The 72,089-nt window shown below is 33.3% G+C and overlaps 2 protein-coding genes and 1 long non-coding RNA gene across 4 annotated transcripts in view; 2 read left to right on the forward strand and 1 right to left on the reverse strand.

The window, feature by feature from the left end:
* Positions 1 to 19,225: 19,225 nt before the first annotated feature.
* Positions 19,226 to 26,938, reverse strand: LOC118198810 (uncharacterized). Its single transcript, XR_015041491.1, has 3 exons — positions 26,750 to 26,938; positions 21,538 to 21,605; positions 19,226 to 19,795 (listed from the first exon to the last, which is right to left on the reverse strand). It is a non-coding gene; the product is annotated as an uncharacterized LOC118198810 (long non-coding RNA).
* On the forward strand, positions 21,254 to 46,408 carry LOC118198809 (cathepsin L-like peptidase). Of its 2 annotated transcripts, XM_085817918.1 has the most exons (9): positions 21,254 to 21,384; positions 22,703 to 22,813; positions 24,131 to 24,280; positions 26,828 to 26,977; positions 27,096 to 27,219; positions 30,770 to 30,870; positions 34,279 to 34,439; positions 44,467 to 44,577; positions 46,129 to 46,408. In XM_085817918.1, exons 2-9 carry the CDS (start codon positions 22,703 to 22,705, stop codon positions 46,226 to 46,228), a joined length of 1,008 nt encoding a protein of 335 aa, XP_085674044.1. In that variant the 5' UTR covers positions 21,254 to 21,384; the 3' UTR covers positions 46,229 to 46,408. The 2 variants fall into 2 exon arrangements, with proteins under 2 accessions (XP_085674044.1, XP_085674045.1); XM_085817919.1 differs by lacking the exon at positions 30,770 to 30,870 and having other exon boundaries at positions 34,349 to 34,439.
* Positions 46,409 to 71,086: 24,678 nt separating this feature from the next.
* The window catches only part of LOC118198811 (cathepsin L-like peptidase), a 13,595-nt gene continuing 12,592 nt past the window's right edge, over positions 71,087 to 72,089 (forward strand). The window contains exon 1 of the mRNA XM_035370584.2: positions 71,087 to 71,236. Coding sequence (XP_035226475.1) covers positions 71,231 to 71,236 — 6 coding nt within the window. The 5' untranslated portion in view covers positions 71,087 to 71,230. The remainder of the gene's footprint in view (positions 71,237 to 72,089) is intronic.

A 72,089-nucleotide genomic window follows, 5' to 3' on the forward strand; every position in this document is an offset into this window, starting at 1 on the left:
GAATTCAAAAGTTTAACTTGTCTACATAGATTTCTCCAATTTCGATCAATCTCTTCTGTTACAGGATCATCCCATGATAACTGTAATTTCCACAATTGCTGAAGGATCATTTTAGCGAGAATTACAAACGGAGCTATCCACCCCAATGGATCGAATAGTTTTGCTACGAATGACAAAATAATTCTTTTAGTCGAAACACTTTGATACTCTATTACACAGACATTACATTTGAATTCATCATTGTCCGGATGCCATTCCAATCCCAGAACTTTCAATGTTTTGTCTTCTATTACACGATGAATATTGTCACTATCTGTGTTTGTTAAGCCAGAGGTTTTTAACAACGACGGTTCACTTGTCGACCATTTGTGAAGCTCAAAGCCACCACTTTTTAGCAGATGTTGCAATTCGTCTATCAATGCAATACCTTCCGAACTATCTTTTACACCAGTTAACATATCATCAGCATAAAAATCTCTTAAAACTATATTCTTTGCCTTTGGAAAGTTCAATCCTTCATCAATCGCTAACTGACTCAAAACTTTGGTTGCAAGATATGGAGCAGCTGCAGTTCCATATGTAACTGTTTTCAAACGACAAACTTGTATTTGTTTATACGGGCTATCTCTCCATAATATTCTCTGAAAATCTCTATCTTTTTCATGAACCTTTATCTGTCTGTACATCATTTTAATACCAGCGGTTATTGCAATGTTATGAAGTCTAAATCTTAGTAAAATACAAATTAAGTCATCTTGTATTTTTGGGCCTATCATTAGCGTATCATTTAAAGAAACACCTGTGGTTGTTTTAGCGCTCGCATCGAAAACAACTCTCAATTTTGTTGTTAAGCTAGAGTCCTTCAACACGAAGTGATATGGGATATAATAGTGTTTATTCTCTAATTCATAATCTGTGTCTGGCACTAATTCTACGTGTTCTAGTGAAAAGTACTCTTTCATAAACTGAATATACTGGTTGTAAATTTCTTTCATAGATAACAGCCTCTTCTCCAAGTATTGAAATCTTCTGTACGCCATTTCACGGGAGTCACCTAGAATATCTCTATTATGTTTGAATGGTAATGGAACTGAATAACGACCTGATGTGTCTCTAAAATGCAAGTTTTTAAAATGTTCTTCACAAAGTTTTTCTTCATTTGTTAAAGGTTGTACATTTGGAAACTTTTCTAACTCCCAGAAAGAATTTACTAACTCATCTGTGTTTGTATTCAAATGATTTACATATACTGGCTCAAAATTTGTAGATTCAAAATTTGTAGTGCCCGAAATTATCCATTCCAACCTCGAATTTAGAGTAAATGGTAGATCAGGACCACGTTTGACAATTTCTCCCGTCATTAAATGCAGAAATACATTTACTCCAAATAAAATGTCAACTGGTTGTGACTTGTAAAATAATGGATCAGTTAATTGTAAATCACTGAAGTTATCGAAGATGATTGATGGCAAAGATACATAGGGAATGTTATCTGTCACCTTGTCCAGTACAAACGCTGATGTTGATACACGAATATCACTTTTAAAATGAGAAGTGAATACTAAATCCACTTCCCCATTGTTGTGTAATTTGAAGAAAAAGGCTAGAGGGCGCTGTTGCTCGCTTAGTTGTAAGAGAATAAAGTTTGTTCATGTTGAAGGCGGCGGCCTAAGAATACGCTTTGTATATAGTAATTAAAATATTGTTTAAAATGTAAAAGTGTTAAAATTAGTGAACTCACTGAACCACCATCATCTGATTTGGAGATGCACAAAATTATTAGATAGTGCTTCGGCGTAAGGAATTAAGGCTTTGTGAAGATTTTAGGTGTTCGATCCAAGTGTTTCGATTTCAATGGATATTTCATACTCGAGGGACAATGGAATTCCAAATAAAGGTAGGGAAATCTTAAATTAATTATTTAGTGATTATTTGTAGTACATTAGTAAGTATTTATTATTGCTGTCGTGGGTGTATTTAAATTAAATAAAATGGAAGAGAAGTTAGATAGATTGAAACGTAAACGTTCCACATTGAGATCGTCTGTTACTAGGTTAATTAAAGTGATTGAAGATAAATTAAAAATTGAAGGAGAGGAAAATTCGATTAAAGAATTACGAGAATTCTTTGAATTATTAACCGAAAAGAAAAATAATTTGAGAACGCTTGATGATGAAATACTAGAGTTAATTGATGTTAACTTAATTGAAGAAGATTGTAGTATAAGCGAAGAATACAATGACAAATGTATAATTGCTTGTAGTCAAATTAAGCAGTTTCTAGGTGCGATTACCGCAGTACCGCCAGCGAGGAATCCCCAAAGTTCTGATTTAAACCAGTCTAGTGGTAATGGAATTTTGCATGTAAGTTCCAGTTCTAGTGGGAGTAGTACGCTGAAATTACCAAAATTAATGATTGATAAATTTTTGGGAGACCCCAAACAATGGAATGAATTTTGAAATAGTTTCGAAAATTCGATACATAAAAACGAAACGCTTTCAAAAATACAAAAATTTGTATACTTAAAAACATTCTTAACGGGACAAGCTTCGAATGTTGTGTCAGGCTTTGAGTTAACAGAAAGTAATTATGATAGATGTGTAGCATTACTAAAGGACAGATATGGTCGAAAAGACCTGATCATTAATTCATTCATGAATAAAATTCCCAATTTAGAAGCCGTTAAAAATTCTGCTAACGTAAAGGCTTTACGTAAATTATATGACGAATTAGAAGTTTCGATTCGTAATTTGGAAACTTTAGAAGTAACTTCTGGCTCATATGGACATTTATTAATTTCAATATTATTAAAATTAATTCCGGACGATTTAGTTTTGGAATTTAATCGGCAAAGAGGATCTAAAGATAAAGTTGAAGTTTCGGAATTAACACAATTTATTAAAACGGAAATAGAATGCAGGGAAATTTCAAATCTAGTATTAAGCGAAAGGAAAAATCCTGTGCCTCCGCGAGTCGATCAATCAAAATATGAAACTAGAAAATATGTAAAAAATACACCCACGGCTGCATTTCATACTGCAGTTAACCGAAAATGCATCTTTTGTGATAATTTGCACGAGTCATTTAAATGCGAAGTGAATGTTTCTGATAAATTAAAGAAACTAAGATCCGAAAACCGCTGCTTTTCTTGTTTTAAAAAATTCCATACATCAGAAAGGTGCAGAACTAAAACTAAATGTAATAAATGTGGCGGTATGTATCACAATGAATCGATTTGTACTAATAAATCCCTTGTAAACAAAAAGTTGGAACAAGGTTATTCCAAAAATGAAACTGAATCTCTGACTTTGAATTCTGAGGAAAGAAATAAAGTTCAAAACTTAAAATTGATTGCTTTTGTTCCTCAAGGTGATAATAATAATGACTGTAATGCCAGGGAAATATTATTACAAACGTGTACAGTTTATGCTTGTTCTAAATATAAATCAAAATTAACTAGATTAATTCTTGATCAAGGCAATCACAGATCCTTTATAACGAAAAAATTGGCCGACCATTTAAAACTTACTCCAATCCGTTATGAAAGACTTTCTGTTTATTCATTTGGTGCAACGAAGGCAATGAATCATTCCTATCCGGTCGTTGAAATCGAAATTCAGAATTGGAAACAAAATAATAAAATAAAAATTGAATGTTTGATCTCGGATGTTATTTCCTCCGCGTCCATCAGTGTGCCTAGTAAACAAATTGCAGACTTCATGGAGCATATGGGGTTGCAGATCGCCGATTGCGCAAGAAAAAATAACATAGATGTTGAGATATTAATTGGAGGGGATGAATTCTGGAATGTAGTTTATTCTGAAAGAATTAAAATATCTGAAGGGTTGTACGCAGTCAGTTCTGTGTTTGGTTGGGTTGCCGCAGGAATCGAGAAAAATAAAACAAACAAAAATTGTTCTGAAAATTTAGCGGTAATGACAAACACTGTTGTGTTGAAAGATTTAAAAGGTTTTGGGGAATTAGAACATATGGGAATTAATGATTCTGATGATTATTCCGATATTGACTTCGAAATAGTAGACCAGTTTGAAAGAAATTTGCAGTTTAAAAACGGAAGATATGAGGCAAATTTAATCTGGAAATACAGTCCGAATAATTTAGGAAATAATTTTGAGGTAGCTAAGAAACGATTCGCAAACCTTCACAATAAACTAAGTAAAACTCCGGAGATTTTTCGGGAATATAAAAATATAATTGAGAACCAGATATTAGAAGGAATTGTGGAGGAATGTCCAAATAATGATACAAATTTGGGATATTTTATGCCGCACCGAGCAGTGATACGACCTAGTGAAACTACTAAGGTAAGAATTGTGTACGATGCTAGCTCAAGGACAGAGGACACGAATTCGTTAAATGACTGCCTTGAATCGGGACCTAATCTAAATCCAAATATACTAGACATTATGTTAAATTTTCGTAAGTTAAAGATAGCGTTTTGTGGAGACGTTGAAAAAGCCTTTTTGATGATAGGAATTGCTGAAGGTGATAGAAAATTTCTAAAATTTCTTTGGTTTAATGAAAATAATGACTCCTTTAAGATTATGCAAATGTGTCGCGTAGCTTTCGGTTTGACTATATCTCCTTTCATTTTGGCCGCCACTATAAAATATCACATTCGAAAATATAAAGATAAAATGCCGGACAGTTTCCAAATGTTAAATTCTTCTGTCTATGTCGATGACCTATATTTTGGAGCAGGAACGGTTGAAGATGCATATCGGTTATCTGTAGATGCGGTTAATATATTTAAGGATGCTGGGATGAATTTCAGAAAATTAAGAACTAATTCTAAAGCATGAAACGATTTATGGGTCTCAGATGGGATTAAGGAATCAGACAACAAATTAACTAGTGAATCGAATTTCTTAGGCATGATTTGGAATTCCATTGAAGACGATATAAAGTTAAATTTAAAAAATTTAATTGACTTTTCTACTGGAAACGATTTTGCTACAAAAAGGAAACTTTTGCAAAGCATCGCCCAAATATACGATCCATTTGGATTTATTGCACCCTTTGTTATTCGGGCAAAAATTATTATGCAAGAAATCTGGTGTTCCGGTTCTGACTAGGATGAGGTCCTTCCTGCAGAGATTAAGGACAAATTCAACATTTGGCGGGAGGAACTTAATGATTTAACTGAAATATCGATACAGAGAAATTTCTTTGATGACGATCCAATGAATATAAGCCTTCACCTATTTTCGGACGCTAGTCCTAAAGCATATGGGGCCATCTCATATTTCAGATATTGTACGAGTGATTCTAAAATTAAAACTTCCTTTATCATGTCGAAATGCAGAGTTGCACCTTTAAGAGCAATCACGCTTCCTCGTTTAGAGTTAATGGGAGCACTCATGGCTGCTCGAATGTATAAATATTTGAAAAAATTGTTTGGTGATTTAATTGAGGATGTTTATTTTTGGAGTGATTCCGAAATCGCCATTACTTGGATTAAAGGTTCGCCAAATAATTGGAAACCATTTATCGCCAATCGTGTTACAGAAATACAGAGTATATGCAACAAAAAATTGTGGAACCATTGCGAAGGGAAACAAAATCCTTCCGATTTACTAACTCGAGGAATTAGTGTTTAGTCACTAATTAAGAATGATTTGTGGTGGCATGGGCCACACTGGTTACGTTTTCCTATTGAAAACTTTCCAAAACAAAAGAAATTAAAACCAAATTCAGAATCGTTTGAGTTAAGGAAAAGTATTATTCTGACTGTACCTGTGATTAACAATGAATCCCCAATTTTGCAAATAGAAAAATTCAGTTCTTTAGGAAAATTATTTCGAATTACTGCCTATGTATTTAGATTTATTGGGAGGCTTCGGAAAAGGTCTACAGGGAATGGACCTTTAAGTGCTTTTGAGATTAACGCAGCTGAACATTACTGGGTAAAAATTACGCAACGAGAATCGTATCAAACGGAAATAATTAAGTTATCAAAAAAAAATCAATTCTCGATTCTTCCATCTACTCCCTTAATCCAAGGCTTGATGAGGAGGGAATTCTTCGGTTGAAAGGTCGCATTCAATTTGCAGACTGTCACGAGAATTTAAAACATCCTATTCTATTGCCCTCAAAATGCAAGTTTACCGAGTTGATCATCATGGACTCGCATGAAAGGGTATTCCATGCTGGAGTTAATTCGACACTAACTCAGATCAGAGACAAATATTGGATCATTAAGGGAAGACAGCGTGTTAAGACTATCATCAGAAAATGTGTGATATGCAAACGATATAGTGCACGTCCTGGGGTACAGGATATCGCTCCACTTCCTCCAGACAGAATCCAAGAGTCGCCTCCATTTGCTGTGACCGGGTTGGACTTCGCCGGTCCATTTTTTACGAAAGACAGGCAAGGTAAAGTTTACATGCTGTTGTTAACGTGTGCGGTCACTCGTGCCTTACATATAGAGATAGTAACTGATCTCAGCACTGAAAGTTTTTTGCTAGCTTTCCGAAGATTTTTAGCTCGCCGAGGACTGTGTACCACCGTGTACTCCGATAATGCCAAGACTTTTAAAAGAGCTAATAAAGAACTAAAATATATTTTTAAAACTTTGAGTGACTCATCTGTGAAAGAATTATTTTCTGCTAGAGGCATAAATTGGAAATTTATTATTGAGAGGGGTCCATGGTGGGGAGGGTTTTGGGAGCGTATGGTACGAACCATAAAATCCAGCTTGCGAAAAATTATTGGTCGATCATCCTTTACTGTGAAAGAGCTTGAAACAGTGCTCATTGAAATCGAGGCAATGGTTAATTGTAGACCAATTACCTACGTGTTTACCGATCCCAATGAACCTTCTCCACTAACACCCTCTCATTTTCTGGTTGGTAGACGATTGCTATCTCTGCCTGCTAATAAAATAACATCAAATAATTTGACTGGGTCAAGAAATTCAATTATTAAACGATATAAATACCATCAAGATATTTTAAATCATTTTTGGAAGCGTTGGAGATCAGAGTATCTTTTTAATCTGAGATCTGCCAATATTTGTCCTCCACACTCTAACGCATCTCAGTTTAAAATCAACGATATTGTCTTGATTCATGACGACAAACATCCCAGAAATCTTTGGACAATAGGTAAAATTTTGGAATTAATGCCAGGCAGAGATGGTAAAATAAGATCTTGCATAATTAAAACACCTACTGGTACCTTAAAAAGGCCTATACAATTGTTATATAATATGGAACTTAACTAATGTTTGTAATTTGTATTTTTAGGTTTGATTCTCCTGACCTTGCTGATAGGTATCATTTAATGTTTTGTAAAATTTTTGTGCTTATAATTATGTATGCATGTGTGTTATATTTAACCATTTCTCCAGGATTTATTGTCGAAATATTAATTGAATATTCTAGAATATATTATTGAAAGATGAACTCTCCACCGAGTTCAGGTGGGGAGTGTTGTGTAATTTGAAGAAAAAGGCTAGAGGGCGCTGTTGCTCGCTTAGTTGTAAGAGAATAAAGTTTGTTCATGTTGAAGGCGGCGGCCTAAGAATACGCTCTGTATATAGTAATTAAAATATTGTTTAAAATGTAAAAGTGTTAAAATTAGTGAACTCACTGAACCACCATCATCTGATTTGGAGATGCACAAAATTATTAGACCCATTACTTATAGTAGTATTAAATTCTCCTAGACATGATACAGAAATGGAATTATCTTTCACTCGTAATCCTAATTTCTTCACACAATCCCTTGAAATAAATGATCTCTGAGATCCAGTGTCACATAAACATCTACACTTCACAAATTGTTGCTCAGAATTTTGAACTTTTATTAAAGCAGTACACAATAAAATGTGACTGGTTTGATTACCTTTTGCATTCGAATCATAATGAGAGGCACAAACTGTGGCTGAAACGTCCTTAGGACTCGTTAATTCATCTCTTTTAATGATAGATTGCGTAGGCGGAGATATACTGTTTAACTGAGTTTTATTCTTTGAATTATTTACAATGTGCAAAATACTGTGATGCTTCTTAAAGCAATGTTGACATGTATTTAAACACTTGCATTTTTTGAGCAAGTGCATATTAGATAAACAATTTAAACAGTAACGATTAGATTTTGCAAATTCTATCCTTTGCTGAACCGATAAATTTAGAAATTTAGAACATTTGGCTAAACTATGATCTTCTTTACAATAACCACAACCCAAAGTAGCAACCAGAACATTATTCTTATTTTGAAACACAGATTTAGGTACCTTATTACTTGTTGATTTGCTATTTTGAAGTGTTCTTGCATAGTTTTTTAGGAATTCAATTAAAGTCGTAAGTTTTGGAATCTCATTAGATTTTAACTAACGTTCCCACCATAATTTTGTAGAAAGGTCTAATTTTTGCAAAACTAAATAAGTCATTAAAGTGTCACCAAAATTATCAATGGTTTGATTCAATACTTCTAAAGAACGAATTACTTCATTAATATTGTCAACTAAATTTAAAATAGCAAATGCTGATTCATTTTGAATAGTTGGTAAACTTAAAAAACGTTTAATATATGCAAAAATTTGTTCTCTCTTATTTGAATATCTTTGTCTAACAGATTCCATGCTATTTCAAAATTACAATCCGAAATTTGAATGGTTTGAATAATGCGATATGCTTCACCTTTCAACGAAGCCTTCAAATACTGCAATTTTTGAGCATTAGATAAATTTGTATTATTTCTTACACAAGCACTGAAAAGATCTTTAAAAGCTATCCATTCTGTAATATTACCACCAAAAGTCGGTAATGTTAACTTGGGTAATTTAATATTGTCAAGAACCTGTTCTGAAATTACACTATTAGAATTATTTTTATTATTTTGATTTTTTAATATTTTTTCACCTTTAAATTTCCACAAATAAATTTTATCTGTGTACTCCTGAACATTATCTATTTCGTTTTCTAATTCTTTAGTATCTGTAATTAAACTTTCGATTTCACAATCAAGCTTCCTTAACTCAGTTTCTTTTTGTGTCAATAATTCAACACATTCCTCTAGTTCTATTAAATTAATTTCATCTGCAGTTAAAATAGTTTCAATTTTCTTTACATAATTAGTAACACTCCTGCGTAAGACCGCTCTTTTTGTTTTAAAAGTTATAAGTTCACTCATAATTGATCAATTCAAAAACAGAAATTGTTCTTAAATCACTTAACACTATTATTAAAATGAAATCGAATTCTATGTTGTATTACAACATTGTTCTTAAAATTTAACAACAAATTAAACGAATTTTTGTTCAAAATCCACTTACTTCACAAAGTGGAGGAATATTTTCACCAACCATATGCATATTTGCGTTGTTAGAATACGCTTAAAACAGTCACTATCTTCACTAGCTCTCCGGCTAGACTTTTGACCAACAATTTATGTTCTTAAACTTAATATGTTTCACAAACAATAATCAATCAACAAATGGACTGTATTCCTACACTTTTATTAAATTACACTTGTCAGCGATGCGAAATAATTGATACAAAATAAGCGAGCCATTCTACATGGCTGTCACAAACACAATTCTATCAATCAATTATCTTGTTGCCACACATAAAGTTCAAAACTAAAAGAAGAAAAACAAAAGGAATTTACGCTGTTTGCAACAATGAAATGAAGCAAACGATACTCACATAAACAGTTGGCATTAAGAGAATTATTAAAACCCGCCGAGGCGGTTTAGAGGTGGTGTGTAACTCTAATGATGATGCCAATGTCCTTGAAAAAGAAATCCCAAACCAGGACATCCCAGCGGAGATTAGCCGTTCCCGCCGGCGCAGACCTCGATGCGCAGTTCATGACCTGCCCGAATCCATCAAGCCAGAGGATGTCGCTGCCGAAATCAGTGGTGCCACTGGCATGCCCAGTAACATCTTCAAGCCTCTCCATCGACTCAGAGAGCGCCGTAAAGGGCACGTTAAGTGGATCTTCGAGTGCGAGCCACGAGGCTTCTGTGCACTTATGCAACAACAGAAGATCTTCCTCGGCTGGCAGGCACATAGAGTCTCGGAACACATTGGAATTAGCAGATGCTTCCGATGCCAGCAGTTCGGTCATCTACAAGCCAACTGCAAGAGTCGAAAACAATTTTGTTCCTACTGTGCTGAGGAGGACGGCATCCGGGACTCTACAGCCCAAAATCCACTGTGTATCAACTGCAGTGATGCCAGGGCTCGATTCGGAACTGGTTTCGACTACGACCATCCTGCCTACGACTCAGCCTGTATCCAGTACCAACGTCGTGTGCAATTCATCCGAGATAAGACAAACTATGAGTACTAATAATCAGTCTTGCCTTCTATTGGAAATGCATCGGCTGATACTATAAACATGGATTTTATCCGAAGTGGACTTTCAATTAAATGTATACATATCAGTCTTCAACACGCTAAGGCTGCTGTTGGTCAACTTACGCATTACGCAGTAGAACGTGAGGCTGATCTCATCTTTGTTCAGGAGCCTTATATTAAGGACGGACTTGTGTCAGTGGTCTATCTTTCAAACAGGCGATTTGGAGAAACCACCCAGGGCCATCATTATCAATTGCAACAAGGATTGGAAACCGACTGTCGTCGCAGCTAATAGGGACAATGTAGCCATTCTTCTTGATGTACAGGAAACCTCCATGCTTCTTATTTCACAATATTCATCTAGATCCGAGTCCATTCTTCTTTCATTGACTTTTCTATCAACTACTCTACAGCGCATTAAAATCCCTCTTCAGTTTATTTTGGGTGATTATAATGTCCATAATACAACTTGGAGTTATGCTTCAACGGATGAAAAAGTTCATTCTTTGGAGGATTTTCTATCAGCACATCATTTAATTCTGCATAACTCAATTGATGCCTCTCCAACCTTCGACAGAATTCATTCACGTTGATGGCCGGATCTGACTATTAGTTCCACTTCTGAGGCTTCTCTTCTCCAGAACTGGACAGTTGAAGATGAAATTAGTCTTAGCGACCATCGCTATATTACATTTACAATAGCTCAGCTTACAACCATTCAAATTATTCGACGCTACAATCTGCCAGGCAAACGGATATGTGCCTTTACTGATCGTGTGAAAGCATTAGTAAATGATCTCGATGGTCAACTTTCTTCAACCAATACTCGGGCTGATTTGGAGAATTTCACGGTTGTTTTACAAAAGGCTCTTCAACAAATTTGTAATGATCTTTTACCACAACGCCATGCCAAAAAGCTAAATAATATACAATGGTGGAACAGTGAACTTCGTTCCCAGTAGAAGAAATGCCGCGCTTTACGACGGCGAATCAAATATTAGCGACGAATGCATCTACCACCAACTTCGCTACCTCTATATCAACAGGAGAGAGCAAAATATAAACGTTCAATTTTACAAGCTAAATTGAATTCCTGGCATGCCTTCTGTACCGAATCGCATAATACATATGGGATTCATCATAAGACAATGACAGGCAAATTATTCAAACCTGCTCAATTATTTCTTCCTCTTGGCTCAACAGCCTCACAAGATTTTACCAAAGATACTCTGACTCATATCTTAGATACTGTTTTTGGACAATCTGATCTCTATGAGGGTACTTCCCATCACTCATCGATATATGAAGAAGAGCTCTCATTCACTGCGTCTCCGGACAAAGAAATTACTCGTACTTTAAAAGGAATTAAAATTCATTGTTGCCCATTTGCCGAAACGGAAAGCTCCAGGCCCGGATGGCATTGACTATACCATTGTCAAAACTGCCATCTTGGCCTCACCAGTATTTTTTCTTATATTTTTCATTAAGTTATTGGCAACTGGTACTTTTCCTACGTCTTTTAAAATAGATCAGGTTGTCCTGTTTTTAAAGGATAGAAACCCGACTGAGGCTGCTTCATTTCGACCCATTTGCCTACTTCCGGCGCCTGGGAAAATTTTTGAGAAGATACTGATGATTCGTCTGCGTTTTCATCTACATCAGCACCAAATTATTAGTTCTCGACAATACGCCTTTCGGCCCGGCTCATCTACATTACATGCACAGCATGATATCACACAAGACATCCTGAATAATATATTCTCTGGCTACCACACCGCATTAGTCAGCTTAGATCTTAAAAGGGCATTTGATAGTTTGTGGTGGGTAGTTATTAAGCAAGCTTTGGTAAACTCCAATTGTCCGAGTAATATTTATAAAGTTTTAGAACACTATTTGCAAGACAGACGTCTTATTGCAGTACATCCAGAGGGAATTATCGAAAAAGTACAGACAAGAGGATGCCCGCAAGGTTCTTGCGCGGGTCCTCAACTCTGGAACCTCACTTTTAATAAGATCCTTCAAGCTCCCTGGCCTGATCATACGCATATATATGCATATGCCGATGATGTGGCTCTTGTTATCCAGGGACATTCTCGCGAAGTTTTACAGCAAAATTGCAATGAGTCTCTTCAACTCTTTCAACAGCATTGTGATAATCTGAAATTGATTATTCCTGAAAACAAATCCAAGGTACTTCTTGTACCTAAGAAAGGAGGTTCCTTGGACAGGCGACCAAGAATGGTCCTCAATGGCCACATGTTGCAAATCCTCAGAGAAATCAAATATTTGGGAGTTATCATTGATGGTAAGTTAACCTGGATCCCACATATTCTGTCCATTACAAAACGAACGCAGATGATTGGCAAACAGCTTCGTTATCTTCAGGGATATCGGTCGGGATTAAACCACCATATCCAAAAAATTATCCGTCACGGAAAAGATTTTCACTTACGCCGCTGCTGTTTGGGCACTTTCCATGCAGGGGAGAAAAGTAAAACATCTTTCAACCATCCAACGCCCTTTTGCCCTGAGTATAACTTGGGCATATATTACAACTTCTTCGGACTCACTAAATGCTCTAGCCGGTCTACTCCTTCTTCATATTAGAACTGAGGAAGAGGCTGTTCGTCAATTACTTGTGCAACTACGCAGGCCTATCACATTTGGTGGAGAACATTATTTGCCTGATGACTATGAAGCAAAATTAACACCTTTTAGTATTCATCCACCAGACTATGGGGTTGGAGTTAGGCTCCATATTCCATCATCAGTGTTTCGTAATTCTTAAAGCCACGTGATATATACTGATGGCTCAAAGATAGATGATAACATAGGAAGCGCTTTTGCTGCTTTTCATGATAATCTTCCTCTAGCCCACTGGAAGGGACATTTATCTATGCAGAATAGTGTTTTTCAAGGGAAAGCAGTGGCGCTAGCACGCGCTATCCGCTACTTGCTGACTCAGAATATAACACATGCGACAATCAATTCTGATAGCCTTTCTGTCATCCACGCCATTGGCAATCCTGAGCATTCCTCTCCAATTATACGAGACATTCAACAGGACTTACGTGCTTCTCCGTCTTTCACTATTCATATTGCTTGAGTTAAAGCGCATGTGGGAGAATATGGTAACGAACTTTCAGATGCCTATGCCAAGGAAGCGGCTTCTGGTGATGCTGATGAGAATATATCCATTCCTTGGCCACATTCTTTTCTCAAGCGAACTTTACGTCTTCGAGCAATTAGTAAGTGGCAAGAGGAATGAGACAATAGCTTCACCGGTCGACGTACTTTCTACCATCTTTCATATGTGTCGACAGATCGCTGCTGTGGCAATGCCCATCTTTCCCGTTACATTTCGGGGCATGGACCTTTTCCTGAATTCTTCGCACGCTTTGGCATTAGTGACACCAATGTCTGCAGTTGTGGTGAACTCGGTTCTCCGGAGCACTATTTAACCAATTGTCCCCTGAAATAAGGCCTACACATACGATTTCCTACGCAAAATCGTCAGGCATTTTGCAAACTCTTAGTTAAGCAAAGACACCTGATCCTCAAACTAAATTGGGTAATGGAGAAAGTCTCCAGCATTGGGCTTGACCTATGTCAATTTTAATCTACACTATATGTCTTATTAGCAGTAGGTGGCATATGGACACTCTCTACAGAGTGCTCTTCTTCTTATTATACCATTCTAGTTGCGGATAGTGTAAGGACACTCTTTATAGGGTGTTCTTTTGCTTATATACAAATTTTACACAGCCTTATTCTAGACTGACGTTGTATTTGTACTTAAAGCTATATTTCTATAGACAATAATAATCTTCAGGAAATACATTAACCATGTACTATCTGCTTTTTGTAGCTAGACTGTTAATAACAAATGAAATGTAAGTTTGACTGCATCACGTTAGTTTGAGTGTATCGAACTCCATCTATCCCCTCTTTAGGTTTGTTAGAAATTTTTATATATATATATATATATTTAATTCGTAATAGATTTTGTATTATTATTATTATTATTATTATTATTATTATTTTTAAAGCCATGCCTTTACATAGTTCTCATACTGGTTTGACTGTACTGTACTCTTCTATCCGATAGTATGCTTTTCTTATTAAGTTCATTGTCTATAAGACAATCATTATCATAATCATTGTATCATGCTTACAAGTATCTTCATTCAGTATAGTATTATCAGTAAATTATGTTGGTATGTTCTATTGTAATCTATAGTGAGCCTTTGTACTATAACAGAAATTGTAAATGTTTATTTGATGGCATCATGTTAATCTAATTACATTGAAATCTGTCTCATGTTGTAAGAATCTGTCTACTTTTTATTTAGTACACAATTTCAATATCATTGTTTTTTGTCTCATGTTAGCTAGTTTCATTCTTAAATCAGCAAGTATAGCATTATCAGTAAATAATTCTAGTCAGTCTGCAAATATCGCATTCAGTCAATAATATAGTTCTATCGGTACTATAGCTATTGTTGAGAATATGGATAGTTTTAGTCAGCAAGTATAGCTTTTTCTGCAAATTCTTCTTTGTTTGTAAGCAACTGTCTGCTTTTGTATATGTTTTTGTTTAACTATTGCATATTTGAGCTTAGTATTTTTACAGATAACTTGTTTGTTTGTTCTGTACTCTCCTACTATTCACATGCATTATTCATTTAGTTACTTGTTTTTTTTCCTTAATTTTATAATAGCAAACATTATCATTCAGTCAGCAAGTATAGCATTATCCGTATACTATGTTACTAAGTTCTATTGTACTATATGTTAGGTCAGCTCTTTAACATACCAGAAATTGTAAATGTTAGTTTGGCATCATGTTAGTTAATTGCATTGTACTATCTATTGCTGTATGAATCTGTCAACTTTTTAATTAAAAAGTAAATATTAGATATATTATATAGCATATAGCATTTGTATATGTTCTTGTTTACCTATCGAATTTTGAGCCAAGCATTTATACAGATTTCATATTGGTTTGTTTGTACTGTACTGTATTTTCTACTGTTCTTACGCATTTTTCATTTATCTACTTGTTTATAAGAAAATAATTGTTGTATGCTTTTCTTTTTATATTATATTAGCATGCATTATCATCCAGTCAACAAATCTAGCATTATCAGTACACTATGTTACTATGTTCTATTGTACTATATGTTCAACTGTATTATTTCTGTCAGGTCTTTACCATACTAGAAATTGTAAATGTTAGTTTGATGGCATCACGTTAGTTATTTATTTTGAACTTATCTAATTTAGTAAGAATTTGTCACGTTAGCCTGCATCGGGCTCCCAACTATTTAGCCAGTTTGTATTGTACAATTTTTTATTGAATGTGAGAACCTTATCCTACTGAGCCGACTACATCCTACTGACTTGCAAAATCTGCAAATTTGAGCTATATACATGAATTGCATAAACAAAATATTTAACTTGCAGACTTTGATCTATAGATTTTGTATTATATCTATAGAATATGGACTATAGACTTTGAACTGTGAATTTTGAATATAGACTTTGAACTATAGACTTTTGTTGGAACTACAAACTACTCTTCATCACTACTATTTCTTTTCGTCGCATATTATGTTCAAAATTCCGCACATATTTTAAAGAGTTATGTCATATATTATGTTTAAAATTTTTGTATTACATTCAAAATTCTGTACGTTTATAATTATGCTATTTTATACATTATGCTTCAAATTCCCCCCCCCAAACTATGTATCATTCCAAATTATGTATTCATTTCAAATTATGTATTCATTTCAATTATGTATCATTCTAAATTTTGTATTCATTTCAAATTATGTATTTGTTTGCTAATATCAATAAACGGCTGGGATCACGTAGTGGGGAGACGGCGCTAAACCAATTAACCAAATGGTAAAGGTGTGGTACCCGTCTTCCCCGTTCCTAAATCCTAAATCCTATGAAGAAACGGACAGTTACAACCATGCCTTCTCCGGGATTTGAACTCGAGTGCTTTGGTATCGTGTCCAGACGGTATAGTGCTGCAAAGACGGTATAGGGGTATCGTAGTCGGTTCCTCTAATCACTATACCATTTGGGTGGAGCTTAAAGTATAAATTTAAATAAGGGAATCCCTTCCAAAACGTTAAAAGGAAATCTTTCTAAAGTTCTAATGATTTTGCTCTTCTTCAAGATTCCCTTAAAGGAAATGATTGATTTTGATGTTCAGTACTGATATTTACTAACATACTCAGATGAAATACTGGTCATTATTAGCGAGAACTGCCTATAGGAGATGTTCGGTATGAAAAGTTCCATTGTATTTTGACGTAAAGAGCTGATTTTACTCAATTTAAATTTGATTAGAGGAGGTTAGTACGAAAATACTTTGTTGATTAAATTTTTAATATTTTGGTGAATACAGATATTATATTTTACGAATTCTTCCGTTATATCTTTTTGCTTGGCTTTTGTTTTTTAAGGTTTAGCGTTTCGTAAACGTTTTATGCTTTAATCACTTACTATTTGTTATATTTAATTATCCAGTATTGAAAATATTAATTGAATGAATTAAAAAAAACCATTTTTTATAATAGTAAAAATCGCGATAAAAATTTCACCCGACTTCGTATTATATATATTTCTGCAATCATTAATACTATTTTATAGAATAACAAGTCTACGTTATTTGCTTTAAAATCATTTTGTCGCAAATAACAACCGTAAGAACAGCAATGTTTTATTTTGAATATAACTTATTATTATAATAACAAATATTCAAAAATTTTAGATCATCTGTAGTCGTAATGAAATAACATTAAACTAAACGTTTATTCATAGTTAATAAAAAATCTGTTGAATTCATTTTTATTTGATTTATTCAGGCTTATATTATCACACGATGACTGAATTTCGCATAAGAAAACATTTGGCAGATAAAATGTTCTGCTGACTGCATTATTGTCTTTATCTGCATTTAGCCTGTGATGTTTGATCTCTCAATGACGAATAATGCCCAAATTGCATGCTAATTCACTTTCTCCATTCTGAATTGTCTTTAGTGAGATTAAAAATAAACAACTGCTTGACATCATTAGTGCATATTTTTATCTCAGGTTTGCGTTTCATGACCAGCATAATCATCGAAGACTGAACTTCAGTAATCATTCTTTTAATGATTGGATTTTGTTGCATTCAAAGAGATAATCTTTGTAAATTTACACTTTTTGCATATTTTTATTTTCGAAAGTGAAAGTTATAAATTTTAAAAACAGATTAATTTTTAAGCATATTTTTAGTGTCATTTTAGTGTTCGTTATATTTTTATTGCCTTTACTTATTTCAATTCAGTATATATATATTGTATCAATGTATTCAGTATATATATCGTAACAAGTAAAATTTTATATTTCATGACATAGAGATACCATCCTGAATACTGAAATAGTAGAGGTTATGATCATTGATAGGTTCGTCAGGTGTACTTATTACCTACGTTGACAAAAAGAACTGTGTCCCATTTTCCTTTGAGAATACCCCAGGGAATGTATTCCAAGATTCTTATACCTCGCATATTAAATCAAGAGCTACTTAAGAGAAATTTTAGTTTGCTTTGATTTATATGATTTCGGAAAAGCCTCGAGGGCTATCTGCTTAAGGAGAGGGATGCCTTCGTAGAGGACTTTCTAATGGAAAGAGGCTTGTATACACGTTACACATGGAGACAACCTTGAAAACGACCGTGCAGCTAGCCAGTTTGCGGCATTCGAACCCAAGACCGAGCTACCAGTGTTCAGCGACTTTATCGCTGTGCCGCTGGTAGGCCTAAGAGGATTTTCAAATTGACAGCTTTATTCCGCTCTTAGTTAAAGACTTTGCTTGGCTTATCAATGATTTATAAACTATGAATACTTTTTCATTCAAATGTGCTTAAAATATTTCAAGATGCAAGTTTCAAACTCAGTATTAGATCGGATATTCCGCTCAGCCATTTTAAGAAAATACTTTAACCTCTGCACCCTCCGGTATTCCTAAAAAAAGGATTTAAGTAGAAACTATCTTGCACCAGTTCTTGAATTACCTTCGAATAATTAATTTACTTTTCTAAGAGATTAAATACAATTCAAAGTAAACGTTTCTGAGATAGTTGAATCTTGTTTAAAAGCGTTTTATTACTATAATTGGATTTTATTTCAATTAACTTACATTGAGTTCTTTAATGTTTAAAAAAACGGAAACACATTTAATCAAATACAGTGTAATCTGGTGATTTATAAAGCATTTTTTCCTTTTAATTGATACTTAGATATGTTTTAATTTTTAAGAAAGATGACTATTTCAACTTATAAAGTTATAATATCTAAAGACATTTCGAGTTGTTCTTGACTTGAACTGCACATTCCATCAGAAAATGTAATAACTATTTTCAAAAATTGCTCATCGAAAAGCATATATAAATTCTGGCATTCGTTGTAATTTATACACACAAGAAGAGACTAATGTGCACAATACTTAATGACGGGAAAGCTTTTGTTATCTTGTCTTTCTTTCTCAGTTGTTCTAGAGAAACTCTCGATCTACAGAAATTTGATACTTCCGAATTGTACAATGGAAACTTTAAAATTGTTGCGTCATGTTGTTTTACTGCCTGCTACTCGCGGAGTTTTGTTTGTACTGATAAGTGGTCCTTATGTGTTTCAATTCAAGTTTAATAAAAATACTTATTTAAAACCTTCGAAGGAATTTGTCGTATTTCAAGAAACGAACCGATGACTCGCTTGTCAGCCTATAGGATCTGAAGAGTATTTTCATTAACATTACAGAGTTATTACCCTATATGAGCAGTTCTGAATTTTGATTTAGAAGTTTTTTAGAAATGTCTAATTAAACCAGATAGCCATTGAAAATGAAAAATACAGTTTTTGGCTAATTTATACGTAGGTCATAGCATACCTAATCAAAGATTAACAGGCGGAAGAAACCGAAGGGTAGCAGATCTAAGGATAAAAAGAGAAGCGTATAAGTTTATTCGTATGTTAAACGTTTTGGAGGCAAAATGTTAAGTTTTAGAGTCTAGTCTTAGTTTACAATGCTGCAAACGTATAGTTAATGCAAATTTGGGTTAATATTAAACTATTACGTATTTCGGATTTTACTCTCTTATATTTCTCATTTCAGGTAACTGTAGCTTTATTACTGTTGTTAATAATTTAATTTTTATTCATTAATATTGTTACTGAAAGAGTACGGATAGGTTAGGTAAGGTGTTTCGAGTTTGGCAAAGCACATAAACGCTCTCTATGAGAGCACGGATGCCTTCACGGGGGAATTTAATGGAAACTAGCTCATATTCATATTACAGGTGAGGAAAACCACAAAAATCGACCATGCAACAGCCCATTCGTTTAGGATTGAACTCCCAGTATTCAGCGGTTCTAACCACTCGGCCACAGTGAGACCCCCTGAAAAAGTACAAAGTATATTAATTCTTAATCTCTTAACTTAAATCCTAAGCTTTCCATAAATTCAATTCAAATTACGTTAATTGTTAATAAAATTTCAATAACAAACAACTTTCATTCATATTAATGTGAAGAATTAGAACAGTATTTCTATTTGCAAATGTGAATTGCTATTGCTGAAACACGCAGCAAAGTAACATTTACAGATTATGCAAACACTTCAATAAATTGAAAAATTACTAGATTTAAAATGTGATTTAAAAGCACTAACAATTTTCATTTCAAATGAACGCAAGAGTAGGATTAATTCTTTTTACAGTTTTAAAGTTCAATTAAGTTGGATTTCCGCTCTCATCTATTATATATATATATTTAAATGTTTTTAACAGAACACCTAACAACATATCTTTAAATAAACAAAAAAGATAAAAGGAAAAGTTGTTTCAAACCAAATTAACATAAATAAACAGTTCGTTGCATGCAGACGTGATTACATCTCTTTCTCCTGATATTCAAGAATATGCACTAAGTTTATCTTTGGTAAAACAATAATCAACTTCAACAACGATTAACGTTTATATTCTTCTAATAAGATTAGAATGCTACAGTATTTTTCTCAATAGTGTCTTCAGAACATGTCTTATGCAACTATATGCAGTATTACAGGCATTATGTTAATATAAAATATAAAAAATATAAATATTTCCACAATCAGCCCTACCAATCGCTTCAGGTTGTAATATATTATTCTGAGCTTCTATTAAATGATGGTAATTATTCTGCCTCTTATGCAGTTATGGTAGGGACAAAGAGCACGTAATATATGCAAGAGCTATTTAAGCTTCAAGTCTTTCATGTTTGTAATTTAAATTTAGGATATAAAGTGCTTTTAATAATTTTTTTTGATACATGAACTACCATTTTGCAAGAGGTATTTTTAAAACACAAAAAGAATCTATTTTAAATCCTTTACAGAATTTAGTACATTTTCTATCCTGGCAACTTCAAAGGTTGACTCTCAATACATGATGAAGAATATAAATTTCGAAAATGTTTTCCGAGTTCAAAAAATAAATCAAAAGAATTTTATAATGAAACGTTTTAAAGAATAGATACACTTTATAACTTTTATGCATATACTCGTAGATTAATTCCTTTGAAACATGCGTGTGATTATTGTAAAAATCAATAATTAGCTTTTTCTAGCAGAACAATATAATTTCAAGTAGTTTACGAAAACTATCGTTTATGAGACTCAAAGAAGTTGATAAATTTCAGACAGGTATACTGAAGTATGAGAAAATTCACGTGCTTCACGAATTATGTCACAAATAATGATGAGATCTAAAGCCAGATAAGAAATTTACAGTATCATAAGCTAGATAATAATCAATGATAACACGTTTTTTCGAGATTTTTGTTTTGTAACACCTTGATACTAACATACGCATGACAATACTTCTATCTTCTATAAGCGATTTTAGATCTTATATATACTGCTAAATTCGTCAGATTTCATCCTTATCCTTTCGTCGTAAGTTAATCAACGCCTAGTCAAATGTTTTTAGGTGTTATTGAATCATCTCAAAGTAAGTAAAAAAATCCTGTTTGAATCATTTACCACTTCAACTGATATTTTTTGTAGTACTTCGTTTTGATCCTTCTTTTTTTTTTTTTTTTTTTTTTTTTTTTTTATCGTAAATGCATTTTAAAAGTGAAAGTTTACCGCTATCTAATTTTACCTCTAATTAGACGCAATATTCTTTTTTCTCGTTCTCTGATGTGGAGGTCCATTGTCCTCCATTCTGATCTAAAATGTAAAAGGCATGCGTTATTCTGGAAATCTTAATAAAAGAAACGCTGCTGATTTCACTGAATTCAAAATAATGAATATCTATTACTCCAAAGTTAAGAGAATCATGTCTTCAAATTCGAATTTAACCTAGTTAACAAATAGAACTCAATTTTAAATTATCTGAATAATCACGTCTTAATCAAGTGATTAAAAAGATAAATAACATTAATTAAATTTAAACAGTGTTAAAAGATATAAAAAAACTATCAAGCAATCTAATCCATCTTGAATTGAAATTATACTTATTTCTTGTTTAACAAACTAATTGACTTAAGCATGATTAGACAAAAAAGAAAACTTTCATAACATATAATTTTATCACATTATTTCATAACATATAATTTTATCACAGTAATGCAAATCTTCATTAGAAAGAATCCCTACAACCCTGCAATGCTCACTCAAATATACTCATATATAAAATTAAGCTTTAAAGTTTTATTGAAATTTATCTTTAGAATTCAGAGTTAGTTAAGGTACAGTATGCTTCATGTGTATTTTTCATGCATTTTGCATAATAACATTGTAAAGCATAGTGAAGCATAATAGCTAACAGTAATAGATATTTTTTTTCGATGGAAAAGTGCAAATTATTGTTGAAAAATAGTTGAATTTTAGAGGAAAAGAGCTACTGAGCCATTTCAGTGTCAAGTTATTATTTCTGAAATTCAAAATAATAATAAAAATACCTAATTCTTTTAATACTTTTCAATGGCTTTATGTCTTTTTCTGTTTAAACTAATTGTCTCAAAGATTAAAATTTACAATCATGTTCCGCGCTTATTTCCAAATTATATTTTATGTTATTCTGCAATATGACTAATAAATTATTTTCATAGAATCATTGCTAAAATCTGCTGCTTGTAGAATCAAAGCTATAAATCTGCATTCGATAATGACTGAGGTATCTATGAAAGAAAATTATCATTACCGTAATTTTCATCCAGTATCAAGTGAAAGAAATATATTCCTTGACATGCCACATATAATGTTTACACAATTTTAGAAATTTTACTTAATTTACAAGTTTTACAACACTTTAACATTTTCAGATGACAGTGCCAGTTTCTTACTTTGCTGTTCTTGCCATCGTTGTTCTTCACTCTGGGAATGCAGCTACAATATTTGACCCAGATCTGGATGTTCACTGGGAAAACTTTAAGGTAAATAGCGTTTATATATGAAGTTTGGATAGGATATTTACTGAAATGCTTTGATTTCAAAAAAACTTAAAAAAAAAAAAATAAATAAATAAATAAATAAAAACTACGAGTGACCTCCGAACTAAAAATTGGTGGACGATAATTCGTCACCATCAGGATTTGGCGATTGCATCCCCTAATCCCCAGTCGCCCTTTAAGATTAGGTGTGTATAAGGTATTTTCTCCCTTCTTTCCTCATGCCTTCGTGGTGTAATTGGAAGCGTACTCGACGCGTATTCGAGAGGTCAAGATTCGGACTCTACAACTTAATTTTCAGAATTATCACTAATTTTATCGCGTGTTTCTTTATCTAATTCGTATTATTAAATATTAAATGATTCTTAAAATACTCTGCACACAGTTATATAAATAATCCGCACAGAAGCTTTATAATAATAAATAAGAATAAAGCATTTCCTTTACCAGAAGAAAAGGCTCTGTGGAAGATCAACGATTATAAATAATAAGGTATTCGTTAAATCCTACTTAAAAAGTAGGGAAAATTAAAATCTTCGTTATTAAAAATATTATTTTAATTAGCATGGATGATGAGTTTTAATACAAGGATTTTCAACCGTTGCGGCGGCTGACGAGCGGTAAAGTCGCTGAACACTGGTAGTTTCGACTTGGGTTTGAATCCAGGCGAACGGGCCGGCTGCATGGCCATTTTCGTGGTTATCCCCCCCATGGTCAACGTGTATGCGAGACGTTTTCTTTTGGAACGTCCTCCACGAAGTCATCCTTTTTCTTAGGCAAATAGCACTAATGTGCTTTGCCGAAATAAACTTAAGCAAACCAAATCAGACAACCGGTGCAAATTTCCCTTTAAAGAAGAACTTCATTTCTCATGGAAAAGATTTTCCCATGTCTGACTGGTAATCTCGAATTGTAGAAAATGCTTTCGATAAAGAGCATCTAAGGCGAGAGTGTTATGGTCACGTGACCTAAACGGATTGAAAACATTAAATATATGTATTACATAAGAGCAGCAAAATCAGTAGATATGTTTCTTTATTTACATTTATTATATGCAATAATAAGTTATATATAAATAACAATAATATTTATTAAATATAATAAACCGTAATTTTATATATATTTTTATCAGGCACTAAAAGCCAAAATTTAATTTAAAGTTGTATGCATTAGTTCGCATATGTTACTGAAAGTATAGTAAGACATTGAAGTATATTATCTTCCCTGACATGTGACATGTGAGAAAGGAGGATGTAATAAAAGATGAGAACCACTGTTTTAATATAAAATTAATTTTTTTAGAGAACATTTCAAAAGCAATACAGTGGATTCGAGGAAGGAGCAAGACGACTCATCTTTGAAGGTCATGTCAATGACATCGTGAAACACAATCTGGAATTCGATCTTGGAATTCACAAATACAGAAAAGGACTCAATGAATTTTCTGATTTGGTAAGTACGACTGCGAATATTATAAAACTTTCACTCATAGAATGAGAGTAGACAATGAAAAGTGAATCAATAAAGTGAGCAGCCAAGATAATATTTCTGCAAATGTCTTAGTTGTCTTTTTTGAGAATTTTAGTTTTTTTGTTTTTTTTTTGTTTTTTTTTTTTTTTTTTTTTTTTGCCAAACGCAATTGGCGTTTTTTTATTACACAAGATTTAAAACTTTAAAACTGTCAGGATATCAAAACTTGAATAATAAGGAATATTTTCAGGAAGAAATGCAATTTATGGAATTTTACTATGTTTTCATTTGAAAATTTCTTTTCCATAGATGTTTATATTAATGATATTTCTGCAATACATTGTTTACAGTTAAGGCATGAGAACAAAGGAGAGCTGTTTAGATTATCTTTATTTATTTCCCGACGATAATAAGCAGTTTAAATGGAACTTCATGAATTAATAGTATGAGAAAAATGCATTAAATATTTAAACATAAATAATAAATATTCATTTATGTAAAGGAGAAAATATGGCTCACATATTCGAGAAAATATGTCTCAGATGAATGCAGGTACAAGTTATTAAGAAAACAAGCAAACATATTTATAACGAGAAAAATTTCTGAGATATTAGTAGGAGTTACAGAAAAAATAATAGAATCTTCAGACAGCTTATAAATCTTAATATCAAAGTTAAAATGTCTGTTGATGAGTTAATTATTGGAGATAATTGCCGAATACCATCTTTCTGAAGAAGAAAATTAGTCGATTATAAACAAATTACATATATGCTAATTCCATATAATTTTATTAGCCAACTTAAAATTTGCTGGATGCGTGAAAGAATATGCCTGGAATGCTAGATACAAAGACACCCATAACCTCCCTAAAAAGCAGGTATTAAACCCAATTCCGAAGTTGTAAGCAATGTCCAAAGCATATGTAAAAATTGAAACAGTCAAAAAATAAGAAGAAATGAAAATCTGATACTCAGGTCAGAAGAACTTATGAATTAATTAATTATAATAACGGAATAAAATGTTTCATTAACCTAAGTTTAAATCAACTGGTACATGGACAAGACGCCTTCACCACCTACTGTTCCTATGAAGGTAAAGACAACTATGTTTGGGGTGAAAGGAGAAGAAGCGTTTGCGCGGAACAGCAACACCTCTTTTCATGTTCATTACTACAAGCACATCACAACATTAGACCAACTACGAAGGAACTCGAATGTCCAACATATTTTATAAATGCTATGCGCTCCATTATATTATTATTAGTATTGAAGTACAAGTCTTGGCCTTGTTCTGAAGTGCCTTTCAGAACAAGATCAAGACATATGGGGGCAATAACTATTGCGGAACTAATTTTTATCTTACTATGTGTACCCTTCAAAATGATTACTATATGAAAATATTTTAGAAGGATAGTAGGAAGCCGCTTTTGGATGTTTCATGGAATCAATAGCATCACGTGACCAGTACCTCTATCAACATATGGTAACGTCCTGGTGTGCCATTTGCTTATCCCTGTTCTAGCTTGTTAATAGAAATTAAGAATAATTGTCATTAGATAATGTTTCATATTTATACTTTTTTCAATTACGTGAGCAATAGCATGACTTATATTTAAATTTTGGTTTATGCGTACACAGCCGAGAAGTATTTTACATGAAACCAAAATAAAGATAATTCATTAGCAGAAAGGGGTGTTAGCACAGAAGGGCTATTAGTCTCGAAACAAGATTTTGCTGTATCACTTTTAAAAGGCTGTATCACTTTTTAAATTGTTGCCACACAATATTATCACCCTGTATTATATTTAAAGAAATGAAATAATGCAGAATCTGCATGAATGTGTGTATCTCTCTTTGTGACGGTATCCAGAGCCATCAAATTTTGAATAACGTAGTCCGAATATGAGCCTCTGGAAACCCTAACTGGCATTTCAAAATTTGTTTTATTGTCTATTTCATATATTGTTAAACTTTAACGAATTTCCGATTAACAAATTCCATAATTCAAAGCGAGCAGTAGCAACACTGTACCAAAAAAAAAAAAAAAAAAAAAAAAAAAAAAAAAATTTAGCTCCAGCGTGCGAGATTGTCTATCCAAAATTGTAAAGCTATGCTGTTTTTAAATCATTTTAGCCCAAAGAGACATTCGCCCAGATGCTCTCGAAACGTATATGTGTGTGTAAATATAAAATCTGAAAGATTTCAGATATTCTCCCTCAAATTTTTAAAACTTTTTTTAGTTTTTTTACAACCATGTACGAAGAACACTACCTTCTAAATTAGCATTCTATTCTTATAGAAATTTTTAATCCTGTATTTAAAGTAAGTTGTATTATTTTGAGTTTTTAGAATAAATTATATATTCGTTCCCTGGGAACTATATTATAAAATGTTATGAAATATAACTTGATTTAAAATTGTCCCATTTAATAAAAGAGAAAGAGTGACATACCTTCAATCCACAAATAGTTTCTTTATTTGAAATGTAGTTTGCCAATAAAAATTCCAAATTTCATTTTACTCTCTATAGAGCCATGAAGAATTTGTTGAAACCCTGAATGGATTCAAAGGAGCAGAACTGAACAAATCAGTTAGCACATTTATTCCCCCTTCTAACATTGATTTACCAGACACAGTAGACTGGAGGCAACACGGCCTTGTTACTGGAGTTAAAAATCAGGTTTGTTTTAATATATTAAATAGATGATGTCATATATCGTGAGTTAAAAGAACATTTCCACTATGATATCAAAATAAAAGTATTACGCTGGAAAGAATTTAAAATTATTTAAATGTAGGGACATTGTAGATCTTGCTGGGCTTTCTCTACGACTGGATCATTAGAAGGACAACATAAAAAGAAAACCGGAAAACTTGTTTCCTTGAGTGAGCAGAACCTTGTGGATTGCTCTACACCTGAAGGTATGAAATTCAATGAACTTTTAAGGAATCATCCATCAAATGTTTTGCTAGATGTCAAAATAACATGTATGTTGTTGAAACTAAAGTAAATTTTGTATAATTCCCAAAGATAAAAACTATTAGAGTAAAATGCAGATATTAATCTCAAGGAATTAATCTTAAAATGCATAATTTTTAATACGTTTCTGAATATGCGTGTTCGAGTAAGCATACAGAGATGCTCACAATTAGAATCTTTAACATACATATATTTTTAATATCCTGCGAAAGATTTTAAACTATATATGTTGATTTGTGTAGGAAAATAAATGATATTTTTTAATTTCAGTTACTATAACGAAACATTTTTTTTTGCCTTCATTGTTGCAGTTTAAAGAGCTGCTGCAATTTTTCATAAACTGAATTGAAATGAGGAACACGGAATCATACATAATTTTGCAAAATATATAAAAAAATTGATAACAATGCAGACGATGCTAAATTTTACAATACTGAACTACAGACAAATTCACCAAACGTTATTACATATCAGCATATGCTCAGTGTGTCGAAGCTCATATGGTGTACATTCATGCGATATTGTACGCGCTTATATTTATTATATATGCATGCGTGCCAATATTTCGGCATCGAGTAGAGCCATTTAATCACTGATACGCTTACGAAACTTCTGAAGACGAAGAAGAGGCACGAAGATAAAACTCAAAGAAGAACAAAGCTGATATTTTCCTCCTGTTTATCCGTTCTTGCAAATGCTGGAAAAACTTGCAAATTTTTTAAATGCTTTGCAAATTGTGTTTGAGATACTCATCCAAATGGTCTTTTCTTTTCCATCCCGACTAGACTGCCATGCCAGTTCACTTGAGAATGATCATTGTGGTGGTGGATTGGACAGGTGTCTAAATGAAAGAGAAAATCATCAAGCATTGATTTCATTCAGTTATAGCATCAACCAGACATTCAGTGTTTCGAAATAAGTTCTACTACGAAGGACAAATATATATCTGCTATACCGGAAACGATGAAGATACCGAGCATTTGTGAAATATGGAAAAAGCTTAAGAGTTCACTTCTTTTTCTTTATAATAAAACTAGCAGCTACGCTGCCAGCCTTCGTCTGGCTTTTAAATGTACCGGAAAAATGACTGAAGGGAACATCAAACGTTAAATTTAAAAACTACGCAGAATTTTACTCTGCAGAACAAATTCATCAAAAAAAAAAAAAAAAAACAAAAAAAAAAATCAATAAAATTTCATTACAGATAAAAAAAATTGCAATAAAATAAGCAATAGCCTTTCATACAAATATTAATTATCCTAATAAAAAAATTAACCAACTTTCCGTTGAAGAAAAAAAAATCATGCCAAGCTTTTCAATATCTTACAAGCAGTGAAATAAGCAAAAAATAACATGAAAGAAACTCAAAAAACAAAAAAATCCTCTCAGTATTTTACTCTGCCGAACAACTTTATCGAAAAATAAAAAAAAACAATAAAAATGTATTATATATGTATATAAAAAATGACAATGAAATATGCTAATCTTTTATATGTATATACAAGCGGTTTAAGTGTTTGTCGCCGATAGTTTATTGTTACCACTCTGAAAAATGAGCGCGGAAATTCACTTTTCCGCAGTTTTTAATTAATATCTCGGCCGATTAAAGTCGTACGAAGATGAGAATGGTATCGATGGATTCGGAGAATTTTTTGGACTCCGATGAAACGTGCCTCGAATTTCAACTCGGCGCCGTTCCATAGATATTGGAGAAATATAATTTGGGACGTAGCCAAATCTCTCTAATAGGAAAAAACCTAAGAAAGAAAGTGGGAAATTTAGGGAAAACGTAGAGTAAAATTATTTTTTAATTAATATCTCGGCTAACTAAAGTCCCATGAAGACGCGAATGGTCAAACTGGCATGCCACGGACCTGCGGAATCCAACGGTGTGCTTCGCTAAGCCCGGGAGCCAGCCGCTTCTTAGGATATGATGTTACTTCACCCCATATATATATATGTGTGGGGGGGGGTTAAGTATCTGTTTGTCACCAATAGATTTTGGTTGCTTGCGTAACTGTACTAGCCAATGGGGTGAAGGTGGAAAGGCACAGGGTTGCCGTTTCAATTGAGACGTAGACAATTTCCTGTAAAACTTGCCTTTGCTATGACCATCAATAAGTCTCAGGGCCAAACACTTAAGCGTGTTGGCATTTTTTTTACCTGAGCCTGCATTTGGACACGGTCAACTTTATGTTGCCTGTTCAAGAGTTAGTGAAAGAACGGACATTAAGTTAAAAACAATTGATGGTCCTCTACAAGGCTAGCTTAAAAATGATGGAAAGATTTACACAAGAAATGTTGTGCACAAAGAGATCTTTGACATGTGAATTAACATTTTATTATTTAAATCACCTTTATTTATTGAACTAGCGGTGGCTCTTAAGGTGGCTGTACCGCCAGTGGCCAGTTCCTTTATTGCACTCCACTTTAAACAATTAAGCAAGTAGAAGGGGGAAATCCCGCGGTTCAGTAAACAAAGGGATGCCCTCGCCGCCTGCCCTGGGTAATTCAGTTTGAATTAGCAGACACCTTTGCACAAATCATTTTAATTACAATTTATAATATCTAGAGCATTGGTAATTTCGTAGGTTCGCAGGGCTTTTTAGTCTCTTATAAACAGTGACATAAGAAATACCATGAAAAAGTGTTTCCAAACCCACATTTCTAAAAGAATGAAACTATTCAAAATGATGCGATTTCATCAAAAATCTATCAACAACAATAAGAATGGAAAATTGTTGCCCAAATCACATTTTTAAAGATGCGAGATGTGAGAAGTGTACTCGGAAGCTTCAGTTAATTTTTTTTTTTTTTTTTAATACAAAGTGTTATCAATTTTCCAAAATTCTTTTTGTAAAAGCAGTCGCAAGGATAAACGTTTAACGTGTGCAAAAATCAAAGAAAAATGAACTGTACATTTTTAAAAATAAACTTTTTAGAAAAAATCCCGCTGAAAAGGTGTTAAGCTCACTTTGTTAAATAAATTCGTATTTAATCAATTTATTGAAACACGAAATTTGTTTTAAGTTCGTAAAATAGCTAAGTGCTTACGTTTCATGATGATGTGAAAATGGAGTGTGTAGAGTGAAATCACGCTTTGCTATAGTCCATTATGTCTCAAAATGACGCGATTTCGTCACAAAACATGAAATAAAAAAAAAATTCGAATTCGAATTTGGAAAAAATCGCTTCGAGGTGCACTGGCTGTTGTCTAGATGCACCTATGTACCAAATTTCGTAGCCGTGAGTCTATTAGCTTAAGCGCAGCGCGAACGAAAGACACACACACATACACACACAGGCAAACTCTTTCTTTTATTATATGTAGAGAAGAGAAGTTTTGATACTTCAGCATAGCTTATCTGTTACGAATTTTTAAAATCTTTCACACACTTGTGAATAATCCTCTACTTTCTTTTCGCAAATAAAACACCAATATTTTATATTTAAATACAATTCATGTGTTTTGAAATAAAATTAATGTTGCAGGTAACTTGGGTTGTAAAGGAGGCTTAATGGATAAAGGATTTGAATGCATTAAGGAAAATGGCGGTATTGATACAGAAGAGTCTTACCCATACACTGCTAGGGTGAGAAGTGATTAGTAAAGACTAATTCAGAAGTCAAACAACAAAAATCAGCGTTATATTCACAAAATTTTCACAGGACTAGTTTCGATGGTTTTACCGAACCATCATCTTCAGCTGCAAAACCGCAAATGAACAAGATAGGAAATAATGATTAGATAAGATAAGAGAGCCTGGACAAGAATAAGCAAGTGGCGCCATCTGTTGGCGAAACCAGAACTAAAACATAATTTCTCTAAAAGCCGAAGGCAAATTTGGATTGGAATTAGGATCGTTAACTAGAACAGAAAGATTTTTATGAATGTGAAATGCCTCTAGAAAATCCAGTTCTCCAATGGAAGATGTTTTTTGAATAATTTTGGCAGCAGAAAAATTGAAAGTGTGATTTTCGGACCAACAATGTTGAGCAACAGAAGACTTCTGTGTTTCCTTTTTTCTAACATATGCCTCATGTTCTTTGACGCGAAATTTTAAGGCTCTCTTAGTTTGACCAATGTAAATTAAACCACACTGGCAAGGAATCCTATAAATACCCCAGGAATTCATATCCGGAATGGGGTCCTTGAGTATAGAAGTTGGAATTTTATTGATGGGAGAATAAACAACCCGAAAGTTAAATTTCTGCAAAATATGTGCAACTTTATAGCTAATTGATGGAAAGAAGGGAATGACAACAGAATTTTTATAATCTCCTAAAATAAGAGTGTGGCTTTTAGTGTGTTGAGATGACAATTTTTTAACTGCTTGATTAATAATGTTGGGTGAAAAGCCCCTGTCAATAGCTATTGCTTTTAAATAATTTAGTTCTTCATCAAGGGCTAGTTTGGAGGAGCAAACTTGAAGAGCACGGAAAACATAGGAATAAAATGAAGCTAACTTTTGTTTAGTCGGATGACATGATTTAAAGTGTGGTGGAAGGCAAACCGATGAAGGTTTACGGTAAACTGTAGTACTGAAGTTGGATGTGTTACGTGTGACCAGAATATCGAGAAACGGAAGAGAATTGCAAGTCTCAAGTTCAAAAGTGAACTGAATAGCAGGATCAATAGAATTCATTGTTGAAAGAACTTTATTTAAATCATCTTTATTACCTTCAAACAGGGTAAAAGTATCGTCTACGTAGCGGAACCATGCCGGGAAGTTTAAAGTTTCAAACAATTTTGATTCATAATAATGCATGTAGATATCAGCCAGGATGGGACTGAGGGGGCTTCCCATGGCTAATCCCTCAGTTTGCTTGTAATATTTATTTTGGAAAACAAAATGTGTTTCAAAATAAAATTCCAAAATAAATATTACAAGCAAACTGAGGGATTAGCCATGGGAAGCCCCCTCAGTCCCATCCTGGCTGATATCTACATGCATTATTATGAATCAAAATTGTTTGAAACTTTAAACTTCCCGGCATGGTTCCGCTACGTAGACGATACTTTTACCCTGTTTGAAGGTAATAAAGATGATTTAAATAAAGTTCTTTCAACAATGAATTCTATTGATCCTGCTATTCAGTTCACTTTTGAACTTGAGACTTGCAATTCTCTTCCGTTTCTCGATATTCTGGTCACACGTAACACATCCAACTTCAGTACTACAGTTTACCGTAAACCTTCATCGGTTTGCCTTCCACCACACTTTAAATCATGTCATCCGACTAAACAAAAGTTAGCTTCATTTTATTCCTATGTTTTCCGTGCTCTTCAAGTTTGCTCCTCCAAACTAGCCCTTGATGAAGAACTAAATTATTTAAAAGCAATAGCTATTGACAGGGGCTTTTCACCCAACATTATTAATCAAGCAGTTAAAAAATTGTCATCTCAACACACTAAAAGCCACACTCTTATTTTAGGAGATTATAAAAATTCTGTTGTCATTCCCTTCTTTCCATCAATTAGCTATAAAGTTGCACATATTTTGCAGAAATTTAACTTTCGGGTTGTTTATTCTCCCATCAATAAAATTCCAACTTCTATACTCAAGGACCCCATTCCGGATATGAATTCCTGGGGTATTTATAGGATTCCTTGCCAGTGTGGTTTAATTTACATTGGTCAAACTAAGAGAGCCTTAAAATTTCGCGTCAAAGAACATGAGGCATATGTTAGAAAAAAGGAAACACAGAAGTCTTCTGTTGCTCAACATTGTTGGTCCGAAAATCACACTTTCAATTTTTCTGCTGCCAAAATTATTCAAAAAACATCTTCCATTGGAGAACTGGATTTTCTAGAGGCATTTCACATTCATAAAAATCTTTCTGTTCTAGTTAACGATCCTAATTCCAATCCAAATTTGCCTTCGGCTTTTAGAGAAATTATGTTTTAGTTCTGGTTTCGCCAACAGATGGCGCCACTTGCTTATTCTTGTCCAGGCTCTCTTATCTTATCTAATCATTATTTCCTATCTTGTTCATTTGCGGTTTTGCAGCTGAAGATGATGGTTCGGTAAAACCATCGAAACTAGTCCTGTGAAAATTTTGTGAATATAACGCTGATTTTTGTTGTTTGACTTCTGAATTAGTATTTATTCGGCGTGTTATTGTGTCTTAATGATTAGTAAAGAATTGCATATAAAAATATTTTCATGTTATTTGAGAGGAAAACAAGTAAATTAATTTTAATAATCATCAAAATTCGTTCCTTCCATCGAGTATTTTCTTCAGTATTATTTATAGTTTATAGATATTTATACAGAAAGTTCCATATAAATTAAATTAATGTAAAAATGTTTCTGGAATTGCTTTTAGTTTTAAGAAAATGAATTGAAGTACTTCTTTCAAACAACTACGATACGTTAGCTAGCTTAATTATTTTTGAAACATAGAAATATATGTATATATTAACTAAATTAAAAACCAAATAGTGGAACGACTTTGAATAAAGAATTCAGTGCTATTGCGACTAAGATTATACAGATATTTTTAATTTAATTACTAGCTTCTAGGAACGCTATTTCAATGCATTGTAACTTAAATAAAGTCATTTGAATTAATATGCAACTAAACGCATTACGAATTCCGAAAAAAAAAACCCCATTAAACTGGGCTGATGAATAGTAACCATTAAAAATGTTATTAATGTTTACCTGAGCATTCAAATTTTGATCCATACTGTTGACAGTTAGATAATGCATTTTATAGACTCAGTAACATTTCAACGCTATGTTGCGAGTGTAAAAGCAATATTTGCATGTTTATGCTGGCGGTAAATTTAAATTAGAAATTTTTTTTATCTTAGTTTTTGACCCTGTTAAAAGCGAATTCTCTTTAATTGGGCCATTGTAAGTAGATGACTACTTGCACACTTTTAATTTTTCCCTTTCAATTAATTATTATTTTTTGCTTATTTCACATGAATCATTCTTAAGAAATATTTTTCAGCTATCACATTAAGTTAAAATGTTTCTTTAATTTTGAAGGATGGAACTTGCCATTTTAAAAAAAGTAGCGTAGGAGCAACCTGTACTGGATATGTTGATATTCCAACAGGTGATGAAAAGGCCTTGCAGAAAGCTCTTGCAACTGTTGGACCAATTTCCGTCGCTATTGATGCTAGTCTGTATAGTTTCCAACAGTATAGGTAAGCTACTCCATTTCTTATTCAAACATTTAGTTTTTTATTTGTTACGGACTAGTAAGTGCCGCCCTAATGGGTGCTGGGGTTAGTGACGTTGAATGTGGTTTGTGGTTAGTGGCTGAATGCTGTGCCTGTGGGCCTAGTCTCGAATCACGAAGAAGGCACTGACGCTTGTTAGTGTACATTGTCTGTGTAGCATCAAGAAACTCAAAATACTGACGAGCCGAAAATTCCTTTCGAGTGGTTTGGTGATAGGAAGAGAGAGACTGGAGACACTGGGAAACTGTCTCAGAGATGCTTTCGATCACAGTTGGGGCGAATCTGCAGTTAGTAAACTGAGACAATACCTGCACAGCCAATGATGAAATTCTTTTGTTCCGCCCAGTTGTAACATCACCTGTTACGAACTACCATGGAGGTAGAAAGTAAGATGGAGTAGCCCTAAACAGGTTTCTCCCGTACCCTGTCCTGAAGCACTGGCGATCCCTACGTGGTGACCAAACATTGGGCCATTTACCATTAAGTTCAACGGGTTTTGACGCGATCGGACGTAAATATTTCGTAATTTCGTCGTAAATATACATATAAATGTATATATTTTCATTTTTTACAACATTTTAGAGTCCTAAGTATATGAAAACAACATATTTTTAAACAGCATTTCATTCTGAACGGAATTAAATGCCATACTTTTCACAGAACAGTTTTCTCAGAATAGTCTAATTTGAATGAAATGTTTTCGCAAGTTTTCGTTAATTACATTAGAAAAAAAATTTAAGGTAATTCGATTTGATTCGGTTAAGGTACAAAAATTAAGATCAAAGTTTATTGTATTACTTAATATTAAAATTATGCATTATTTCTTTTCTATTTATAGAGCTTCTTCCTAAAATACTTTCTTACATATGACATGATTTTTGGGCTTCTGAGGCATCTTTTAAATCGAAAAATGTACGTCAATTTATAATTAATGCTCTATTCGGTTCATTTTAAATTAGAGAATTATTAGAAATTAGCGAAATACTTTAAATAGTACTTAACTTTCTCTGAACATTTCTGAAAGGGAGTAAAATAAGGATTTTATTTTTAATTAACCCAAATAAGTAAAACGTGTAAGCCCAAAGTGATTATTTTTCAGATATATAAAATTAAAACGATGAGTTTAAAATGAGCAACAGTAAAGCCTCTCCTCTAAAAAATTTTTAAAGGTACATGTTACAATAATATATGATTGTGAAAAAATTTTATTTTATTTAAAACATTTCGGCGTTTGAAACATAAAATAAAAGTACCGAATACTCTATCAAGGGTATCGAAAGACGTATACAATCTTAAAGGTACCGTAAAATATTTTTCATTCTTTAAGCATAATATTTTTGTTAAAATCTATATTTTTGTAGTTCAACAGCTTAGAATTTTATAAAACAAATTCATAATCAAAATCGCTGTTAGTTATCGAAAAATAACCAAAATGTGATTTTTGCGTAAATGTCACTAAACTATACAAATTGCTATTATCCATCACACTATGAATGTTTCTTTCATGCGAAAGTGTCTCTTTTAGATTTGTATGGAACTGTCGTGTGTCGAAATACTATCAGAACACTGTCAAGCGAGCTTCTGAATTTTAATCGTGTACATCCCAAAACGGCAGCCTACGAGAGAGGCGATTTTATTATTTTCATCGGGGAGTAGGGAAGGTCTTGCGCATGCACTCTTCCTTGTGCAGAAAGTAAATACGGGATATTTTCGTTGTTACTTTACTGTAAAAAATATCTTCTGTACTAATTATAATAAATAATGACATAATTCATGAATCAATTGTTAATTATATGATAACTATGCATTCATAAAAAGTTTTTAATAACGAACTATAAATAATATTTTTAATTATCGATGTATTGTTTTTTAAAAGATTTACAAGTTTTAAGATTGCGATCTGTAGTGTTAAATATATTCACTTCATCTTAAATCTTCGGAAGTTTAAATAGATCCGCGTAAAGGTAAATTGTCTATTTGCCCTCTATCAGCAAACCGAAAAAACTGCCGAATATTTTCCTGTAAGTAACCGTAGAAACTAAGGTAATGCACCTTTGCAATTTTCTGAACTTCCAAATGTAAACAAACATCGTCCACTGCCGTTGCGTTTCTCAGAAAACCACTCTATCTTCCCTACTCCCCGATGGAAATAATAGAATCGCCTCTCTCATAGGCTGCCGTTTTGGAATGTAGACGCTAGTGCTTCTGAATGTGAACAAAGAACACCTCATCTGGTGACCGAAGCTTCGAAGCAGGGCTTCACTTCTAGTGCCGGTTGGACACTCCTTCATTTCTTACCCCCATGCGGACTACGTATGGGCTGCCATCTACTGACAAAGAGACTCCTCCCTTCCCTGCAAAGCCTATACAATCACTGTGCTACTATTTCTTTTTTCATTTTCCCCCTAACCAATAACATTCTGCTAAGCCGGCGCTAGCAACCAAACTTTGTGCTCTTTGGCTCAGGCAAACTCGATAAGTTGATCGCAAAAGGGTTCCCGCGTTACGACGTTATCCCGGCATAGGAAATTTACGATTTTCGAATCTTTGAAAGTCGAATAATTGGAGAAAAAATTCGAATGCACATAGAGTTCATAACATAAAGAACCGATGATTGAGTCCTGAAGAAACAACTCCAGCGGCTGTTGGCCTTTGGCGGAGATAAGTGTGCATGGCAATGGCATAGGTGAAAAAGAAATTGCCTAATTCTACGCTGAATCGGAGTCCATATGACCACTCAACATATATACATTACATGGTTAAATAACATTCACATAAATAAATATTAAAACATTAAAAGAAAATACATAAATGCAAAAGGAGAGATATATACACTATATACAATAATTGCATCAGGCGATGACCCAAATCAAAACAAAGAGAAAGGGAGAGTGCTTAATTAATAATAATTTATAAATTGCATTACACAAGGTACCTTAAAACCGCAAGCGGCCGTTTACTATTTACATCATTTGTGAAGTCATATTGTGGCACAGGTATAGAGCTGTTATTTACGTTTGGAATATTGTGAAAGAATTTTTCAGCAAGAAGTGCAAAATAATTTAAAATAGTTGGTATTTCAAACTCTTCGTGGATAGCCGTATTTCTAATAAACCAACGGCTGCTGGTAATTTGTCTGAGTGTTACATTCTGCAAAACTTGAAGTTTGTTTACATTTGTGGGGCTGGTATATCCCCAAACAGGCAAATATTCTTTTGGCCGTTTAAGGGCGGAATATTGGTGTGGCATCTCTTAAGCTTAGCAGTCGCCTTCCAGACAGAGCTTTGATCTGCTGAAAGGGAAGTGAGATAGTTGGCCCAGTCGCGTTGTGTGTGTTGGTGAGTGCGAGCCCTTACCTGATGGTTGAGTCGGTTGAGTACAGTTTTGTCCGCAGGAAACCTGTACCTTTGCCATTCCTTGCGGGCAGCATTTCTCTCCTGGATGAGTTTCTTTAGTTCAGGATCAGTGGCCTTTTGCCTGTGAGAGACAGGGGTGCTGTTGGCATCCAGAGCAGTTGTTAAGTCCATGGTGAAATCTTGGACCAATGCATCTAACTCCTCACCCGTGCTGGCTGTTGGAATGTGTAGTGCGGTGTTGTTTAAGGCTTTGGCATATCCTGCCCAGTTAGTAATGAAGGCCTTTTTGTGTGGTGTGCTACAGACAGAGGTCCCCACCTGTATCATGACCGGATTATGGTCAGAGGATAACTCGGTGAGGATTTGGATGGATCTGTGGCGGCAGCCTTTTAGGAGGAAAAAATCCAGTACGTTGGCTGATCTGCCGTTGTAGCGTGTTGGGGTATCTGGAGGTGCAATGGTAATACCTGCCTCAGTGGCAAAACGGTGAATTACAGTGCCTAGGTAGTTTGAGCGATTGCAGTGGTGTGCATTGAAGTGCATTGAAGGTGGTGTGCATTGAAGTCTCCGCCTATTATTGTTTTTCTGTTAAGTTGGAATAGCGGATCAAAATCCTGCGCAATATTCACTTGGGATCTTTTGTTGCTTGGTATATAGGCGGAGATAACAGTGAGTGGGTGTGAAGTGAGTGTGGTGACTGTAATAGCTATGGCCTCGAGGCCTAAAAGCTGTGGCAGTGTTGTGTGGTGATGGGTGATGGAGCACTTGACGAGGATAATAAGTCCTCCTCCTGGATGTCTGTTTGCCCTCTCACGGTCGAGTCGGTAAATACAGTAATTGCCAATCTGGACAGTAGTGTGTGGACTAAGCTTGTGTTTCTGTAGGAGTAAGATGTCAGGACAATGCTCATTTACAAAAATGCGTAGTTCATCAAGTTTGTGAAATAATCCATTTGCGTTCCATGTTACAATTACAAGTTCATTAACCATAATTTTCATTATTTACTAGCCCGTGAATTACTTCTAGTATTAGGTGAAACACCTGAATCTTATCCAGAATGTTATCACACTTTTTGAGTTCGGGCATTTTACTTTTATAAACATTGATAATTTTGCTAATATTACATCCAAAAATAGTTTCAATTTCTTTCATTATATTCATTAATTCAAAAATATCATTGGTACCATTACTATTTTTTTTAACATGGTTGGCAGTATCAGGTATAAATTTAGGAGTATTAGTATTTTCATAATTACTATTATTCTTATTTGCATTACTAGGCATACCAGTTTTCTGAGAACTTTGCATTTTTGCCTGAGCCACATCCGCAGAGACACTTGTACCAGAGGCATTGCTTGGGTTGGTAGAATTTTTTAATTGCCTGGGCGTAGCTAACTCCTGGCTTGATATTGACAGATTTATTAACTTTTTTGTATGTAGGGAACCTAGGGCACCCTCTATAAGAAGCCACGTGTGGCCCAAGACAGTTAACACAAACGAGATTTTCATTTTTCCCAGGTTTGTCACAATTGCCAGTTTTGTGAAAGCCTGCACATTTAACACACCTAGGTGCGACATGACAGTTCTCGGATGAATGGTGCCATTTCTGGCAATTGTGACATTGCGGAACCTGATTTTTGGCAATATATTTTTCAACACTAACATTGAAATACATATGATGTTTAATGTTATAGATATCTTCTAGGTTTTTATCTGGGAATATTTGTACTTGGAAGAGCGGCATTAAAGCCTTAGTTCTATATTTCGTAAGTTGTACAACTTTATTGATGTTAAAGTTTAATTCCCGCAATGCCTCTGTAATGGTGCTGACATCTGCGTCAATTGGAAGGCCTCTGATGAGGACCTTAACTGGTTTTTTATTTTTTATGTTAACAACGTAGTGCTCAATTTTGTTTAGCAGAAAGAATTCACTGGAGTCATCTGGAGTGGATGGTTCCACTTTCAAGAACTCCCCGGTGACTCGGCCTAAGAACTTGCAATCTGGTAGATAAATAAATAATAGCAACCTCCTTGAGGAAATCATAATATTTAGTGCCACTTTGGGCCTGACCATAATAGGGAGGGGGGTTGCAAGTCTATATGCGGGTGCGAGTTTCCTGATTGGGGATTTACAACACCAGCATGATTTTCAGAATTAACAGTATTACTCACATTATCAGAATTTACAGTATTATTTATCTTCTGACACAATGTGACTAAAAAGCACTCACCGCAAATTCTTTCGATGTTTCATCACTCTAGTCTTGATTTTCGTGACTGACGCCTACTTTTCAATCTCCAATTGCTTCGACTTTTAAAACCGTTGCCACGGACATCCATACATTTCTGGATTGTCTTGAATTTCATTATTTGCTACCTATGGACTTAAAAATTTTACATTTAATATTTCTTATCGTTTTGCTTCCTAAGGACTTGACTTGCTCTCTACTTTGCCTATCATTTCAATAGTGCTATAATAAGTATAACATTATTGAAACGATAAAGCAATGTAGCTTAATGAATGAGCTTAATTAGATATACTAAGATAAAGCTTCGTACCCAAGTCTACCAGGAACCCAAGTGTCGTGATCTATGGCCATATAAGCCGAAATCTCCATGTTTTCATTAAATGTGAAAATAAGCTAACTTTAGTTGCGTTGCTTAAAACAATATACAATATTCCCAATCAAATATATTGATTGATTTTAGGGCAAATTTTATGCATATAAACTAATTAAGAAAATTTAAATATTTTTAGTGATCTTGAAGAAAATGAATAACATTTGAGTGGAATACCGTTCAATTGATTTTAGTTTTATTAGGAATCATGTATTCCGGGAAATTATGATTCGTATGTAGTTACGAATCGGAAAAGAATTCTTGTATTATAGATGTTACTTTATGAATTTTTAGATAAATATATGCTACAAGAATTAGGCAGTAAATTTTGCATATTTTCACCTCGAAAGCATTGCGGCTTTAGTTTTGGACTGTTATACTTCATGACTATAAAATTGCTAAATGTAGTACTTGTGTAACAGTACCCAATTCAATCAATAAAAATTCTATCTATCAATAAAATTCTATCAATAAAAATCAATTTTTAAATTTTACATCTTCTTTTCAGAGCATTATTGGTGCAATTTTAAGGATTTTAGTTATTCTGCGATATATTTATTTTAAAGGCTGGGTTGTATATTAGGATACATAAAAGAAGAGACATTAAAATGCTTTTAAATAAAATGATAAATAAATAATAACAACAAAAAAAAACTTTTTCTTTGAAAATATTTAAATAACTGCTGGCCATAACTGCATTCCAACCCCACAAAAGCGGCATGTAACAATCATCAAATTTGCATGAAAAGCACTATACAAATAATTCGGACAAATAACAGACATGCAAATGATTATAAATGATTAGTGCATGACCACTGTGGAGGTATGAGTAAAGTCAGCTGCATTTTATACAAATGGAGTAACTGCAAGGCGGGTCTTTAATTTGGAAATCGCATCTTGAACGTTCATTGTTTGAATAAAGATTGTGCTAAATCTCGTGTAAGAAGGAGGAACTCGTACCAGTATATTTCGGAATTCGATCGCAGCAGGATCGTGACCTATCAGGATTATGGTTTGTCATTTCGCGACAATATGTTGGCCAGGATTACATGAATGTCAGAAGAATATGAATGGAATCAACGTATCTAGGAGGATCATAGCGAACGTCCTGCAGGATCTCAGCGGTCTCGGGCCACTAACGCCAGGGGGGGACAAACATATTGTCATCTCTGCTTTGTGGGTTGTTACAACTATGTCACGTACCCTAAGTTAGGAACTTTGCTTGAATGCAGAACGGCAAGTTTCTGCACGAATAGTGTGTCTGTCATGCCAAGAACTGTCAGCATGATAATCAACACCGCGGTTTCCCTTGATGTTGAGCCGAGACAAGCTCATCTATAGTTTTGTGATGACCGACGTTACTGAAGAGTGGCACCACATCTTCTTTTCAGATGAACTCTGTTTCTGCATATAGTATCATGATATTTGTATCTATGTGTGGAGTCATCAAAGGAAACGAACAGTGTCAGCTAGCATTCGTGATTTTTGCATGGGCACAGAAGCTGCGTGATGGAATTGGGCGCCCATAGGGCATACGTCACCTCAAGTAGAACGGCAACGTCGCAACGACGTTGCAAACTGATCGCGGATGTCGTTGCAGAAACATTGCAATATGTCGTCTCTAAGACGCCCAGATGTCCGCGAATATCCACTGTTTTGCAACCGTTGAAAAGACGTGTTTATTACGACTTTGCAGATAAGGTTTATGTTGAATAGACGTCGTTATTGCGTCTTTCTCACGTTATATTTTGGTTGTGAAAGCATCGTATCACGACGTCTTAACGACACCTAAATGTTCGCAGAATTCAACCTTTTTGCAACAGTTGTGAAAACGTCGTTATGACGTCCTTGTGTTACATATTGATTTATGCAGAAAAATAAGCTTAATAATAAATGTATTTTTCTTTTCTTTAATTTTGTATTCCTTGTATTTTTCTAAAGTTTAAATATTTAATCATTACCTGAAAACCAGAAGATAATACAGTTTTTTCTCTTTAGACTAAATATGCATAATTAATAATAGCCTTAATTATTTTCAGTACTTTAAATTATATTGTTTAAATAACTTAAATTCTAAGTAACGTTATTTTAGATTTTATGTGTTTCTGATTATAGCAGCATTATCACATTTATTTCTGTTAAATCTCAGAGACAATGAAAATTACCCCTGTCACGATAAATTAGGAACATAAAATCGTCCACACAGTGAAATAGTGTTCTGTTTTGGCGTTTTATGTTTCTGGTGATTAAACGTACAAGGTGGTGTTCTCCAATCTTCAGTGATCCAGCGGTGCAATATTTGGATACACGGATTCGGGTATAACGTCCTAAGTGCTATATCGTATATCACTCATATTAAACGAACAGGTTGGTTCTCAGACTTTCCGCATATGATCCAAAAAATAGTGTTAAGGAAGCATTAGGATTACTATGAAATACTGTAATCTATAACTATGCGGTATGTAAGTGTGTAATATCAAAAAAAAAATACTAAATATTTTTTTATTGATTGTAAAAACAGTTTTATTATTTGTTGTTTGGTAGCTATTCTTCCAAACACTGTGTAATTCGCGGTTTTTTTTTTTTTTTTTTTAATATTGCTGTTATGTATGTCTATTAGATTATCTCAATAATGAATGTTGGAAATTAGGTTTTATTTTTTATTAAAGTTAAGCATATTCTATTTTATTCGCTTACATTTTATGTGCATGTGATAACAAAGAAATTCATAATAAAACAAAAAGTTTCATCTTGTGCTATTAAACGAAGAGCTTACTTTAACGTACTTAGCTTGCTATCGTATACTATATTATCTAAATTATTTCTATACAGTATCAAAAGAAACGTTACTGATTATAAAAAGTGCATGAAATGATCACTATAATCTACCACTATTCTAAAATGTAGAAACTAATAGTAAGTAAATTCGTTTACATATGTTCGAAAGAAATGCTCTTAAGAAACATCAGCATCACTTCATTTTAGATCTGAATATGGGAAGTGTTTTTGTTTATTAGATTTAGGTATATTTTTGTATGAAATTTTTTTGATCACATTTAATAATTACTTTATACAGTCTTTCATTTGCATATCTCGGAGATATAAAAGTTAATGGTTATATTCTTTACTACGAAACGCGAATAACTTTATACTTGAGTTCAGGTAAAATACTAATTATGTTGTTACCTTACGAAAGGACAGATTTAGTCTCTTTTCATTCTAAAAGTAACGCTGATGAACTATGAAAGAGATGCTAAAACGACAACGTCTAAAAGCGGTCATACGTTTCAGCGACGTCGACAAATTGCCAAGATGCAACGGCAAATATTTTGCGTCTTCGCAACGTTGTAAAGACGTCGTTAAAGTTACCACGACCACTTTGCAACCTCTCAGACCAGTTTGCAACGTCGTTACGACGTTGCCGTGATATTTGGGACAGTCACTTTTTGTTCGTATAGTCAGTCATGTGGCCATCTTTAAACTTCTAACTTGTTAGGGCTCGTAACTGTGCACTATCTTCGAGGCCTGTTTGACGTTATTTTTCAACAAGATAAGGAACGACCGCACGTTTTCTAAGAGGCCTTTACCTTCCTCGATTCAGAGGGTGTTCGTCTGTGCCCTGGCTAGCAGGTTCTCCTGATCTCGCACCTATTCAAAACATCTGGTCCTTAGCTGCCGAGAGGTTGGCGTGGAACTGTCAGTCAAAAAAATGAAGTCGTATGGAGTGATGTACCTGTATCTGTCATCCAAGGTCAGTTCAATTTGAAGTCCAGCCGACTTAAAGCTGTTGTTGTTACACAGAGCGTGCAGAATTCATATATTAAAGTGTAGGTTCTATATCTTAAAGCATCTGCAAATTTAATTATGTTTTCCTCCCGTTATACTTGTATGTTTATAATAAATATATTTCTCCTACTGGATATTTTCTTAGTATAGCAATTTTAATGGCCAGCGGTGTATATTTGTAAATATTTTATAACATTTCATTCCGATTACATTTCGATTCAATTCTTTAGAGGCGGCATATATGATGAACCCTACTGCAGCACTCAGGAACTTGACCACGCAGTTTTAGTTGTTGGTTATGGTACTGAAGACGGAACTGATTACTGGCTGGTGAAGAACAGGTAATTTACAGACCTTTTACCCGAAAAAATATAATCAATAAAATTGAAATAAATTGTTAAATTAATTTAAAAATACTAAATGAAAATTCTTATAAAATATTCCTTGAAGTATTTAGCTGATATTTTTTAATAATCCCGAAATTATATCATTTCTGTATTTTGAAATGTTTAACAAAATGAACGTAATTTATCCGTAAAGTTCTTAACGTAAAATGTTGCAGATGCAAACAAAAAGGTATGAAGAACTGACGCCTGGATATCTGGCAAATCATGCAGTAGCTGAATGGAGTAATATTACTTACACGTCAGCACCGTAGTGCGATTGAATTGCATGAGCAAGAAATGCTAAATTACAGGAAGGCAAACAGAAGCATTTGATTTATATACGTCAATTTAATAAATCCAAGTACAGCTTCTTAACACTGGCATGCTTTCTGAATTAGATTTTTTTTTAACTATAGCAATCTTCAGTGAATCTGCAGAATGAAAATCGTTGGCTTGCACACGTATGAGATATAACCTCAATTTATTATAATGGTAATGTAAATTAGTTGAATGTATTTATATCAGCAGTGCTTTAGAAGCGAGTTTTTTAAGTTTTGTTATTAGCAATACTTTAGAACCGAATATTTTAAGTTAAATCTAAAAAGCTTAATTAGTTTTGTAGATGCATTTATTTGAAAAACAGCGCTGCGATCTGACCAATTATTTTGCCATCTAAAAATAAATTTTTAACTTCTCCGTAATGTGTTTTTTCAGGTATACAAGGCACGCAAAGATATCCTACCATTTATAAGGCTTACACGTTTTAGTTAATAGGCATCACGCCAGTATTATTTGCTAAGGATAATCCTAGTTCGAAAGCTTTCTAACAGAAGCAGCTCTATATTCACTGTGTTACAAATGCAAAAAGCTGAGAAAATCTTAATTAGCTACCCCATTTAACTCCTAGAAGCTAAATTGCTACTATTTCTTAGCTTTTAGCCTCTCGATTATTTATGGGTGCTCCATTGCACAAGCAGAAAATAGTCAATAATATCTCTTAAAAATTTCTTATGAATCAATAATATAGTTCCATAGCTTATTTGAAAGTTTCTATCTGAACTAAAGTTTTTCTAAAATACAAATTTTAATTCAAATTGAAAATACAGCCTTTCTGTTTTAATTAGTGAACATTTCCAGGAATGGAAATGAGAAAATATTTTATGTAGGTTAGGTGTAAGCTAGTAAGAAAGAAAGAGCATAACTTCGACTAAGAAACGAGCTATAAAAATTACTTGTTTTTCCTTAATTTCTGCTGTTTCTTATGTGATTGAGAATTATGGAATTCGTAATACTGAGAGGAATACATTTTAACAAAATGATTTTGTGAAAAATGAGTAATTACAAATAATGGCGTCAAATTCAGAAATTGTGATATTTAAATTTACGTTTCATTTTTTCGAAACTGTAGTTTTAAATTTAAAAAAATCATGACTTACAGTTATTAAGGTTTTTTTTTAAATATTTCGTTCCTACTGGTTGATTAATTTTTGCTATAAAATTTTTCAGTTGGGGAACTTCCTGGGGTGACAATGGCTATATCAAAATGTCCAGAAATAAGCATAACCAGTGCGGTATTGCCACCAAAGCCAGTTATCCACTGGTCTGAGCTTTCAAGTCCTGAAAATGAACTTTCACGTATTTATCTTTCATCATCATGCATAAATTAAAAAATGAGGCTTTATATTGTCTTTTCAGCAAATGCTTAAGAATTTGATTGTATTTTAGTAAGATTTCTTTTTACAATTTACATTGTATTGAAATAAAATAAATATGTATTTTAAAGATTTTTCAGAATGTTGCTTATCTATATGAAATATAGCGAATGTCTTAGATTAGTTCTTTATGAAATGAAATTCTCTTATGTAAGAGGCTTGACATAGAGTTAAAAATATTATAAAAATGAGTCAGTGATAAATAAATTCTTGACACAATGACATAAAACAAAAACTGACGCCAAAACAGCTTTATCTTAGTTTACAAAGAATACTATAAGTCTTACCAAACTTGAACTAAAAAGCAGATATATGGACGATAATGCAGGTTTGATAACAACATTATCGGCCTAAAATACGTTCCTGATCATGGTTCTCCATTAAGAGAGGTGACTAAACATTCTAAACACCACATAATTAGGATGTTTACTTTATGTTTTAAGTAAAACACAGTTACTATTAATACAAAGAAATTTTATGCAGTTAAAAGATAATTTATGTACGCAAATATTCTTGCTTTCTTGCTGTTAAATTTCAAACTAAGTTTTGGAGAAATGCGAAATTTAACTTTTGTATGAATTTTGGTCCCTATATTTATAAAAAAGTAAAAGTGCGATCCTCATTGTAAAAGATAAAACACTAAAATTGACCCTTGTATGAAAAATTCTGACCGAGATATTTATTTTCAAAATTTGACAGTTTTATCATGTTGTAGCGTTGCGCGCCTCCAACTTGCACGCAACCAAGAGGTGACTGTGAAAACTGGATAAAAGACAGAGTCTTGTTAAGGGTTTAAGTCCCTTTTTATTCAACGTAATAAATTACAAGTGCGTGCTCTTGACGCTCACAAACTGCGCCAACTCGGCGGTCAAATAAAAATAATAACCTGAAAAGAAACTAAAGACAAGACTCTAACTACGAGGATGTCTAGAAGTAACTAACCTCACCGCGTTTTACAATACCGCTGCTAATTCAGCAAACTTGAAGATCACGTTGAACGATTAACAATACTTCCAGGCAAGCACACAGGCCGAAACGCGGGGTTCTTCAATTTCTGGCCAACTACCTCCGCGCTCGTGAGGTAAGAATATCACACCTCGAACTCGTTTCCTTTCTATTTAAATCAGAATACTTCCGCTGATAATTTGAATCCTTGCGCGTTCTACTAAAATTTACATACTCTGGCATTGGCAGTTCCAGGGGAAAGTAAGGCTTGACAGGAAAGATAGTTTAAACTTAAAATAAATGTTAGTTAAAATAAATATAAACCCTACAATGTTTCTCAACTTGTTTGGAGAGATGGTTTAAAAAATACTTTAGAATAATTCCAGATTGATTATTTCACTTTTAATGGCCTTCACTCATATGTTTTCGTGGTTTCCTATTATGTTACATTCTTTAATTTACAGTTGAATTACACTTGGCATCCAAAAGCATTTTCACGCAAGTAATTTGCATGTTCTATGCACTAAAAATACTTGCGATGAATTCTATTTTCAGTTTATTGTAAAGAATATATCCATATAAAATATCTAATTTCTGACAAGAATGTGATTAATATTTTAAATGGAAAGTAACACAAACTGAAAATCATGCCTGTTATCTGCTGCGATCAAAATGCGGGATAGTTAGACAACATAACCGCCTATAAAAAGTTTCAATAATCAAGCTAAATTAGTTATAATTTTATGTTTCTGAACATAATGAATTCAGGTAACAACACATTATTCAGGGACATAGTCTTAGGTCATGCGATATATGTGATCATGTTTATAAATCTGAAACTGTGAGAAAGGAATTATTACTTTTTAACTCAATAGTTTCGTAAAAACCTTATTTATTGCTTTAATCGAGCATCTTTGCATAGAATCGTCGATTATATTTACAGTTGCAAATACAAGACATACGCGAGTAATGCGCTATCGTGTCTTCTCTGATTTTCTGCCTCTGCACGCTATTCAAATACCAGCATCATTAAATTAATAATATATTTTAAAAGAGAAAAGAAAAATGTTTTCACTTCTTTCCTCCAGTAAGGTGACTGCATCTGGTCTCTATCGCATCAGCTAGTAGAAGTGAGTATCCATTAATTAACATCGAATTTTTGACCAGTCCAATATGATTTAGGCATTATTACTTCGCGAATGCGAGTTTTTTTTTTTCTTCGGAGTTTACATTGTATTCTACATTTTTAAAGTTGCCATGTTCTTATTTCTGGGTGCATTCGCAAGTTCCCATGAATTAAATCCATAATTACAATCGAAGTAACTTTTTTAGAAATTTGAAGCATGACTGAAAATGAAACAATGTGACTAAGGTCTTAACTCAACTCATATTTAGATTTTGACCGTCCTGTGAAAAATAAAAACTACTTTAAAATAATTCAGTGTATCGCCATGTGCATGAACTGCTAATGAAAATACATAAGATGCATCCACACTGCATAGTGAAAGAAAACTAGATAGCTAACATTTTATGATGTTAATAAAAGTTTCTTTTTTCATGGTGAGTGAAAAGTTAACAATTTCAGCGTGTTATTTGTATTTCTTTTGAGACATGAAAAATTTCCCTTGCGTTTAGCCGATGCCCGGTTTCAGTACTTCGAACACTAGACCAGGATGGGCAAACTACGGCCCGCGGGACAAATCGGGCCCGGCAGAAGATTTTATCCGGCCAGCGGATAGAATTTTAATTTGCCGGTCGAGGCAACTTAAAAGAAATATATATTTATATATTATATATCCATCTCCTTTTCTACTTTGCTTAAATATTATTTTTTCTACCTTTTTTTCAAAGGACTGATTATCTTTTACTTTCCCTATTTTTGCTTTACAAAACATAAATCGCTGGGAATAGCAAGCACAGACAGCTTTCAATCTGTAAAGTGTTAAAAGCGGAAGTTCTTTGTTAGTTTTAGCTGTAGATGGTACCAACAAGCATTATCTCTTTCTCGGAGAGCAGACATATGGGAATCCAATAAAGGTGAATTAGACCCTACCATATGGCAGACTGCGCAATTTAAACTTAAGCAAGCGGCTTTTTCTTTTGGCACAAGTTTTAATATTATTGATTGCATATGGAAAAATTGCGGACATATAGCATCATTGTGAATATTACAAAAAGTATATATGTGAAACTATTAAAAGTATAGCATAGCTAGTGCTTGTTTGGGTTATTCGTAAAATATTTCAACCCAAAAATGATTACTAAAAAACGTAAAGTTGATTCAGAGTGCCGTTCTTTTTATTGAATAAATGAACCTGGAAATATTTCTTACAGTTGTAAAACATAAACCAGTGTGTCTCATCTTCAATGAAACTGTAACAGTCCTCAAAGAATGTAAAATTTCCCGTCATTACACATCTAATCATAAGAATTCCCATTACGATGCAGTGTCGAATATGAAAGAAAACAAAATGCAGAAAGTCTTTGTAAAAAATTACTAGATCGACAAAAATTTTTAAAGAAGGTAAACAGTAAGGTAAACAGTATCCTAGAAGCAGCTACACATGCAAGTTACATTGTAGCATACAATATTGCAATAATAAAGCTCTCAGTGATGGGAAGTTCGTTAAACAATACATGCTTCAAGTTTGAGATGTTTTATGTTCAGACAAGAAAAATAATTTTGAGACTATAAGCTTATCTCGAAAAACGGCGACTTCTAGAATCGAAGATATCGATAAAAATATGGCATCACAATTAGAGTCAAAGATTGGCCAGTTTAAATTTTGCTCCATAGCTATGGATAAAAGGACTGATATAAATGATGCTGCTCAATTATTATTATTTATAAGAGGTGTTGGTGAGACCTTTGAAATTACCGAGGAAGTGGCGTGCATGCGTTCTTTAAAAGGAATTAGAACGGGATGTGATGTTTTTCGTGAATTTCAGAAAGTTCTTTGAAAGTGTCTATAACAAATATATGCAATATTACGACTGATGGAGCACCAAATATGACAGGAAAAAATCTGGAATTTTTGGAAGCTTTAATGAAAACTATTCTGGGAACAATGTTGTTTTTCTACATTGTGTTTTACATCAAGCTGCTCTGTGTATATCTGCATTGAATATGAAACTCATGCTTGATGCAGTCGTGAAGCTTGTAAATACTATTCGATCTCGTGGGCTTACTCACAGGCAGTTTCGAGATTTTCTTTAGTCCGTGCAAACTGAATACTCTGATGTACTGTATTACACGAAAGTAAGGTGGCTTAGCGCATGATGTGTATTTAAGCCAGTTTGACAGCTTAAAGACGACACTGTGTCGTTCTTCCATGAGAAACGGTGTTCTGCGGAGTGCGAAATGTTAGAAGACACAGAATGGCTTTCGGACTTTGAATTTTTCACAGATCTTCTTTGTCACATGAGCAACTTGAATGTCAAGATGCAAGGGAAAAATCAATTTATCGACGATATCTGAGCTTTTAAACTAAAACGTAATCTGTTTGCTGAGCTAAGAACGATTTATCTCATTTCCCTATGTTAAATCCAGAAGCTTAATAAAGGAAAAGGAAAATAAAGGAAAAGAAGTTTAATTATGAAGATGGCTTGAAAAAAACTGCATTTTGAGATCGAATGGAGATTTCAAGATTTCAGTGCCATTCAAACAGAAGTGGATATTTTCACCATGCTTTTCAACGTAAATTGTGAATCAGTAAGGTCAGATTTGCAGCTTGAAATAATTGAGTTGCAATCTAACAATCATATGAAGCAGTTGTTTTTAAATATGCCAAAGTTAGGGTTTTACAAATCATTATCGGAAGTAAGTTTTCCAAATTTAATATCTCACTCTCAGAAAACCAGTGTTAAAGTGTTTTCAACCTTAGAAAGAATTATTTCAGACGTAGACTGATAGATGGGCATTTAGCCTCGTTCCATAGTACATCTCACTTCGAACCTCAGGATAAAGAACTTTTAAAAATAAAATTTCAATTTCGTTTATGTCATTAATATACGTAAATTGTAATATTTGTATATTGCTTTAAAATTTTAGAAAAAATTTTCTTGGCCCGCTAAGCTTTTTTTTTTTTTTTTTTTTTTTTTCGATTTTTGGACCGCCACCAAAAACTTTTGCCCATATCTGAACTAGATAGATCTAGACAGAGAGCACTGGAGCTTTAGATAAGACAAACTCTGTTGTACAACATATTTGCATATTAGAAGAAAATACTGTTAACCAAAAATATTGATGCCATGTTATTTAGCAGTTAATAAAACTGATATTGTTGCCAGACATTCAAACGAAAGACTAAGTTTCTCTGAAAGAGCAAATTATGTGGGAAAATGTCAGCTGATGAGAAGAAAATTTTCTCTTGTCAAAATCAGGAACCTATGAGGAAGAAGTATTTTTATGGACTATACTCATTTGGTCTTTAAATATATTAGAAGCCAAAAAGGTGCACTTACAACTTATTGTTGAAAACGTTGCGCAGAGTGATCTGCTCCGATATTCAAGAGAAATTAGAGAGAAATAAATGTCCAGCCATTTAGGAAAAATAAGAAAGAAAGAAAACTAAATTTTATTCTCTCTTTCATGTCTTGTTATTATGAACTTAATAATTATCTTTCATTTGTTTAATTATTTAGGAGCTATTTTATCTTTTTATATTTTATTTAATTATTCATTATTTATTGCTTTATCTATTACTTAAAATATTTATTTTCGTTCCCGTTTTTAGCGGCATTCTACAGAGTTCCACCCTTTCTAATTTTAGAAATTAAGTCCTGGCAATAATAAGTTTAGAATGTTTAACATACCATCGATAAATAATAATAGATTTTCAGTAAAATAAGAATATAAAATATTTCAAAGTATTTTAAAAAATACAGTAACGAAAGCAATAAAGTATCAAATGGATTGAAAAGTGATATACATGCCTATATAAACAAGAACCTACCTTTAAGGTCTTGGTGAGTCTACTGATTACACGAATAGATAAAATTAAACAAAATGAATTACTTTAATAGTAAAACATGTAGGCAAAATTTAGCATCGCATTTCTTATCGCTAGGAATGACTTTATAGATTTCACTCAGAAAATCATATGAAAACTTTATAAAGGAAATAGCGACTTATCAATTTATTTCAATGAAAAGCACAGTCGCAAATCACAAAAAGACAATACATAAGGAAAAGAGAAAAAGATATTTTCCCTGAACAGAATGTTATCGAAAATTGTGAAATTAGTTACCTGTATTGTGAGACCGCAACATATCCAAGTAAATATTTGGAAAGATTCATTCTAACAATTATTTAAGTACTTTCTGAGCCCAGAGAAATTTCCTCCGTTTAATATTAGTTTTTCCGAAATTCTATTGAATATATTTAATAATAATCCTAAGAATTATTTGAGTTGAATATTCTCTACGTTTTCCTCGAAACTGAAAATATATTTGTTTGTAAATTTATACCATGTATAAATATCAACAGTATTCGCAATGTAATAAGTGAAACTGAGTCATTGATTTTGTCAATATCAGTATTAACAGTGTTCAGCTTTTATCTAGCTCTAGGACGAATTAATAATTGATTAAATTAATTTATTGACTTGTAAGGAATATCCTAATTTTATAACAGTTAAGTTCATGATCCTTTCCTATCTTCTCTATCTTCAGCATACAATTCCTTACCAGAATGAGTTTTTAGAATCGCATTAAATGCAAATGAGAAATAGAAAGCATTGCTGGCTAGTTTAATATTACGGGACAAGTAGATTAGAATTTGTGTTAGCTTCGGTCAAATCTATTTAGTTCGTCATTAATTAGTTCCTATTTCTAACAATTTAAATTAAGCCCAAGTGGAGGCTTTGTTGTACGTCCTGAGAAAGGAGCCTTCTGTGCATCTTTATTTGGAACAAATAAAAGGTATTTAACCCTTCTTGAGTTTACGTTTCTGATCTTGGACTTAAGCGACTATTTGCTTAGTAGTTCATTAGGTTCCTCAGCACTTAGTTTAGTAGAATAAAAGGGACGAACACAACAAACTGGTTATACTTAAATATATATAATGCGATTTGCATAAATCAAGTAGAATCAAATTAAGACTTCAAATTAATCTGGTAAATACATGAATTTCATTATTTTATATTTTAGGAACTATTTATCAATATATACGCAAATACAATAGCCAACTTTCGAATACACGTAATTCTAACTTCCGTCCATTAATACACTTTTAAAAAAATGTGATTTACATCAGACATGCTCTTTATGATAACATAGGAACGCACTAACATTGCTTTACATTTACATTAGCAAAATATTTAAACAACAAGAATAAGCTTTAGGTACGGACCGGAAGAACAAAACAATTTTTGCGAAATGAGCAGCTTCATGTGCTAAGCCTGTTTTCTTAATTTCTTGGCGTTGCTACAATTTATTCTTCAATTTATTTATCTTAGTTATCTTTTAATAGAGGCGGAAGAAGCATATACTTAACTTTTAAAATCAGAATTTCTAAACCAGATGGCCACATATCCTAGCCACCAGCCCGAAAAAATTAATCGGCCAACAATGAAATATTAGCTGTCAGAAGCTCGTAATATAGTCTTAACAAACAAGTGATCCACAGAGTGGGATCTTTTAAATAAGCCACTTCTATTACTAGTTAATTATTTAGTGCAAATTTCTTTCTTACTGAAACTTACTACTTAAATTGCTGCTCAGGATCAAAGAGTATTTTGCTGACTTAACTGATATCTAAGTCAGTGTAGGCAAAAGCTGACCTGTGGGCCGAATAAGGCCATTTTAGTTAATCGCGCACGTTATGAAATTCTATGCAACGAAATTTCCATTCTTTTCCCATCCGGTTTTGTACGCAGACTATCGAAATTTTTCTGAAAACGAACTTCTGAAACTTTCTGAAAGTGAATTATAGGTTCATTTAAAGTGTTGAATAATATTATTATTTGTACTTTTGGCTTATTAACCCAAAGGGCATTAGCCCAGGAGAGCTATTACTTTATTTTGGCATTTTGGGTAGAAAATTTTAGACTTTGGTTCGCTTTTCAAATTGTTGCCACCAAATACTATCGCTCTGTGTTATATTTAAAAAAATTAAATAATGAAGAATCTGCATAACTGTATGTATATTTCTCGCATAGTGATAAAACAACGGTACCTAGAGCCATCAAATTTCTAACGTAATCTTCCCCGAATATCGGCATCTGGAACCCCTATATATTATAATTTGAAATTTGTTTTATTAACGATTTCATATTTTGTAATACTTCAGCGAATTTTGGATTAATAAATAGTTTTCAAAGCGAAAAAAAATGTTATCTCCAGCGCACGAGAGTGTGTATCAGAAATTCTAAAGATATGCTCATTTAAAAATTATGTTGCGATATTGCTGTTGAATTGAATTTTATGGTTTAAGTGCAAAGGACATTTAATAAGTAAAGGGAAAACATAAAAGGTTAAAAAAAAGCCCCTTTGAGCGTAAGAATGTAAAATCTGGAAGCTTTCAGTTTTTTTTTTTATTATTTTTGAACTGCTGGATTATGTTAATTATTATTAAATTGCTCCTCTTATGTTATAATTAATGCTGATTATAGGACTTAACGAACTTTTTTCTGGTGCCTGATTTTTATTACTAGGGCAGTTTACTAGCTTAGAATTTATTTTGGCTTTAATTATTATCAGAGTTGGGTAATGTTTTTCTGGACACAAGGATGTCTACATCTCGGTCTTTAGTGTCTTCAGAAAAATCAGTATTTTCTCTGCCTTCCGCAGCTTCCAGGATTATACTAAAGAGATTCACGATGTTACACCAGTGCAAACTATAGCAACATTATTTAACGCAACCATCGATAAACTTCTTTTCATCTTAGTAAAACGTTTCGCCTGAAATAAGCTTAACTAGCAAACTGCGGCCAAAACAAAATTTATAAGTTCTACGTAACCTGAAAAGAAAATTCATAAAAACCTTTCAGTCTGAGTAAAATCCAGTCACCATTTTCAAGCAATAAGCAATTTGTAAATACCTTTTTTGTTACCAAACCAGGAAACAAAATCTTTTGAAACTTCAGGTTAATACGTATGATGACATGATTTAAATTAAATGTAATTTAACAATTTTTTGTCAATATCAATAAAAAGAAATAACACGACAATAACATATCGGGTCGAATTTTCTTACCTGAAAAAAAAAAAGTTGCCACAGCCGATATCTATTTAAAATGCTGACATTAACGAAACATTTTTCAACATACAATGACGTCACACGCAATCGCGTGCTTTCTTGAACGTCAGACTATGTCCGTACGTAATAATAATGTATTTAATATTCGGCAAAGCTAATGTTACTTTATACTTTGTAAAACTGAGAAAATTTTGATTAACAAACTGTACTTGAAAGCGAGCAGTGGCGACACTTCGAAATAAAGAAGTTTTAATCTCCAGTGCGCGCGACTGTTTCCGCTCGGAAAATTGAGTACAAATATTATCGTTTTCCGAGTTTTTAACTGATATCTGGGCTGACTCTTATTACGAAGTTGAAAATGTTCGAAATTTTTTCCCACGAATTTTCGGAATACGAGTGTACCTCTCTTGAAATCAACTCCCGCTGTTCCGGAGGGGATGATGTTACAAACAAAGAAGCAAGCAAACAAACAAACAAACAGACGCTCACATATTTTAATAGTACAAATAATAAGGAGATTAATCACTTCAAAAACGGCATTAGCGCTATAAGGAAATTAGCAAATGAGCTGCAGTTAGAAACAGTCTTCTTGAAATATCGACAATTAGATTTAACAGCTAAGAATACAAGTCTTAATTCAAAAGCATCTATTCCCACTTCTTCAAAGCATCTGGTCCTATATTTTTATCGCAGGGTATACATGAAGAGGAAGAAGAATCCGTATTTATTGAAATTCTCAAGAAAAAATGGGGCAAGTCACCAGATTTAGCTTTCCCCAAAATCATTTAGAATATATCAAGCAAACAAATGCAACTCTATTGAAACCAGACGATCAGGAAAGAGCTTCTTCTCAACTGAAGCAAAATTTAACAAATACATAGTTCTATCTAAATTTTGATTATGTATCAAATGCATTCGCTGAACTCGTTTCAAAGAACTATTGATTTGTCGTAGAAACAAAACGGAACTTATATTCCTGGAAACGTCGTTAGAAGAAATGAAAATAAAATTACGGTGAAGTTACAAATTCTTAAACCAAGCAAAGAACGCACGCTTCATCATTTTCAACATTACAAACACAGAAGTTGCAGAGGACATCAAAAACTATTATACGAATTATTCAATAACTCAGAAATACAAATATTCCCAAGAACACTATTGAAACGTACAACTTCCACAATTCATTAGATCAATGAAGTCTCTCCTCCTCAGCCCCTTCTGTCGGATACCGGAAAATATTTTTATAATTCTTTCAATTCCTGCAACATAAAACCATGTTTGTCGCTAACGCTTTTTTACAAGTGCCAGGGATTCGACATCAGGGCAAGATCTGTTGTCGGATACCGATTTCAAAACTCACCTACAAATCGATATTCCTATTACTGAAAAACTCAAATATTGTATAAAGTATTAATGCAGCACTCTTTTTATTCTTTGTAACATTAATAATTACAACGTTTACATTTTAAACATCTAACTACGAATGTGAAGACAATTCTCTCATTAAATTTAAAGCATTAGAATACTCTTTTCAGTTGTCAGACTCAGAATTACAAAGTTACAAACGTTAAACACGTGAAGTTATACTGACGACAATACGCGTGCATAAATTTAACACCTAGTTTTCTACATCTGTCAAAACATGGTCTATTCTTCAATTTTCGAGGTCTGTTGTTTAATCACGCACACAAATATTGTAAAAGCGATATAAAAATTGAATCAGTTGGTAGAAGAACCATCAAACAAAAGGATCATCATTTGATAAAATACACTACGTTTAAAACAGGGACTGACCCATATTTAAACTAAACTAAAGGAGTTAAAATCTCAATAATGAAATTAATTTCAGATCATTGGATATCCTCTGGAAAGCCTCTAGGTTATAATTAAATTCGAATATATTGGCTTTTTTGCATTTTGCACCTCACTGTATGCTTCTCCTTCTTTAGACACACAAGAAATCCCACAGAAGCTTGAATATAACAAGTGATTTGCAGGTAACACACTCAGTACGGTCTCGGAAGCATCAAGAGAAAACAGAAGATGAACTGTCCCTCAGGGACACTTAGATGTCATTAATTCTGGCTGTCCTCCAACTTTTTGTGCTGGACAAGGGTTCACGTTTGCACCCTCGGCAACGATGTGACTGACATGAAGGCAATGGAGGCTGTCTGATGACTCACTAATTATCACAATTTATTTACCAAACACAATTTCATTTTTAAAACCAAAATTATGAAAAGATTTACGAATTGTATGGAAATATTTTTAGGAGTAGGAATCAACAGAACGAAGAACTTTTCTTTTTCAGTACTTCAAGAGAATTAATAGCCACCAATCCGGGGTTAACTTACTTAAAACCGGCTCATGGTCCATTTTTGGTTTATATATTTCATTTCGACTTGCATGACATGGATAATTGCATTTGCGGAGGAACAGGTGTAGATCATTATAAGTTTGCGAATTTCACAGGATCTCCATTTAAGAGCCTACTAGCACGAAATCTCCTGGGGATGGCTCTTAAAGATACTGTTAAAAAAAGATAAATGTTGATAACTGAGGAAGAAATTAAATATACTGTTGCGTTATCTTTCCGAAAATTTCGACAGTCTTAAATCTACTTGATGCTTAAATCAACTTGATGCTTGAATCCTAAACGGACTTGATTTGTTTTGTTAATGATAACTTTATTTTTAGAACTGTAGCAACACTCCTCACTTGTTATTACATGCTGTTAATTTAATTAATATGAACATTATAGCTTTTGGCAGCAGTAATTAGCATTGTCTGTTCTTTATATCTTTTCAGAATAATATTTATGAACTCGGCATATTGTGAATTCTGTATGTAATTATGTAAATTCTGAATTTTAAATAAATCCCCTTAATTTCCTTCACCTAGTGAGCAATAATAGCTAATAACCTTCCGACGGTACTGCTTTAGTGGTAATAAATTAACTAACTACGGAAATCAGCAAGAAGAATGCGCATCTTTTGATACAGTGTATATTCGTGTATATACACATGAATATACTAGCGGTCAACCTAAGCTTAGAATACTGAGATATGCTAGAAAGTTTTGTGCAGAAACCGAAGAATACAGTCTTCTTTCAGCTTCTAGCATCTTAATTTAGAAATTAAACAATGACATGTGAATATTGTTGAGATAAAAAGATCGAACAGTAAATAATAAGCCCTTTCTGAAGAATGGTAGTACGACAGCCTGAAAATAGTTTTCAGATTTTATTAGATTAACTAAGGAAAAATTTGAGAATTTTAACCAATTCTTTGGTTGCCTTAGATGAGTTCTGCGATGTAAATCACACAAACCAATTATTAATATTTATAGGTGACACAGATGGGAAATTCGAAATTAGCGAGGAAATGGTTAGCGTAAATTCGATGAAAGGTACGATTACTTGAATCAGAGCATGAAAACTCGAGAAATAATGATTTTATTAGCTATGAAAAAAATTATATAAGAGTTATACTGTGAATTTGAAAGAAGATTTGAAAACCTCAATTTAAATCTTCTGTTATTAATAGGTACGACATTTAATTTTAATGTAAAAGATGCTTCAGTTTAGATTCATTTAGAACTGATTGAGTTGCCCTCGGATCATTTATTTCATTCAAGCAAATTATCGTTTTTATGGTTTCCTGAATGCAGATAATTTCCCAAATTTTCTGGATTATGTATTTAACATTATTTGCATTGACAGATTTATATGAAAGAACCTTTATTCATGGAGTACACGAAAAATAAATATCAATCACAAATTACTGATGAAAATTTACATTCGTTATTAAGCTACAATGCTACAATGAGGTGGAACCTTATTTGGATGAAATAATTGCTAATGAATGCGCAAGATTTCAAGGCTCGCTTTAAGAATATATAAAATCATAATTGCGTTTACAACACAGTGTCTAAAGCAACAATATAAGTGTATGCAAAGCCATAAATTTAAAAAAATATTTGATTGATCATAGAAATGCCTTTTTTATTTCATATTTCTTAAAATTTGATTGTACATTTTATATATCATTGGTTTTCCCGTATTCAAAGCTGTTATAAAACCGTGTTCACCGTCTGGACTTTAAGTAAAAAATAGGAAATATTGTTGGGTAAAGTGGGATCAAGGTTCGGTGATGACGATGATATCACATTTGTGGTATACTATAATTTTATATGCGCTACTCTGCAAGTTTCTCTGTCTGGGGACGAAGCTTATGGATTGTAGAAAGATTCTTGTGAAAACTTTTTATAGAGGTTTATGGAGCTCTACAGAAATTCCTAGGAATTTTTATAGAGCTCTATCAGGATCTATGAAAAATTTTCATAAGAGAAAAACCTCTAAATTAACCGTGAAGGCGTAAAATCTTAACGTGGGTCAAAGTACCTGCTTCTTATATGTTTTTAGTCCAACTACTACATATCAACTGTATACCTATTAAAATCGGAGTCGAGCCATGTTATACCATCCCATCATTGTACTACCATTTAAGACATGATCCAATGGAGTCACTGAATGATTTATTCGTAATTAAGTCCAAACTATGTTACATTCATTGCCAGATTCTAGGTCAAATATTGAATTATTTATGAAAAGAAATCTGTTTCATTTATATTCGATCGAACGTTCTTGATGATTTTAGAATACTGGGGCACTTAAGTAGTAAGCAAGATAAAAAAATCTGTTTTACGGTAAAACACCTGAAAGAAGAATTTTAAACCTATAAAACAAAGCCAAAAGGCAACATGGGTCGAAAAATGTCTCCGATTTCTTTTGCCACGACAAGTATAATTTTTCATTAGATTTGGGGAAAATCTGAGACAAAATAGGCTGTCTGAACTGTCGATTGAAAGAAAATCTATCACTCATATAATTTCGATATATCATAAAATAAATTTGACTGAAAACAAACTAAGAAGAGAATATACAAGGTGTTTCACTGAAAGCGGAGTAAGATGGATCGTTAAAAATATTTTTTGTAACCTTAGAACCAGAGCTATTGTCTTCAGAAGCCGTATGAATGCTTAACAAGATCGCTAATGAAAAAACTGTTTGGAATATTTTAAGAAAACATCACTTTCATGGCCGAACAGCTAGAAAGAAAGCTATTTATTGGCGAACCAAACCGAAGGATAGGATTACAAGTCGTCAAGATATGTATTGAAAAGCCTCAAGAGTTAGATAGACTGAGGCTGTAAGAGTGTTTCCAGTGCCGAAACATTTAACTGATAAGGCTGTGGAGACATTAGGCATTTTTTGGAAGCAGGAGTCATGAAAAATGAGAAACGCCTTTTTCCGGAATTGGACCACGGACCTCTGGAATACGCGCCCAGCATGCAGACCACTACACCACGAATACGGGAGAAATACCTCACCATTTAATTTTTATTATTTAATATTGTAAAACAAAACTTGAAACAAACAGCTCTAAAACGGGCATATAATCAAGTTACAGATTTTATCAAAACTCTGAAGCTCACATATGTAAACTCACATAATGCTCACATATGTAAACTGTGGATCTTTTGTAATTGTTTATATGTAATCAAAAATCCTTCCACAAAGTCTAGAATCTCCTACTCAGCATAGTTAGGATAATTTGCAAGACAGAATGAATAGATTTAAAATTTCAAGGCTAAATACATCTAGGAGGAAAGAACTCATTATCGCAGTATGAAAAAAAGGAAATTTCTGACAAAATCTTGTAAAATCCATACCTAGAAAACTCAGTGAAATCATTATAAGGAAAAGAAACGAAACATATTTTTAAAGTCTTTTTTGAAGTGTTTTAGAAAAAAACATGTTTGTGTCATTCAATACATTTTTACCTATACTTTCTTGCTTATGCATAAGAAGAGTATATTTTAATATTTATTTAACATTAATTTTAATTAGTTTTATTATTTTTCGAATTAGATTAGTTTTAAGATAAGGCATATAAAAAAGTATTTAAGTTATATATTTAATTATAATTTCAAAAAGGCTTAAAAATTTGTTGTGCTCCATTACTTTTTTGACTCATTCTACGTAGAATGCGATAATGAGCTGTAAAACTTACCTGCAGCAATCTTGGGAATATACATTCATTCCTATTTAGTAAGGAGCTAAGAAACTACACCAAGGTTCGCGTAAAATCTGTTTATAAGCGCGTATTGGTAAGAACCACTGAAGACTCTACTAATAAGAAAGAAAAAAAAAGTCCAGATGATTCTCTTTAATACCGGCCAATCAACCTGTTATCAGCTCCATAGGCAAACTCCTAGAACGCCGACCGTAACCAGAATAAAACACCATGTGTATAAAACCAACCTCATCAGTTTAAAGCAACATGGATTTAACCACAGCAGTTCAACATATCACGTCTTGGATGCTACAGCATCCCAAGTTCATAGAAGCAAGTCCAACCAACTCTATTTGGCCCAGTTATGATTCGATCTACAGAACTCATTTGATTTGATCTGGTGGCCTACTATCACACAAGCATTCAAAGATAGCAGTGCCCATGAAATTTATATCTTCTCATCAAATATTTCATAAATAAAAGACAAAGTATGATATTCCATGATAATAGCATCATCGCCAGAATGCAAACTAGAAGATGCCTCTAAGGGTAATATGGGCCCAGACCTCCGGAACACCACCTTCAGTAGATTCCTGGACAATGGCGGCATGTAACAATATTCTTTCCGATGACGTTGCCTTTGACGCCAGTGACTTAACGAACTGAAGCAAATTGCAATACACTCCTAGGTGTATAAAATAATCTCTGCAGCAACATCGAATTCCAGAACTCCCCTATAAAATCTCAAGCCCTCATCGCTCACAAACCTTGCTGCACCATTACTAAATCCGTCGCTTAAAATAGATAACAAAAGAATCAAATGCATGAAAGCAATAAAATAACCAAAAATATAAATAATTGACCAAAAATTCATCTGAATTCCTTACCTTCGAGAAAAGAAAATAATAACAGCAAATATAGCACGATCACTCAAGACGATGAAAGGCTGCACGTGGGGCCTTAACCTCCACATAATGAAATTACTCTTTCGAACAGTAATAACTAAGGTCATCACTTATCGTACTGCTATTTGAGAGTCAGAAAACTCAGCACACTCAACTCACGCCAGCGTCCTTTCCTAAACAGTACAACAAGAGCCTTCTACACGACATCTAGAACTGCTTTACAGATACTCGTCAGAGCTCTCCTCCTTCCCCTTCTAGCTGAAACTGAAGTCATAGGAATAGGAACTGCAGTTCTCCAATTAAAGAAAATTGTAACTTTTAATAGTGTAACTTTCAAACTTCAAAATTATGAAGAACATCCCCCCCCCAAATCCGACAAACACACAGCAAGATCGCTTAAAAATTTCCAATGCATCAGGAACCAACCACCATCGGAAACTAAATCTGCAGCTACTCCTACGTTTCAAACATTGAGATAAACATCAGAAGCGAACATTATATAAACTTCAGGCCTAGAGCTCCCCCCAGACACTATTCCACATCATCACAGACAGCCAGTCTTCCCTTTACTAAAACTAAAGCTTAAAAAACCTTGCTCACTACAAATGGCAATATCAGTGAAAGCAAGAACACCACGGAAGTCGAACTTTCCAAAATTTCATACCCAAAGCTGATGAAAATACAGTCCTCCCTTCCCATCAGCTCTCTCGTACGTCATCTGACACAGTCCCTTCCTACTCACTTCCATACAAGAAACGTGGGACCTACAGATATGGAAGTATGCGGGGAAAGGAGCAATCTAGATCACTACATGTTTCAGCGCCTTCTAACAGAGAAAAACCATATTAGACATCCCCAAAACCCTAGCACTAAATTCAAGATTAAACAGTGCAAGACTCACCACCGCATTAAAGCCATTAAAGTAGTGTTTTGATGCCAAAGTCTCGAGTGGTGCCATCCTTGCCATTCCACTCCAAAACATGTGCCTTCAGCGATACATCGCTGACTGGAAAAGGGATGGACTCTGACCTAAGGTTTGCTTAAATGCCACCGAACAGAGTAGTCCATCCCCTCCATAAGAAATCCACCATCTGCTAGCCACAACGGGAAAAGGCAAGGCAGAACAGACGGCATTTATTGAAACATATAAAAAGTACAAAGTTACAGAATATAATACTAAATTGCGAGTTGACAAAAGATTTACATAAAAAAAGAAAAACAAAGGTTAAACAATTGTATTCAACTTCCATTACCATAGTATATAAAATGACAATCATAGAAAAAATAAATCTTTGAAGAAGGCAAAAGAGATACAAAAACGGTAAGGGCAGTTATAGTGTAAGACAAAGACATCGGCTTCTACTTTACAAAACGTAAATTATAAAGAATAAATCTGACAAACTAATAAATATCATGTAAAAAGTGTTCAGTACACTGTGTCCAATGTGTCACACATCATAGTGAGTGGAGAAGTTCAAACAGTGCAAGATCAAATAATATGCCACTAAGTTCTTAAAACTTGAAAAGTCACAGTTCTAATTCAGTATGGCACAAGAATAAATGTTTATATACATTTGTGTCATCAGTATTCATACTTTCAGTGACGCAAAGAAGATAAAAAATAATGCTTGCTAACCGCGCATTCAGAAATAAACAGTTTTTTCTTTAGGGGTATCCTAATTAAGCCTTTAGGGTCATAAAGTGGGAAAATCTCCTTCCTGATTCAACATTAAGGCAATTTACGACCATATGTGACACCAGTTATACCCAGTTGCTCCTTCAGTGTTTCCATAACAAGTCAGAAAACTACTCAATTTGTGACCAAAACACTTATGACCTTTCAATGAAATATGAACTATAAATAATTTCCCTGCGACTAAATCAGATCACATTAACTATCAATTAATGACAGCTAGCTCCAAAAAGAGAAGAAATGTCCAACTCAATACTGTACAATATAACACATCCAACCATCAAACGAATCTGCCTCTATCAAAGCCATAACAGCAAGCAACATCAACTTTATCTATCCTAACTGTTGCATATAACGTACCTTTATCCTCTTGTACCTTTCGCAGCTTTTGTATATTGTGCATTCTATCACACGCATTGTGTATAATACAATCATACTCCAATTATGAGCCAAAATTGTACCACCAGTTAAAGTATCTTATGTATCCCTTTAGCAGTATTTGTATTAGTCTCCAATGTATTTTACAACCGTTTATAATATTTATTGCATCTTGAAATACTATTTGTATTTGTCATATATATCGGCTGACCAAGCTCTAAACTTCTTTTCTTAATGTATTGCTGATAAATGAAACCTTTGTATACAGCAGCATGTACTACCGATAATCTGTACCTCTAAAGTCAAACTGTGAAGTACTATTAAAATATATATATATATATACTCCATATGTCAAACTACGAACCAATAACTAAACCCCTGAAATATGCATCAGGAAATATGTACAAAACACTGTATCCCTCCTTTTTAGCCCAAAGGGGCAATTTGCCTAGAAGGGCTATTAATTTCATTTTGGCATTTTGCGTCGGTTCTTTATGAAGGCCGAGTCAAATTTCAAATTGTTGTCACCAAATATTAGAGCCTTGTATTATATACATGATATTGAATAATTAAAGGGAACACACAAAACTTTAAAACATCCCTTTAAGCTTCGTTCAGATGGGGGCGTAAAGGGCATAAGTGGTTAAAGCCGAGCTCCGTTGCCAAGGCAACCAGTCTGTGCTACCTCACAAAATCTGGTTTAGGGATCGTAGCACAGGGTTCAAAGTTTTCAACTTTACCCCGAGTTTGGGATAAGCGTCTACCAATCAGAGCGAAGCTAAAACGAAGCGGCGTTCTACAGAAGATTTTGCTGTCACAAAACAAGCAGAGCGAACACGGGAAATCGAGCAGAACAGCGCGGGAAAGTTGTAGACACATCCACGCATGCGCAAAGTTAGCTTCTCTCATTGGCCACGGCTTACACACCGTTCTGGCAAGTGTGAACGGAATTCCTGTATTTTTGCCCTTGTGACTACGCTTCTATGCCCTTTGCGCCGCCATCTGAACGCAGCCTTAGGCGTAAAATAAAATCTGAAAGCTTTTAGACTTTTTCTTTTTTGTTTCTCTCTTTTTTCTTTTCTTTCTCTCTCTCTCTCTCTCTCCCCCTTTTTTTTAAAGTTCAACAAACAACTGACGCAGGATAACATTTGCAGGCCGCTGTAGATATGAGTTTTCCCTAGATATTTAGTGTACTAAGGCTATACTACTTCTGCATATGGCGCGGTATTAATGCCCCTACACCACTTGTTTCTGTCCTGCTCTGCAAACAATTAGTATTAGAGCAATATAGTGTTAGAGCTATGTCTTATTACGGTCCTTTGGGATCACGAAGTCTGGTTATATTTAAGTCTTAAGTCATAGACCTTTCCCTTTCTTATTTTTATCACTCATTGTTTTTTTTTACAAGCATATGTTTACAAGCATATTTTACAAGCATATGTTATAAAATTACATTAGCATATGTTTGTAAACTTCTGCATCGCTTTGTACATTAAAAAATACTGCTAAGGTACCAAAAATCAATGAATTTAAATTCCGGGAAATTCTATGTTTTTACATTCATTAAAAATACTTCATGAGAAATTCCTTTTGAGATTAATTTCCCTAATGATGTTTTTTACTAGTGAGCTTACCAGCCCAAACTTACTTATTTTTAGCCTACCTAATTATGACTTGTGCTTGAGAAAAATTATATGTAACTAAAAAATATTGATGGCTGTTTTATAAAAATTTATTTATTTAGTGTAAGCTATGGAGTTCAACACTCGTATATTATCACTTCTGAAAACACAAATAAACACCCGAATTTGAACATATTTTAAGGAAGTCGCATTCGGATGAGACAACAACGGCTGAAACCATGGATAGCCTCCCTACGATGGTCTCATTGTATATTGTTGCTCTCTTAAACAATAAGTATGAAACATTAAGATTAATTAAACAAAATAGTGGGAAAATTAAAATAATAACAAACAATATAAAAGAATTAAACTTTCATTAAAATTATATTTTATTTTATCTATTGCAGAGCGCAACTGTATCATTATTTATTTTTATAAAACAAGAAGTCAGCAGACAAAATAACTCTCTGAAAACCACGAGTTTTTTAATCTGTCTTAAACTTGTGTTATTGTTTCATCATCATAGATAAAATATGAGAGTAAGCACAGAATGCAGTGTTCACGTCCTTTGCTTTGCAATAAGATAAATAAAATTGTGATGCATGCTTTCACGCATATTTTTATCACAGTCTTCAGCCAGAAGATTTTCGTATTCAGTGAAGTTTTAAATTCGAATATTGTTTATTTCAGAGATATGGATTTTATATATGTAAATATATAATCACTGTAGATTTATGGTTATCATTATATTTGACAATTTAGGCTTTGTGTGTATTATTAACGAGATCTGTAATGCGTATGCACACTTAACTCCCATCTACAGTTGCATATTTCAAAACAATTTCTATTCAATTTCATAAATTACAATTTTGATTGCTATTATTAAGTTGAAGAATGACAGAAACTTAACTGAGCTGAACCTGAATTTTCCATAGAGTGCTAATTACATTTCTTTTTTTCATTTGAACAGGAAGCTCAAACCATGTGCAGAGACAATAGTACATTTTATTTTTATATACCTTTTACTTCGACGAAAGATATGCCCGTTTTATGCTGAATTCACCGCTATACAGGTGAATTAAGCATAGAAATTGTCAAAAAGGAAATGTTTTAGCTTAAATATCATCTCATTTACCATATTTCCTGTACCTTAATTCATTACTGAACTATATATACATAAATAAGCAATTAAATAAATAAGTGTTATAAAGTTGGTAGTACTATAAATAATAAGAACTATCTACTTTAGTTAATAAGAGCTAGCGTGCTGTGAATAAGTACTTTGAAGCATATCGTGAATAAATATTATGAATAATAGTATGAATAATAATCAATAAGAAACTCTTTACGCTTTACATGAAGTAAACTATTGAACAAGTAAGATTGTATCTCTATTGTATGGCCCACCACCGACCGAACTGTAAAATCGCTGAACACTGCTAATTAGTAGTATTCAAATTCCATGCATCAACATTTTGGGGGCTTCCTAACATGTAAATTGAAAATGAACAAGTCTACTTAAAATAACCAACTCACAAATGACCGGAGACGTGAAGTAGTTTTATGAATGTGTGTGTGTATTTAATTATGGCAAAGCACACTAGGGCTATCTGCCTAAGGGGAGAGATGCCTTCGTGGAGGACTTTCTAAGGGAAACTGGCTCGTATACACGTTACACATGGGGAAAACCACGAAAACACCCATGCAGCCAGCCCATTCGCGGGATTCGAACCTCGGACCAAACTACCAGTGTTCAGCGACTTTACCGCTCGGCCGCTGGTGGGCCAGTTTTATGAATGAAGTTCGGTGGAGTCGCTAAACATCGGTCGTTCGATCAGCGCTCAATTCTAAGCAAACGGTCTCACTGTGTGGGCATTTTCGTGGATTGTGTCATGTGTAAAGTTGATACAAGCCGATTTCCAGTAGAAAGTCCTAAAAAATGGTATTCTTTCTTTTAGAAGGACATCTCTAGAATCATGTGTCGTAACCTAATTAATCTTACTCAGTTTACTCGGTTTCTCCGTGCGTAATTTAGATACGAGCCAGTTTTTAATAGAAAATCTTCTATGAAGATATCTCTTCTCATAAACCAGGGTTTCTTAAACTTTCTGATGTGAGAACCCGATAATATTTATTAAAATTTTCTGGGACCCCCATAAGCACTGAAGAAAACCGATACACGTGTGAGTAGAGCGAAACTATCAGTTTCTTCACTTGTACTGTAATATACTATTATAGTTTTAGGTCATTAACTTTAATTTTTAAAGTGAATTGAGATTTTCTATTATAAAAAATAAAAACGTTTTCGTTTTTTCTTTGTCTGTATTGTCTAATCTTTATCTACTTTCAGATAAATATTTGGTAATTGTAAAAATACTATAATAAGTTAAAAAATATGAAAATTGCTAAGATTTTTGGTGACCTCCTGCTGCAGCTTCCGCGACCCTCAACTGGGGTGGGGATTCACATTTTAAGAAACTCTGCCACAGACAGGTAACTTTCGAGTTGCTTTGCTTTAATCGGTTAACATTAATCTAAAATTAACCTATCTTGCGTTACAACTGCGAACAACGTCCATATGTGATAGATCTATTTTAGCAAACCTGGATAGTTAGCGTTTATAATTTTAGCTAGTTTATAACTTGTTGAGTAAACCTTCAGCTAACTGAAGCATTGTTTAATTTACAGTCTCATTAAGAATAACAAATTGGAGTCTGAAGCTGTTTGCAAATGAAAATGATCAGTTTTTTTCCAATAGTAATTAGGCAAGATTCCTTTTCTTCGACAGCAGTTTCTGAAAGCGAGAACTATTTTAATATGAACTAACTACATTTGTAGTTTACTAAATGTAGCTATGCTGGTATCTCGTTTCTTGATGTTCAAGAATGTGTAACGTGTATGCCAGCCAGTTTCCATTAGAAAATCCTCTACGAAGGAGTCCCTCCCTTTAGGCAGATAGCCTTTGAGTGCTTTAACGTAATCAAATAAACCAAACCAAACCTTATATTGATTATTTTTACGGGGTAACAATCGATTAGTAGTATGAACAAGGATTCAATTAACTCTTCTTCTAATAACATAAATGTATTTGAATAATTTCCTCAGAATCTGTATTATGTTATCAGTAAATTTAATGTATTAAAAGCTAAAAAACATGCATATCCTGAAACATTTTTTGATTTCCCCTTGAAAAGATTTAGAACACTGATGTGCATTTCTTTTTATCGACAACAAAAATTTTGTTTTAATTAATTAGATACGGTCAAGATAAATAAAACATTTCATTAATGAATATTTTAAAAATCATTCTTTAAAACTAAATGAATGTTAGAAATTTTTAAATTTGGAATAAAATGGAATTTAAAAACAGTTAATTTGCATTAGCACAAAATATCGGTTTACTAAAGATAATTTAATGGTGAAAAAATATTTATAAATAAGAGTATTTTTCTATTCGATTAATAAAAAGAATATATACAGCGAGTTATTTAAAAATGATGCAGACCTTGCACAAAAATAAAATGGGACACTTCTATATCTCCCGTTCTACTGGGTCGATTGACGAAATTTTCATGTCTCGAAAGCGCGACTTATATTAGATTTATATATGGCATTTTCCTAACATAGGCATCTTGGCAGAGAAGAAATGACATAATTTCGATTCTACGACTTAAAATAAGCCAAATTTCTAATTTTTGCAAAAATCGTACAAGTAGTTTTTAAAAAATTATATCTTAAAATTTTAGCTCCTCAATGTTAATTCAATATGGTAGATATTTATCAATCTCCTTTTTTTTTTTTTTTCAATTTACTATATTCCTTCTTTAACAGTTAGAAATTGAGGTTCAATCTAAATACAATTCGAAGCTTTTTTCTGATTTGTTATTAAAATTTGTTATTTTTTAGCAATTTTTATAAATTTTTCAAAAACCATTTTGAAATATAGCCTATAAAACTTTTGCCACCATCTTAAAATAGATGCATTTCTAGGCATACCTGCAAAAAATTAGAATTTTTTATTCAAAATTTCCGAAGGTATATATATATATATTATATATACATATACTGGCGTGCTTTAAAATTTGGCAGCAAAACATGGTTTATGCACTTCGTTAAAATTATTTGAAAGAATGAATAATGCACCTTTCATTTCACTCTTGAACTGTGAAAGGAAAGTTGGTTACCATAAATTTCGCTAAGTGAACTATTCTTGGCGCAAACTGTAAAAAGAATGTTAAGGAAAACAAAATTTAAAACAAATTAAAATATTTTTTGGTAAGTTTCTCGTCAAATTTTACAAAATTTAATATTAAAGCATAATTTGAAAATCGATATAGAAATAAGTTATTATGTCATTTCAGAAAAAGTACGATTTTGTGTCAGAATACCTGCGTTAGAACAATGCTGTATATAAATCTAATATATATATTAAGTTGTGCTTTCGAGACAGAAAAAAGCAAGTTAAATTTCGTCAATCGGCTCAATAGAATGGCAGATATAGAACTGTCCCCCTTTTTTTGTGTGCAAGATGTACATCAATTCATCAATTCATAAAAGTTTCTTCAAAGTGGGACAGAGGACTCTGAGAAACAATTACTAATAAAAAACTAGAGAGTAAATGGGCTCTTTGATTTTTATACAAATATGTATATAAACAAATAGAAGTATTATTTTTGTAATGATTAATATTTATGAGTTAGCTTTTACCATAAAAAATTGAGGTAATTTTTAGTGCTTCACAAAACGGTTCGAATTATCGTATTTCGAACAGTTAATAAATGGCAGAAGATATTCCAGTCGAAGAAAATTCACGTGACTAACGAATTATGTCATAAATAATGATCAAATCGAAATTTAGATAATAGTTTAAAATATCATACGGTAGATAATACACAATGGTAATACTTTACTTCAAGATAACATTTTCCGTGTGACATCCTGATACCAAAATGTGCGTGACAGCATGTGCGATATTGGATCCTATATATATTCTCACATTTGTCAGTTTATCATATTTGGCATATCCTTATAAGTTAGACGAGTGTTAGATAAATCTTGTTGGCGTTGTTGAATCAAATGAAAGTAAGTAAAAAAATTATATCTGAAAACTTTTAATATTTATCTTGACTTTTTACAGTATATTTAAAAAAATAACTTTTTTTGCTTTGGCAGAAATGTGTTTTTTCATTTCTTTTGTAGTTTTGTTGTAAATGAAATTAATATTTGTGAAATGGTTTTAAATTATGTAATATTTGGAAGTCAGTCTAATTTTGACCTAAATACGAAAAATGCGTTTTACGTCTTAAATTTCGTTAAAAAAAGTATATTTCGAGATAAATTCAGAAATGTAAAAACACGGTTATTTCTTGAATTAGCAAATATAGGCTAATTTAAGGTTATTTAATTTATCCTTTCCCAGGTAAGCTGTTTGAAAAATGAAAACTATCGAACAGTAAATCTAATACAGTTGAATCGAAATTGTGTATACTTCTTATTTATTGTAACACCAGTTTAATAAACCTAAATAACACAGTTTTTGTGAATTTGAAATATAATAGAATTTTTTTACTATAGTACAGATCAGTCTACAATGCCATGCAATATTTACTATCACAGTTATCGAAATTTGGTTGATTTAAGGTAATGCAAGGCAACTAATAGCTGCACATTAAATTTTTGCATTAAAATTAAAATGCAGTATGCGACTGAAAAATAGCAGAACTTATTGACAGCTAATTATATTAATATTACTTATTAATATTTTGAAAAGCTGTATTTCGGTGCTAAGAGATAGCTAATATTCATAAAGATACATAAAGATTCATAAAGATTTCATTGTTTAAATTCGGATTCATGGATACCTGAATGATTACATAAAAACGCTATTTAAATATGCTACATGTAAGTTTAAAGTTACAAATCGGTATTCGATAAA

The sequence above is a fragment of the Stegodyphus dumicola genome, chromosome 6 (assembly GCF_044657685.1).
Source record: "Stegodyphus dumicola isolate Sdum_Otavi_A_Nest chromosome 6, ASM4465768v1".
Lineage (NCBI taxonomy): Eukaryota > Metazoa > Arthropoda > Arachnida > Araneae > Eresidae > Stegodyphus > Stegodyphus dumicola.

Bases quoted from the DNA above. Each gene is read 5' to 3' on its own strand.
- LOC118198809 (XM_085817918.1), top strand. From the start codon at position 22,703: ATGACAGTGCCAGTTTCTTACTTTGCTGTTCTTGCCATCGTTGTTCTT. The intron at 26,978-27,095 runs GTTTGTTTTAAT...ATTTAAATGTAG, and splicing joins TTACTGGAGTTAAAAATCAG to GGACATTGTAGATCTTGCTG. The intron at 27,220-30,769 runs GTATGAAATTCA...TTAATGTTGCAG, and splicing joins GGATTGCTCTACACCTGAAG to GTAACTTGGGTTGTAAAGGA.